Below are 72089 nucleotides of genomic sequence, written 5' to 3'. Positions count from 1 at the left end.
CACACACACACACACACACACACACACACACACACACAGAGGCATCCTTCATACACACATAGATATATAAGAAAACCTGAACTTGAAAGAACACTTAAGCAGCCAAGAGGTGGTGGTGCCGCCTTTATTCCCAGCACTTGGGAGGTAGACGCAGGCAGATTTCTGTGAGGTGGAGGCCAGCCTGGTCTACAAAGCAAGTTCCAGGATAACCAGGCCTATTACGGAGAGGAACTCTGTCTCAAAAAACGAAACAAAACCAAAACACTGAAGCAAACTGAGAAGTAAGCAAGAAGCTTTGAGAAGGGAGATATAAAATAAAGAGGGTGAGCCCCACCTACTTAAGCATGGTAAGGGGTGGGAGCCCCTGATCACCACATGGGACCACAAAGAACTGCTTTCCACAACCCATACACAACACACATAGTTCTCATATTTTCCTTAAGTAAAAATTATAAATCCTACAATGACTATGTACTTGCCATATGCTACAACATGTCATATTGAGCAAAAGACAGCAGGGGTTGAAAGATGGCTCAGTGGGTAGAGGCATTTGCCTCACGGGCCTGATGTCTTGAGCTCCATCCCTGGAGCCCATGTGAAGGTGGAAGAAGAGAAATGACTCCCCAAGATGCCCCTGACTTCCACACACATGCTGCCCATGCATTATGCATGCACACACAAATGCATATTATAAAGTTTTAAAGACTCTAGACAGAAAGGAATATTATCTACAACTGTATTTTCAGGAAAGGGGTAGGGGAAGGTGTACTGCGTGCTTTTGCGTGACAACTTGACACAAGCTAAAAAGTCATCAGAAGAAGGAACCCTGGCTCAGGAGGTGTCTTCTTGGAATCTAGCTGTAAGGCATGTGCTCATTCAGTAACCAATGGTGGAGGGCCCAGCCCATGGTAGGTGGTGCCTTCCCTGGGCTGCTGGTCCTAGATTCTATAAAAAAGTGGGCTGAGATGGCCAGAGGAAGCAAGCCAGTAAGCAGCACCCTCCATGGTCTCTGTAACAGTTCCTGCTTCCAGATCCTGCCCTGTTTGAGCTCCTGTCCTGACATCCTTCAGAGATGAGCAGCAATGCTGTTAAGCCAAATAAACCCTTTCCTCCCCAACTTGCTTTTTGGTCATGGTGTTTTGTTGCAGCAGTAGAAACCCTAACCAAGATGGGGGGGGGAATTATGAAAGGTGTCTCACACATACAAAGAGAGAGGGGGTTATATATAAATTTTCTGTATGAAGCAAACACCATTTCACTCTCTTATTCCAGGGAAGGGCTGGCCAGAGTCTAGATGACGGATTTGAAGAACTAAGCATAATTGTTTCATTTCCCCACACATCACAATCTAAAGAAACATGGAGACATTCAGAACTTAATTTTTACCCTTGAAGAATTCACATGGTGGTGAAGTGGCATCAGTTACATTTGTGACATCCATTCCAGGTTCCCTTCTCCCAGTACGGCTCTCTCAAGGACTGGGAGAAGTCCAGCTGTTGACTTCAGCGGCAGCCATAGCAGCTGGTGTTTAAGTGTGTCACCAGCATTTTCTATCAAGGCCCTCCTTACTGCGTTTTGTGGAGGGTGTCTTCTTCAGACGTAATGCCACGCAGATTTTAGATGCTAATGGGGTAGTGAAAAAAGTAAGACCATACTAGAAATTCCAACCTGGTAGAAACCGGGGCTCTGGTTTTAGCTCCAGATTATGGCCTGAGCTAGGGGAAAAGCCATTTATCCCTCATGTATGCCTTCCTGAAAACTGGCTTGTTTCTTTGCAGACTTAACTTAGGAAAGAATATGAGGCAATGTCCTTCGATGAGTGCCACCATATGGCCCCTTGGTCTTTTATGGGTTCAAGCAACTAATCCCTTGATCGTAACAATACAGAAATTGCTACTCCACTGACTCAAGACTACACCTTATTACTCAGTCCTTTCCCCAGGGTTCTGATTCACTTGGTCTGGGATGAGGCCTAGGAACTTATTTTTAACTTATATTTTGAACATATACCTTCTGGCCCGGAAAAGCCCCAGGCTAGATGATTGTTGTAAAAATTGACAAAATCTCTTTGTGCCTTCTTAACTTTCAATCCATTATATATTTGATTCTTTTGTAAAATATAGCATAATAAACTGAAGTCACTAAGAAGAGATACAGGAAAAAATACACAAGACAAAGCCTTAATTTATTGCTATTAGAGTCAAGAGACATAAGGTTGCTACCAAACTGCTATAAAAGTTTCTACACACATAGTCAATTTCTATGCTAATCTAAACATTCAGTAGTACAAAGAGTTCGTAGAATACGCTTTGAATAGCACCTACCAAACTACCAATTATAAGGTACAATAAGGACACCCCTGGGAACCCCAAGATCCCTTTAGAGGTCCATATAGTTAAATAACACTCACAACAATGCAAGCTATTACTTGCTATTTTAGCCCCCGTTTTTGAAGTATATAATGGAGATTTTCAGGGGTTACCTGCATTGCCAAAGATTGGCCTGGTTTGAATGCATGAGCAAATTAATAGAGTAGAGAGCTATCTTCTATTGAGCCAGACATGGAGATTTTCAAAAACATAAAACCTGTCACTCTTGCTGTTCCTTTCAGTGATGGAAAATATGGTTATTTTCATAAAAATGTTATGATGGTCATGAATTTATTCTGACCTTCAAATCAATATATTTAAAGCTTCTCCATTTGTATATCTATGTAGTAAGTATAGACTGTGAAACCCATATGAAAAATTCTTGGGAGCCATTCCTAGGTTCCTAGAAAGGTCCTGAAATGATCCAGTTTGCTTACTAAGCCCTGGCTTCAACCATCTTCTGTGAATGCTCCTGAGTTGGGAATGTTGAGCCTCTTGATGGGAGCTTGCAGCTGTGGGGCAATCAGAGCGAACTTAAGCCACTTTTCTGTGTTGAATACTAGGGAAAGAGGGGTTTAAAATGGTTCTGATCCTGTTCTATAATTGCCTCTATGGAGTTTCTGAAATCTACATTCTAGATCAGAATGTAGCCAAGTTCAAAGCCTTCCCATTTCATTTTCCAGGGTAATGACAGACCATAGAGATACCAATGCGCCCCCCCAGGCATCTTCTGTGGGTCCTCCTCCCTTTTCTAGATCTATTCCTTCTTCTTCCTTTTCTTTTTCTCTTCTTTTCTTCTATGCTTTTAATTAGGTATGGAAGTGAGCATATAACCAAAAAGGTGTCATGGCACCAGGTGCAGATGAAAGATGAACTCAATGAAAATGTTGAGCCTTTCAGTTGGGGCAAAGGGATGTTGGCCTCAGGATTAAATGCCGGGGTTTGGTGGGTCCTGGTTCTGGTTTGAATTTGTGTCACTAGTGTGAACGACTGTAAAAATACACCTGGTATATCCTGGGCACTCCATGCATTGAGCTCTTAGGTGCTTAACACAGATCAACAGGTTCAGCGTCTGAAATACCAACTGGAAGACAGGGGCATCAGACCCATTTAGCAGAATCAGACACTGGGACAACTAGCATCCTTGTTGGTGAGAAAAGCAAGACTTGAATCTAAAAGTCTGTCAGCTAAACACATACCCTTTACCACCATAGCCTGCAAAATGGATACACCACTAGGAATCACTTTGATTTCCTTCCTCTTGTGTGTTTTGTCTGCAAGAGATAGATGTTTGCTGACTAAGATGTGAGGATGGATGTGTAGAAGTGAGGCGAAGAAAGGTATTGAAGAAACCAAAGGCCTAAAAAAGAAATGAGTAATTAAGAGTCTGCTGGGGTGGCAGGGGACCCCTTCTGTGAAGCATTGTGTGGGGAGGGGAGGAAACCCGGAACATGTGAGGTCCTCAGTGAATGGGTGCTGCTGGCATAGGCATTGCCATGTCAAGAGAGAAATGGCAAAACCTTCCCTTCTAGTCCCTGTGGATGTTGGTAGTGTGGTGATATTTTGTTTATACATTACCAAATAAAACATGACTGAAGATCAGAGTGTGGAGCTAGCCACGCTAGTTAGCCGGAGAGGCCAGGCAGTAGTGGTGCACACCTTTAATCCCAGCACTTGGGAGACAGAGGCAGAAGATCTCTGTGAGTACAAGGCCATCCTAGGATACACGAGATTGAATCCGTGTAAAATAGAAACAGAGCCAAGGGGTGGTGACTCACACCTTTAACCCCAGAACTAGGGAGGTAGAGATGGGGCAGAGAGAGGACTATAAGGCGGGAGGAGACAGGAGCTCAGGTTTCAATCTGAGATTTCATAGAGACAGCATTCAGTCTGGGAACTTGTAAAGACAGGATACCCCATTAAGTATGAGGATTTTGGAGAGGTAAGAGCTAGTGGTTGGTTGCTCTGCTTCTCTGATCTTTCAGCTTTCACCCCCTAATATCTGACTCTGGGGTTTTATTATTAAGACCAATTAGAATTCACACAACATCGCTGTGTGCAGATAATGCCCACCATAGCTTTCTCCCCACTGATATTTACAACCTAAAAACTGTTCTCCTACAGAGCGCCTACCAAGATTAGCTACACCTGTCCCCTTAACTCAGCTGTGCCCCATAAACCCTGACTCCTTGTTTATCTGTATGCAATAACCTTGCCTCCTTGTTCATGTGTTTGCAATAACCCCCACCTCTGTTTGACTCTACATAATAAACATAGGAAATTTCCAGAGTGCTACATTTTCTCCAGCAGAGAGCCCAGACCATGGGTTCCCAGACCTTCTGTGTGTCCTTGTGTCCGTATCTTTTTTTCATTCCCTCACCACCTCAGCTAAGTCTATCCCTGGGATCCACTGTGGATGTGGTACCCTGGCTGTAATATGAGCTCCCAACCATGATGTTCTATGTAGGCATTCTGTGTATTATTTATACATGGAGAGGTTGATTCCAGGTTGGCATGACAGGGAAGAATTCTTGTGTAAGTCGGTTAAACACCTCATGCCTATCATCCCTATTGTTAGGAGGAAACATGGCAACCTAACTGTTCCCGCTCCTTCCCTTGCACACGACTCTGACATCCGCTCCTCTGTCTCACTTGCCCATTGCTGCTACCCAGTGACACCTGGTCATGCAGTCTGCGGAGCACTGCTCCTGTGAATCCATCACTACCCTGAAAAGCTGCCTTTATCTTGGGCTCCACTGAACCCACTGGCTTTGTTTGACAGGATCCATTAACTGAGCATTTCCACATGATAGCTTCTCCCTCCTGGTGGACCCTGGGTTTCAGGGCAGATATGTATGTGGTTTCCTGCTTCCTCTCATATCCTCCCACATTTCTAGAAAGTCCTTCTGGTCCTCTGAAGCATTCCTTCTTCCTCCAGGCTGCAGCATTGGGACACTTCATCCAGCCTCTTTCTGCACAGCCATTCTCCACACGGAAGCAGCAGTATGAAGATGCAAATCAGACCACTTTATTATCTGAGAGACAATCATCTCCGTACCTAGCTAGGATTTGCACCCAGGTCTCTGTTCCTGCCAGTCCTGTGCTCTTCCCATGCTGTTTCCCGTCTATGCTCTAGTTATTCTAAGACACTCTCTGAAGAACCACCCTTACTTCACCTCACTGCGCTTGTTCAGGCTCCACTTTCACGCCTCAACCTAAATATTGTCTCCTCTAGGGAATCCTCTCTGATCCTCCAAATTTTATGGGGAAGAACTGGTATTTGTACACACACACACACACACACACACACACACACACACACACACACTATTTATTTGTGTGTGTGTGTGTGTGTCACGGGAGTGCCCCTTGTACACACAGAAGACAAACACTTTCTGGAATCAGATGTCTACTCCTACTAGACATCTAGTTGGTCCCAGAGATTTAGCTCAGGTCACCAGGCTTGACAACAATTGCCTTTTTGTCTGAATCATCTCACCAACTGCCCCCATAAACTGTCACCATCAGGGTTTACAATTTCTGTCCTAGTTAAGGACAATCCCTATGATGGAACACCATGATCAAAAGCAACTTGGGGAGGACAGGGGTTGTTTGGCTTACACTTCCGCACTGACAGACATCAGAACAGGAGCTCAAGCAGGGCAGGAAACTGGAGGCAGGAGCTAATGAAGAGGCCATGGAGGAAGGCTACTTACTAGTTTTCTTTTCATGACTTGCTCAACTTGGTTTCTTACAGAACCCAGGACCACCAGGCCAGGGGTAGCAATACCCACATCAATCACTAATTAAGATCATGCCCCATGGCTGGATTTTATGAAGACATTTTCTCAATTGAGATTCCCTCCTTTTACATGATTCTAGCTGATGTCACGCTGACACAAAATAAGCCAGTATAGTTATCTTATACTAATCTGCTCCCACTCCCTACAGAAGACAGAGAGGTCATTGCTCCTCATATTCATTCCAGGGTCTTGTCCACTTTCCAGACAGGCAGAAGGTGAAGGGCAAAGGTATCTGCTAACAGAGCCGATCTCTGACAGTGAGCTTTCTGCCTGCTACACACAGCCTCTCCTGGCTGTAAGGAAAGTTTAGTCACAGGTTTATGATGAGACATAATTGCATGCTGAACAAAATGGGAATTTTCTGAATAAGAAAAGGAAGGTAATGAAGACCAGAGGATAATTATTGGTGTTTGCCATAATCTTCAGAACCTAAGAGGGCCTGATGCAAGGTTTTGCAAGCGCTGTCTTAATAAATGAGCTATAGTAGATGTACATACTCAAATTTATGAGACTATAAAAATATATTTGAACGGGATGGCAAGTAGTGAAGGAGACAGACATTAAACTGAGCAGTACATTGAAGGGAAGAGCTCTGCCTCAGTTACTCTCCTTGGTCTTCCTCAAGTCTCTGCTCCCTCCTTTCAAGTCCCCTGCTTACTGGTCCTTCATGGAAGCTTTATGAAAAGTCAGCTTTACCTTCCCAAAGTTTCTTAGGTTCTAAACTGTAGTGGAATGTTACTTTTACTGTGTGAAGATATGTTACATTTGTTTCTGCTGCATTTGTTTAACTGTGTAAAGATGTGTTGTGTTTGTTTCATCATGCCTGCCTAAGGCACCTAATCAGTCTAATAAAAAGCTAAGTGGACAATAGCTAGTCAGGGAAGGGATAAGCGGGGATGGCAAACAGAGAGAATAAGTAGAAGGAGAAGAAATCTAGAAGAGAATGAAGACAGGAGAAGGGGAGAAGGAGGAGGAAAGAGAGGGACATGTCTGGGGCCAGAAGGCAGGCAGCCATCAGCCAGCCAGACACAAGAAGAGGTGAAAGTAAGATACACAGAAGGAAAGAAAGGGAAAAAAACGTAGGTGAAGAGAAACAGGCTAAGTTTTTGGAGCTAGTGGGACAAGCATAAGATAAGGCCAAGCATTCATAACTCATAAGAAGTCTCTGTGTCATAATTTGGGAGATGGTTGGTGGCCTAAAAGAAAGCCTGGTACACTAAACTATTTCTCTTCTATGCTGAAATGTCCCTCTCTAGGTAAGTATTTAAAGTAAAGCCATTTTTATTATGGAAATATTTGAAAATGCAGAAGTGTTACACATACAAAAAAATAGGACAACTCCTGTGATACAGTACAAGTCAATCTCAGTTTTGATGGAATGTCTTCTATTTTTTTCTCTCTCTATACATATATTTTCTCTACGTGTTTAGAACACACACCACGTGATGTTTTGTAATTCCTTAATTTATCCTATCAAACCATTTTCCCACATCATTGAATGGATGTTTGCGATAATTTAAGTGCTGTCATCTGGGATTCCACCACGGTCTCCTTTGTACTTCATAGGCCCTTTCCACCACAGCTTCACAAATCAGACTTCAGGGCTCAAGTCCAATATGTCAGGCTGGGTCCTAAGAGAAGCAAGCGTCAAGACAGAAAGAGGAATAGATTTAATGGAAGAGTGCCTGTCACGGATAATGGGGAGAGAGACAGGAAGAGGCTGGGAGGATGCCTAGCCCCGGTGAAAAGAGAATGTGAGGGAGGAGAACCGAGCAGGATAAGCCTTAGATGGTAGAACTAAGGAAGTCAAAGTCAAGCCAATAGGGAGCTTTAGTGCTGAATTGCCCCTGTGTTAGACCTGGTGAGAATAGCCTTGTTTTCATTGCTTTCAAGCAGCCACCTGGATAGAGCAGAACCTCAGCTATGAACACTGCTATGGAGCTGAAGTTACCCCAGCTAGACTCTCTTGGTCAAAGAAATAGGTTTCCAAGAATCTACATAGACTTCATATGCATTCTCACAGTCTGCCAACACAATGTAATCCAATCAGCCTGGAATAATAGCTGTCTTGTATCCAGAAACTAAGTTCATCTACAGCACAAAGTTGAAGAGGTCACTCCAATCCACCGACTCTTTCAGGTACGTACCGCAGGGTCAGTTGTCATACTGTTTTTACATTGTTGGCTGTGGGAGACCAGCTTGTCATTGTTGATGACAAAGGAAGGCCATCCGAGCCAACATAAGCAACAATTAGGAGATAAGTAAGCCCACGGTGCCTGGTCCAAAGATTCATGTGTTTTCTCAGAATAATAACTCTCTTAGGCCAGTGCAGCAGTGGACTCTGGGTCTCTCATGGTACCTATCAATCTGACAGTCTGTATTGATCTTTAAAGATTGAGTGTTTGAAGCATACCTTTCCCGGCCAGGATTGCCTGATGCAGAAAGCCTATTTTAACTGTCTCAGTTCACACTGGTTCTCTGCCTAACCCAGAGACTGAAAACTCAGACTTTATAAAGGACCTGTTCCCTACTAGCTAAACATAACATGGGAAACTTGGTATATTTTATCTGTTGGACAAATACCCCCAGGATAGAGGATGAGGAACAGCAGGGAAGAAGCTAGGAGAGGACATGACCTAAACCAGTGTCACTCTTGACATGGACACCTCCGAAGCATGAATTATACCACCTTGAGGCAAGGCAGCCAGCCTTTGTATGGTGTGCTAGTCGACCAACTATGGTGTCCATCTCTTAGGAGGAAGAGCACACAATCTACCAGGGAGAAAGCTCACAATTGGCTGGGAATAGTAGTCTGTAGAAGGGAGCAGCTGGTGACGGATGCACTCACACAAAATAGAACTGAAGGTGCTAGACAAGGCCGCAGACAGCATGCTTACTTGTGACAGAATATGAGCAATGAAACTTCAGAATGTGAGAGCTGATAGGCATGTGGTGATGTGGTGTGAAGTCCTTCTGTATACACATTGCTTTTATTGGTTAATGAATAAAGCTGTTTCAGCCAGTGGCTTAGCCGAATGGAGCTAGCCAGGAAAACTAAACTGAATGCTGGGAGAAAGAGGGGAAAGACATGAGTTGTCAGCTGGAACCTTGCCGGTAGGCTGCAAGCCTTGTGGTAAAATATAAAATAATGGAAATGGGTTAATTCTAGATGCTAGAGCTAGCTAGCAATATGCTTAAGCTATTAGCTTAATATGGTTTCCCAGCACTTGGGAGGCAGAAGCAGGAAGATCTCTGAGCTTGAGGACAGCCCTGGTCTATAGAACAAGTTCCAAGCCAGCCAAGACTACACAGAGAAAGCTTGTCTCATCAAACCAAAAGAAGAAAAAAGTTAGAAAATGAGACAAGTAGGGACTTCAGGCCCTCTATCGTGGGACCACCTTGCTCTAAGGCTGGGTCAGCCTCACTAGTTTATCTGATATTCTGAGGAAAAACTGGAAAGGTAGACAATGATGCGGAATTTCTGGTTTCTACGTGTTGGCAAACATCAGAAAGACCTAACAAAAGATTCATATCAGTCGGTGGTATATCAGTTCTGTGAAATTCTTACTGCTCTGAACAGTTTTCTCTAATGTGCTTGATCCTCCATTCTGGGGCTAATGAAGGGAATGTGAGCACTCACCACAGCTGCCCACCTTACTATTCCGTGGGCTTTGCATCATAGATTTCACCAAACAAAAGGAAGATATTCAGAAAAAAACCTGCCTTTATACTGTCCTACCTATTCTTGTTCCTGTCTCCAAAACAATATAGCATAACCACTCTTTGTACAGCATATACATTATCTAGGTATTACAGGTAATCTAGGAGTGGTTTTAAAATATATTGGAGGAATAGATAGGATGTATGAAGATATTAACCACATTGCATGAGGAGCTTGCACATTGTCAAGGTTTAGTATTCACGGCCATCCTGAATCATCCTCGAAGGGTACAAAGGGACAGTTATTGAGGGAGTAAGTTAGATTTCAGTTCTGCTACAAATGGTAGAAAAGCAAATACAACAATTGTTTAAAAGAAGGTAGAAGTCTTTCTTTTTCCTTGTGTAATATAAATGGAGGCAGGAAATAAGTTACTCAGCCTTTGAGGATTTCCAAATCCTTAGGAATGTGAACTCCTTCTGCTTTGTTGTTCAGCCATGTTTGAAACACGAGGTTTTCCTGTGACCAAACATTGTGCTTTCTCTCAGGAGGCTGCAGTGCCCTGTGAAAACTTGGCTAGTCCTACCTGGGATGCGCGGTGTTAATTTAACATCAAGTCTCAAAGACTGTACAAAAAAGAGCACCAGAAGTTAAATTGCCTCTCTCTAGTTTTCTTAAGGTGGGCATTACAGAGTTCATTGGTAGCCTGGGGATATGGCTGTACCAGGTAGACTTTGATGTGTCATTCCCTTTCTGATATTCATTAATCCGACCGTCTATACTGATCTCTAAAGACTGACAATGACTACTTGAAGCATACCGCTTCGGGCAAGCACTGCCTGGTGCAAAAACTCCCATTCAGTTATTTCAGTTCACTTTGGTTCTCTGTCTAACCTGGAGATTGACAACTCGGAGTTTGATAATGAACTTGTTCCCTATTAGTTAAACCTGTTCTTACACTACTTTAAAGACTGTACTTGTCCCCTTTTCTCTTCACGCAGTCCTGAGACCCTCAAGAAGGTCCCATGCTTGTGTCTAGGACTCTCCTCCAATGCTCTGTTCATTTCCTTTGACCGAAATCTGTCCTGAGTCTTCCTCATGCTTTCTTAGAAGCCCGAGGTATTCCTCCAAAAGGCCAGTATTCCAAACAGACCTTAGTGCTTGCAACTGCGTAGCATTTTCTTAATTTAGGGGTGAAGCAAAGCCAATAAAAGGAAAACCTATACAACTATTTTATCTAGTTGGCTTTCCTTTTATAAAAATATAAAATATAATAACAGACAGTGATGTGCTTCTTCCTTTTTGGTCCTGTGTATGAATTGGCTCAAAATGCATCAGTTAGCGGCCTTTCTCTCCAGGCCGGCAGCTGGGCGCTTGAGATTCCGCTCATGAGGTAGCAGGCAGAGTGCAGTGTTTTACGACCTGCTCTGTCTGGATTTGCAGCCGCATTTTGTCCTTCAGTTTTCAGAACTATGTGGTTCAGCCTTGAGTCAGTCTCAATTCTTCTTCTCCTGACTGTAGCTGGCTTAACAGCAACATCTCTAGTTTTAGACGTGACTTAGCAGCTTGGCAGTGGGCGTTCCCTGGGTCTGTTTTCCATGGGCCTCTTCTAGTGCAGTGATATACATTTTGCCCTGGAAGAATTTATGGTGAAATAAATCGAAACTGGTGTGCTAGAATAAATATGGAGAATTTGTGGGGCATGTGAATCTTTGATACATGAATGCACTGTAAACCCGCAAAGAAATAAACAGCATTTTGTAATAATTCACACCACACATCTGTAAGAGGAGCGGTAACTCACTGAACAGAACCACTTGCCGTTGGATATTCTGTGCAGAATATTCTGTGGAGAACAAAGTTCTAAACACTAGAATATTATAGAACTGTTAAACTATACCAATTGGTTTACATGTGATTTTCTAGAAAGCTGACCATGATAGGTAGAAACAAAAACTTATCATAATATGTATAAATTGATTTATAATAGCCGAAATATAGTCAGTGTGTGAATAAAATCTGCGAAAGAGCAAACACACAGTATTTACAACAAGACTAGAGGGTGCTGGTGGGATGGCACAGTAGGTGAAGGCATGCCTGGGCAAGTCTTATGACCTGATCCCCTAATCCTACCACCTACGGAGAAAGCCAACTCCTGGGATTGTCCTTCAGCTTCCACACATGTGCTGTAAAAAGGCTAGCTATTTTTCTACTATGAGGTAAGTTTTTACCCTTAACTCCAAGAGGGAAAGTTATTAGGGAGAAGGGGTTAACTTCATCTGCTAAATTTACATATGAATGGTTTCTTTAACATTTTCTGAGTTTACTGTACTTAGAACAATAAAGCAGTCTTAATCTAGGTGTGGTGGTATGGGGCTGTAATCTAAGAATTTGGGAGACTGAGGCAGGAGGATCATGAGTTTGAGGTCATTCTCTGCGACATAGCCAGCTATAGACCTGGCCTAAGTAGTGAGACCCCAATTTAAATAAACAAGCACACAAATGTACCAAACAAAGGAAACAAACTTTGAACATTTCACAGTGAAAACACAGTTGGAAGCGCTTAGTCTCTATGCTCTTAAGCTTCTGCTAATATTAAAGACTTAAGTGAATTCAAAATAAAAAAGTAGACCTATGCCGAAGCTTTAGGCCTTATTTTTTATCATGAAGAATGTTTATCTTTCACTTAAATTTGACCAATAGTGTTGGTTTCCTGGAAGAAAAAAAATGCACCACTCTTAGCTTTCCAATTGCAGGCAACAATGTTGACTGGAGATATATACTTGTGGGAATACATGAAGAATGGGGGCTCAAGACTGACATCTAATTGCTGCAGAACTTGGAGCATAGAAAAATGAGAACGTCTACAAGGAATTTCTCTCTCCTTCTTCCACCTCCTGACTTTACATCAACTGAAATGAAACAATTTGCTCATTTTCTTTCTTAACTAGACCAGGGAGATGTTTTAATAAGTTTTGGCTGGCAAGCTCCCAGTCCCTCCAATATATTTTCCCTATCAGTCAATTTTGTCCCCTTTGTCTGTAGAACTGTTGTTCTGCCTTTTGAGAAATGGAGAAAGTTTTGTGGTTGAGCAATAAAGGGATAATCCTGGATGACAAATGCGCGTGAAAGCAGGAGTGAGGAAAATTTAACATAGTGTAGGGCTGTCAACGTGTTTCCAAACAGAGACAAGTAGAGGCGGGCGCCTCGCCACAGACCTTTGTTCCCTTCTCTTTCTACATTGTGCTTCCTGGGTCCTGACTCTTCGGACATGACAGCGAGGCACCACTTTGAGAGTTGTTGAGGGGGCCAAAGCAGTGTCATATTGGCTGACCCGGAACCCTTGGAAATGATAGATGTGTGAAGGGATCAGCGGGAGACTTAGCGAGATAGGAAAGAGGGAAGCCCTGCCCCAGGGTTGATTGAGAGTTGATATATGTAAGAGGGAAACTGAGGCATTGATCCTCTCTGCTAGTCACTTTCTCATCACTGTGGTAAAGAATCTGTGAGATCCAATTTTACACATTTCAGTTTCAGAGGTCGTGGTCCACCGCTCAGGTAATGGCGTAGTGGGGCGGAGCAGCTCAACCCGTGGTGCCTAGGCAGCAGAGAAAGGGGATTTCTGCTCAACACACTTCTTCCTTCGCCCTTTATTTCATGCCATCCCTGTACCATTGTGTGCTGCTGTCCTCATCCAGGGTAGGTCCTCTCCTCTTAGTTTACTGCCCCATGGGCACATCCAGCGGTGTGCTTTTCTGCTCTCCTAGACAATCTCCATCTCACCCAATTGATGCTCAGGATTAACCATAATTTCCTCCCATTCTCATTTCTTTTTCTGCAGAGGGCATCCTTAGCACTGTGACTAAGTCCTATGAATAGGCTGAACATGTCAGATAACTCCTAGAGGGTCCTAGGTATTAGTAATATATGCCTAGAAAAGATGTCTGCCAAGAGAATATGGATGAAATGGTTCTCACTGGATTACTTCTTTCCCCCACCAATGTTGGAATAGAGGTTAGGAAAAGGGAGTAGAGAAAAGATATGAGGAGACAGAAAAGGGATGGAAATGGGGCAAAGAAAGGCAGAAGTGTGCATACACAAACTTGTGAGTGACTCTCCTCTGCTGTGTGTATGTTTGTGTGTGCACACACCCACACCCGCACACACATGTTCCCATAATTCCCCATGGTAGATGACAATGTGCTAGTAAAATATCTTTCACCACAGACCAACGGAACTGTCAACACTTGTGCCCATTTATGTGATAATAAATACGCTGAGCTGACAAAGAAGGGGGAATGACGATGCTGTGAAAACAGCTGCTCTGTTACTAAGTCTTGGTCCTCGCATTGGTTGGTTCATGCAGAGTGTCTGCAGTTTTCAGAATACATCTGCATGGAGTTTTCCTTCTGGTTTCACGGGGCAGCATTAAGGAAGAGAGGATCAGTGGTCTGCAAGCCATCCCTTGTATCACAAGTAATTTCCAAACTCCACATGCTTTTTCAGAATATTACATAACTTAGAATCACCAACAATAATTGAAACTTTAAAAACTAAACCTGGAGCAAGCCTAGACATTGGCTGAGCCCTCTTGACTTTGGCTTTGACACAGGAATAGCACCAGGCAAATTTGGCCTGATCTGTTGGGTTGATATCAACTAATTATCCACTAATGGCCAAAAACGCTTCACATGGGATAAGAGGCCATTTAACCATTCCATGATGTCAACACAATGTGATCTGCACCCCAAGCTTCACTGTTTAGAGCACAGCTCTGTAAGGACTGGAAATTGAGCATCCCTGCTGATGCCATCCCTCGGGAGGAGGGTGATATTCTCATTAGGGAAGCCATCCTACCAGTACCAATTGGTGACTCACCAAACTGCTTTGGAGGATGCCTATGAGGATTCCCTTTGGAAATTCTTAATACTAATTGATGATTTAGGCCAGGACCTTTAGATGTAGAACCTAAAAATTATGAAAGAGCTATTAGGATCCAACTGTTGGAAAAAGAGGCAAACAAAACATGACGAGAAAAGCTGGGTGAGAAGGTGATCTCAGCTGCAGATTATCAGTTAGGTCCCACTGACGGCCCCAGAGATTAAACTGCAGGGAACTGGACGAGTTTAAGGAGCAGGATTGACCTTGTATAGCTCAAGCTAAATCAATGTCTAGTCTTCCGTAAGCTGGGAACTTCATGTATGATGGGCTCACATGTGATCAGAAGCAATTTCTTGGAGACAGAACATGACATTTGGGTTTGGGGATTGTATGTACTTATAAGGAATCACTTTCTGAACAGGGTCCAAAGAGTATCTACTTCACTTTGAAGGCAATTTATTTCCAATGGGGTTGGGAAACAATGTACTATGTGAGTATGAGAGGGATAACTAACCCTGAGGACATGTTGACTACAAATTAAAAAGTTAGCAAAAGCAAACAAACTGATGCAGAACCTAGATGAGGAAGTCAAACACATAGATGATTATTTCTGCATGAATAGATATGCAGGCAATAAGTAAAAGCTACTAAGTCTTCATCTCTGTCCTCAGTGAGAATCTGGACTTTGTAGACTCATATTTTTTTTGTAACTATAAAGATCCTGGAGTGAAACGATGATTCAAGACTCCATAAAATTTTGGCAAGGTTTGTTGGGTTGACAGCTGTATGAAAGATTCTTTCCAGACAACTCATATGGTATAACTCTGGTCATGTCAAAGTGGCCTAAGGATGTTGGAAGCTGGGAGTGCTTTTTCTCCTGGGAAGACAGTCAGGATTTCCTTGTCATACAGAGTGATGACATGCCGGTTTTATTGCTCAAAATACCTGACACAAGGAAGAGGTGACTTCCCTTAGAAATACTCATGTATTTGATTCCAGTCCCCAACCCAATGCACTCACCAAGACTCCTGCTTAATTTGCTTGTATCTACTTAGTTTCAACCAATTAAAGGGAAGAACCTCACCTCACTGAATACTCGATCATCAACAAATGGCCAAGTGTTGAGTTATTAAGTTCTCTGCTCCAAAGCTACCTGTGTGGATCTGTTTGTACCCTTAGGACAGAGTAGCTAAGACTGGATAACTTACAGAGAATAGGAATGTATTTAGCTTGTGGTTTGGAGACTGGGAACTTCAAGATCAGTGGCCTATATCAGCTGAGGGCAATCTACTGAACCATAGCAAGGTTGTAACACTGGTGGGAGAGCAAGAGACAGGAGGGACCAAAAGCATCCCTTATAAGTATCTCATTATTTTTATAAGACTGTTAGAATTGTATTAGCCTATTTGTAAAGTCATCCCTAATGACCTTCTCACCCTTTAAGGTCTTGCCTTCAACAATGTTACACTGGGGATTAAGTTTCTGACATCTTGTGAGATGTGTCATCAGGAGACCATGGCACTGTCAGTCTCTACTCTGTTCTCTAAGGTGGAAGCCTAAAAAGCCCTTGGTTGCTTTTCCAGGTAGATTCCTGCCAACAGGAAACCGCAAGGGAATTGGAGGTCTAGAAGGGGTGGGAATCAAGCAGAGACCTTATCACCCCTGTTTGCTGCCGTACTACTCTGTGTAGTCTCAGAAATAGCATTTTAAAGTGCCGCCAGCTAAAATAGGACTCTTGGCTTCCTTCTTTCTATTCTTCTTCCCCTCACTCTTCCTTTCTCATTGTCTTCTCAGAGGGACCAGCACCAGCTAGGCGATCATCTTTCTCAGAGGTCTGCATCTGAGGTCTGCTGAGCTGATCCCAGTTTCCAGGTTCTATCGAAACTCTGATTTCCTCTTATTTGTCTTCACAGCCATTAAGATGGGACCTATTTCCTGGGGTTCATACTTCGGTACTGGCTTTCCTTCAATATCTATGTAATTTTGTTCTCTTTCTTATGTGACCTTGGCTTTTCTCACTGGACACTGGTTCTGACATTACTAGAGACAATGAACGTGTTGAATAATCGCCTCACAATTATATATCTTGAATGTAGTGAAGAAAACTCATCCCTTAATATCCATGGAACTTGATACTAAGGCCCTTTATGGATGTTCAAATCTATGGATCCTGAAGTCACTTACATTACCCAGCATAGCATTTGAGTATAATCCACATTCACCCTCCCACATACTCAAAATAACTCTAATACTTAATGCAGTGAAGTACCGTATAAATAGTTCCTATGCTGTACTGTTTGGGGAAGAATGAAAAACATTCTTTCCGTGTTCAGATGCATGTTTTTCTTGAAGCTGGTTGAAGCTACAGATGTGAAGGACAGACCGTAGATGCTGTCAGTCAGCTTGCCTTAGAAGTCTAACTTATTGTTTATGCTGGTTAGAAAATTCTAATTTGTACATAATAAAATTCATTCTTTTGTGCCTGAGTCTGTGAGTTTAGATGAACATAACCGTGTGACCCCTATCATTGAGGTTTGGAATAACGTTATTACTGCCCCCAAGCTCCCCCAAACCCCTCTCTAGTCGCTTCTTCCTCCCCTACATCTTGACAACCCCTTATCAATTCTCTGTTCTTATAAGTAGCATTATGAATCTACCATCTTTTTCCTTTGGTATATTTCAGGTGCAATTCATCTCTGCTTTTATCTGGGAAATCTATTCACTTTCTGTTCTTAGGCAATATTGCATGAATGGACAGTAGCTTTTCTGTTCACCAAATGAGAAACATCCGAGTTATTTCTTATTTTAGGCGCCTACAAATGAAGCAAGTACAAACATTCACATAATGTTTTTATGTGGTCATATATTTTTGTTTTTCTTAGATAACTGCCTAGAGGTGGGAAGTCTGTCTTGGGTGGTAAGTGTGTTTTTAACCTTATAAGAAATGGTGTAAAACTGTTCCTAAGGGCTGCATCTCTGTGCATCCATCCCTCCCAGCAGTGGGTGAGAACTTCAGTTGCTCCTCATCCATCTCTGCATTGGACTTCCTTGTTAGTTTCTTTGTGTAGTCATTTCAAAAGGCATATAATGATGAGAGACCTCTTTGTGATCCTGGGCTTTAGTTTATCTGTAGAGACACTGACAGGATACCCACATTAGAAGGATTGTTGTACAAACTGAACGAACTAATATATATCAAGTATCTATGTGTTAATGACCGTTGCCATTATTTTTTTGAGAGTCAAGTCAAATGAACTAATATATGTCAAGTAACTCTGTGTTAGTGACCATTGCTATTGTCGTCTTGAGAGTTAAGTCACCTTTCTTAGCTACTTGATGCTCACGTCTACCCGAAAACAAAGCCGAGAGGGCAGCCCACAGGCCACAGGAACTTTCTACTTTACATCTTCGATCTCCCCAAACCATTGCAGCACCGTTAATCTTAGCAAGCCATTCCAGATATAATGCAGTGCCCGCCCTGACTGTGCCGAAGTCCAATTTTAGAGGCAACATTTGAACTTCAGTGATTAAAGAAAGCTTTGAATTGTTATAGACTAGAGTCTCATCTCCATCAAACAATATGCTTTTAATAGGAACGCAGCTTGTAATTTATGCTCTCTGACTTTGATCTGCAGTGCGAGCTGCATCATCAACATTAAGATGAAATTACCCTGCAATCACAAACATGCAGCTCAATGTTGGAGTTAACCGCTCAAGCAAACCTCCTCTATGCCCTTATGCACTGTGAACCTCAAATATGCAGCCTGTGCTCCCTCTAGTGGTACATTCAGAAAGCTGCCTCGAGAAACACAGAGGCCTACTTGCCTACTGAAATCTGGGGAAAAGTTTACAGGGGAGTTGGGAGAGTCATAATATTTGTTTAATTATTGACTGAATAAAAAAGAGTTTGCATTTCACTTACACAAAGTGATACTGTTTCCAAAGTGACGGGCTGGACCTCAATTGTAGGACTTCTGTGAATTGTCCTTACTTGGCACTTCATTTTTTTTTTTTAAATTAAAAAACAATTTGCAAAAGTCTACAAACCCTGGCAGTGATGGATTTTGATTCCAGATGGTCTCTTGGGGGCATAAAACTCCTCTCCTCTCTGCCCTTACTCTTTACCTGTTTGGAAGCTTGGGGGATAGATAATGATGCTCATGGCAACAGGTGAAGAGTCCTCCTGAATTCATATGCACCTGCTCCTCACATGTGACCTCACATGGATATATCATCTTTGCAGGCGGAATTATTGAGGCCATATTGGACTAGGCGGACCATTGGTCCCACAGTGGTGATGCTCTTAAAAGATGAGTTGTGAGCACACAAGTAGAATATAGGGAAACAGTGTCAACAGAGGCAGACTGGAGTGACACCTCTACAAACCAATAAATGTCGCACAGAGGGCTGCTGGGCAGCACCAGGCCCTGGAGAAATGTCTGGAATACACTCTCACTCTCCAGAATAAACCAGCTCAGGCAATGCCCTGGATTTCAGACTTCTGGTAAAAAATAATGTTCTGCTGTTAATAAATTTTCCTTGGTGGTTATTTGTTCCAGGAACCCAGGAGTATGCATACTTATTCCAGTGCGTAATAACAATGGTTCTTCACAATTGCAATTGCTCCACATAAACTCTTTCATCTAATTGCCTCCACAGCATTGAGGTAGGTACTATTATCACAGTCATTCTACAGACGAGCAAAACTGTCGCCAAGAAGTGAAGTCGCTTACCTAAGGGAGTGACTGATGCCTGTTTTTTAGGTGTGATTAGCATGTCTTCTAAGATCTATTCAAGGCTCTTCTATCTTTTCTCCATTTCACCTAAAGTTTCAATTTCATATCATTGACAAATGTCACATGCTGTAGACTGCATAACCCATAAGTAAACAATGTCACAATTTTTTTTCATGTGACAGCCCTTAGAGTACTTGACACATTCCTTCCCAGATGGCATGCTTTGAAGACATTTAAAATTAAAATGCTATAAAGAGCAATATAGGCTCTTTATAAAGCATTCAGAAAGTACACATCAATATCAGTTGAAAATCTCTCACACGCTCCTTTATCCTACCCAAAGAGGTAGTCTTTGCTAATGGATGGACGATCATTTGAACTACTTTCTATGTGATATTTGTATTTATGTGTGTGCATAAATGGCTAAGAGCACACATGAACAAACTCAGGCAAACACTTTTTCTAGGGTGCCATAATTTAATAAATGTCTTACTGGAGCTTGCTATTTTTTAACCTAATAAAAAGTCCTGCCACCTTTTATTTGCTGTTCATATAGATATACTTGGCAGGAGTAGCACTTTGACTGCTATCAATAATTTCTACTTTAGTGTGAAATACACTTCCAAATGAAGACAACTTTGGGTGTGAAGAGAAGGTGAAACCTGGCGCTGTAGATCAGTGTTAGAGCACCTGCCTCCGACGTACAAGGACTTGCGTTTGATTCCAAATAGCTGGAAGCTGGAGCCCATGGTCCCAAAGACTTTCTCCACCCCATTCCTCTTCTTTATAGTATCATTGCTAGTGGTACCAAAGGGAAGGGCTATATTTACCAGGGTCCATTGCACCTTGGAGTAGGGGTGAGGTGCACTGTGTTTGGAAGACAGCAAGAGACAGAGATTCATATTTTGACCCATAAGCTCCTTGCACTGTGGCAGGGTAGGGTGTTTGCGGCATGCTGTGACTTGCATGCATTTATGGTTGCAGAGGTCCCAGGTTCTTGAGAAGTGGAGTATGAGAAATTCATTTACCAGGAAGTACTAAGGCTAGCGTGATGAGTCTCCAGAGCTAATGTGACAGTGACTTGCTGACCTCAGTTCACTACAGAACTTTTGTGGCGTGACAGCCCACAGAAGGGTCAGCGACTTCCTTTCTGGTGTTAGCATTATGCTGGCCTGTCACCTGGAAGGATGCACTCAGTCAGTACTCTGGGCAGGCCGTGGTTCTATAGCTGCTGTATCACTACTTAGTCTATATCAGCTGCAAAGGTCCCTTTAAGAGACAAGTTCTGCCCATTCCTGCTCTCTCCTTCTTGCTATTTTTATGAAGAGGCAAGCAGGTCATTGCCCCCTTCTCTCTTTCTCTCTCTCTTCCCTTCCACCCACTGCCTTCTTCTCAATGAAACTCCCCCATGTAAGCTCTGTCTGCTTGGCGTGTCTGTCTCTCACCCACCATGGGCTCTGACCACACTGTGTGGCTGCTTGACCTGCCAAGGTCCCTCTCCCTCCCAATCACATCATCTGGGACTGAGAAAGTGGTTGTTTTGGGAGACTTATTCTATTCTGGATTTTGTTTGGGAGCATGGTTATTTTCCTTCCAGGGAGTTTGCAAGCATCTATGCCCCTGTGGTAAATTTCTTTCTATCTGAAACAAGTGACTTCTCACATCTGCAGTGGCACCACTGTTGAATAAAGGGGCTGGGAGAAGGACAGGGAAGGGCAAACACTAGAACGTTCTACCCTGGAACAGCACTTCTGAATTATTCACGTACATTAATGGAAATGAATCATTTCAATTCATTAATCGATAATGAAATGAATAATAAGCAACAGAGGGTGACCTAAAACATTTCTATTTGGATTTTAATATTGCATACGAACTTCTAATTTAATGTGACGGTTAATGCCCCAGGAGTTCATGATACTGTTGAGGAATCATGGAGCTGCACTGAGAATGGGTGACATCCTTGCTTTCAGCCCTGCTCACTGAACTTCTTTCTGATTAAGGGTGAGTAAACCCATGCCCAGCTCTAAGCTCTATGGGGCTATAAAAACATTTTCTGCAAACATGGGATGAGGTCAATGATTAGTTAGTGTGATGGCTAAATGTAACTGCCAACTTGACTTGAGAAATGCCTAGCAGATAAGTGACCCACACCTCTGAGTGGGTCTGTGATGGCATTTGCAGAAATGACCAGGCAAATGAAGGGTCTTATCTACAGATGAACTAGCCACTGATGAATTCACAATATTATGGCATTACTGAAAGGTGGTGAAAGGCAGGAAGTGGAACCTAGTTAAAAGGAAGTGACCCCTGGGAGCATGTCATTGGGACCTACACCTGCCCCGGTTTGTCCCTGTATCCCTTTGCTCTTCTTCTTAGCTGCCGTGATATGAGCCCTCTTGGTCTGATATATCCTTCCTGTCAAGATAGACTGCCTGACACCTTTAAAACTATGAGCCAATGCCAACAATTGGTTTTCTATTGTTGAAAGAACAGGAGTTATTATTATTGGTCTTGTGCAGTGTGTGTGTGTTTTCATGTGCATGCAAACACATGTAAAGGCTGGTGTTGTTCCTTAAGTAGTATCTACCTGGTTCTTTGTTTGTTTGTTTTGAGACAGGAACACTCTTATTACCTGTTATTTGCCCATTAGGCTAGACTTGCTGTCCAGTAAGCCCCAGGTATACATCTGTCTCTGCCTTCCCAGGACTGAGATTACAAGTGAGCTCCGCCATACCCACTTTTTCTTTTAAATGTGGGTTCTGGGGATTGAACTCAAGTACTCATACTTATAGAGCAGGAACTTTGTGCTTGAGCCATCCACCCAATTCCTCTGATCTTTCTCATTCGACACAACACTGAAAAACAGCCTATATAATGGGATAGGGGTATTCCCTGGCATGGTTTTTTGTTAACATCATACAACCTAGATCTATCTAGGAAGAGGGACTCTTCATTGAGAAAATGTCTCTGTAAGATTGGCTTGTAGTCAAGTCTGTGGTATATTGCTTTGATTAATGATTGATGTGGGAGGGCCCCGATCCCTGTGGTGTTACCACCACTAGTCAGGTGGTCTTTTATGGTATAAGAAAGCAGGGTGAGCAGGCAATGAGAGCAGGTCAGGGGACAGCACTCCTCCATGGTCTCTGCATCAGCTCCTGCCTCCAGCTTTCTGCTTTGTTTGAGCTCTTGCCCTGACTTTTGCGAGCTTCAATGGAATGTGCCCTGAGAGTTGCGAGCTGCAATGGAGTGTTCCCTGAGTGTTGCGAGCTTCAATGGAGTGAGCCCTGAGAGTTGTGAGCTGCAATGGAGTGTGCCCTGAGAGTCGTGAGCTGCAATGGAGTGTGCCCTGAGAGTTGCGAGCTGCAATGGAGTGTGCCCTGAGAGTTGCGAGCTGCAATGGAGTGTGCCCTGAGAGTTGCGAGCTGCAATGGAGTGTGCCCTGAGAGTTGCGAGCTGCAATAGAGTGTGCCCTGAGAGTTGCGAGCTGCAATGGAGCCTGTTTGTTCTCACGTTGGTCAGCCATGGCATTCTATTCCAGCAATAGAAACCTGAACTAAGGCAGGGTGGGCTTTCATAGGAGCCACGTCAGGACAAAGGGCTGCTCCCTTACCACAGCTGGGACCCAGAGAAAGGTCTACTTCCTGAAATAGAATGATCCCCTGACTGTTGATTTTGGCTCTAAAACTCCCCCCATTGACTTCAGCAAAAATTTTCTTCGCTATGTCCTGTAATCCAAAACTCTCCTTGTCCCATCTACATTCCTTTTTTCTCCACATGACTGAGACCTGAGAGTCCTTCTAAACAGCTCTATTTCTAATTTTACATATTTCTCTTTAAATGTCTTCCATGTCATACTCTGTTTTCCTTGGTTGGCCTTCCACAGCTCGCCTGGTTTCCTTGTCTTCCTGTCTCCCTCATCACACCTTTAAGTTTCCTGTGATTGCCTTCCAAATACCCACTTACACAACTGTGTCCTGGGGTGTTTCCTTCTTGTTGGATTTAAAAATCAAGTCCTGAATGACCAGTAGTAGACTCTCTTATACTTTCATTAACATAATTTTTATATTTCTAGTTTATAAAAAGCAAAACTGATAGCATCTCAGGTTATAGTTTTAAGGCATTTCCCATAGTCTGTTGTTGCAGGGACTTGTACAAATGTATAACACATGCCCACTGTCATCTTCTTACATGAATGAAGTATCAAAAATTATTGTAGCGGGCTTGCAAATTGGTCTCTACATTATTTGAAATAGATGGAAGAATGACAACTCTTTGTCAACATTTTCCTTACACGGAAATCTCCTTATAGAACAGAGATGGTAAAAATATTCTGCCTACACAGACTCTTGGTAAACAATTTTCTCAGAAAACTCTCCATTTTTTCCCTCATTGAACATTCACAGAACCCTGACCTAAGTACAGACATCTCATCAAACTGGCCCAAGTAGTTCATTAGCTCAACCCCAGTATGTCATTTTCTAGTGATATGTTTTTGAGCTTTAGTATTATCCTGTGTTATGTCAAGCACTCAAATCAGCTAAAATATAGTTGTCCAGGAAATACATTTTGATGGCACTTACAATTTCCAAATAAGAAAGAATTTGTAAAGCAAGGCCTGGTATCTATAACACCAGCTATTTGGGAAACTGAGGCAAGAGGACTACAAATTCATGCCAACAAGAGTTACAGCAGAAGTTCAAGGCCAGTCTGAACAACTTAGTGAAAATTAATCTCAAAATGAAAAAAATAATAAAAACAAAACAAGAAGTGGTTAGGGGCATTAGTAAGTCAGTGATAGAGTTCAATCTCCAGCAGTACCTCCCCGCAAATAGAAACTGAAATTTATAAAAATATAAATATCAGTGTATTAGCTAATATTAAACTGCTAGATTTTGGAACTATTAATGATTTTTCAAGCATTTATCATTCTACTTTAGATCTGTAAATAGAACTTTTTTTCTCCTTAGGTGAGAACTAAATGTTCACCTGTATGGTTGTGAGAGAAATATAAGTTTAAAAACAACTAGATTTTCATGCCACTGGCTTCTTCTTGGGGAAGTGGTTACAGCCTTAAGAACCACAAATAGTTGTTGTTGTTGGGTCCTGCCTTAAATACCAGCACTTGGGAGGCAGAAGCAGGTGGATTTCAATGAGTTGGAGGTCAGCCTGGTCTACAAAGTGAGTTCCAGGACAGCCAGAACTGTTACACAGAGGAAACTTGTCTCAAAAAAAAAAAGGAAACAAAAACAAACAAACAAAAAACCCAAAGCAACAACAATAACAGAAAAAAATTTTAAAAAACTCATAAATCTTCACTCCTCTGATAGGAGTGATGGGGGAGTGTGTGTGCACATGTGTGTTCATATGCGTATATGTGCTGGTGTGTGCTTTCTCTGTTTGTGAAGAGGAATGTGGGCTAGAGAGTTATAATTTCATCTCTTGTGCTTGGATATATTCATCACCTTTTAATAGCGATTCTTCTGGTACCAAATTTTCAATTGGGACCTAGTTGGATATTCTGGGCTGGTTTTTACTTCCTTAAAGGAAGCACATTATTCTGACAGGAATGGACTGAGTTAGGAACGAAAAGCTGAGTGGCTGACATTGTGTCCTGCGATGCCCAGAGCTGGAAGAGGTCATGGAGTGTAAGCTACTCTATCCTCTGTTTGAAGGTTTGCAAATACAAGTATGTTGTTTTATGACCACATCGAATTGACATTGTTATAGAACATTAACCCCAACATGATTTTCAAAATGCTTGGGATGGGTAAAGAGAAACGTGCGTAGAATCAGTAATCCTTGAATTTACTAACATGGGAACTGGTGTAGGAGGTCCTTCTGTTTGTGTGTTGCTTTCATTTGTTAACCAATAAAGAAACTGCTTTGCCTGATAGGGCAGAACTTAGGGAGGCAGAGAAGACAGAAATGAATTCTGGGAGGAAGAAAGCAGCGTGAGAGAGCCACCATGGAGACGCCAGGTCAGACATGCTAAATCTTTCCCGGTAAGCCTCATGGTGAACGCAGATTTAGTAGAAATGGATTAAATCAAGATGTGAGAGTTAGCCAATAGGAAGCTAGAGATAATGGGCCAAGCAGTAATTTAATTAATACAATTTTTGTGTTATTGTTTCGGGTGTAAACTAACCAGGCAGAACAGAACAAAGGGACCCTCTCCTGTAACAGGGAACTGAGGACCTGTGCGGGTTTGTTGTGCAGGCAAAGGATTTTGCCCTCTACTTTGTGGTTCAGTACCTGAAGCTGTGAGCCAAACAGAGACGATTATACGAGAAGCTGATATAGTACTAAGTGAAACTCTTATTGATGTTTTCACAAGTACCAGAGTCTCACTGGAAAGAAGTGAAACCCCAAAGAAGCCATTCCACCTGGAAATTCACCATTTCAACAAAGGAAAACAAACCATGGAGAGAAAACTTAACAAAGAAAAGGGCTGTAGGATTCTGGGATGAGAAATAGTGGGAAGGCAAGTAGGGATCTCTGATGAAGATTCGCAGGAAACAAGTGTTTCAGGAAGCTCTGTGTATATCCAGGTGGGAACACTCATCTCGGATGGAAAAGGCGAGGCTCCGTGGTATGAGGAGCACTCAAAAAGAAGCATGTGCCTCGTGTATAGGTGGATGAGGGGAAGACAAGGCACTTCCCTGTGACTGTTGTTTCTCAATTGCCATTCACTCAAAATAACCCTTATGCCAATGTGATGTAATTGGAATTAATACATTCTTGATCTTCAATTTCAAGGACCTTGTGGGATTCGAAATGAACGAATTATTCAATAGGCTGACACACAGAAAATCTGATTCAGACCTCATAATTAAGGAGAAAAGGGAAAGACCTCACCCACCTTGATCTGAGAGCATAAGAAACAAAGTGCGAGATAGATGTATTCGGAAAATATTTTATTGTATAAACTATGGTAAATAACGGTTGAGAGGAGCTAAGGGATTTGTAATCTATAAGTACAGAGTAACTGACTTCAGGGGTAGACACATTCATTATTCATACATATCCATTGAGAAGGGCTCCAACCTCAAGGTTCAGAAACCTCAGCTCAAAAGGACTGGATGGTGAAAGAGTGATCTCTTTCAAGGAATATTTCTGAGGTACGGCACCAGTTCATTCAGTGGCTTCATTAAATAGGAGCACAGCTCATTCTCTTGCAGCTTCCCGAAGCTGAATCTTCAAATCTCCAGGTTAATCACACTGTGTTGCTCAAATCATCCCTCAGTTGCATGCCTTATTTGCAAATCAGTAAGTGTTCATTGGAAAGAACCCACGGGGTATCTCCTTCGTAAGAAGTCTGCACAAAAGATTCCTCCCAGGCTCCTCATGCAGTATCAGGGAGGATGTCAACTTCCAATCCTCAATGCTCTTTTGGTCTTGAAAAGAGGAGTCATCTGCCCTGCATACATAATCTTACAACTGGTAAATGCTGAAAAGAACCAAAACGATGGATCTAAAAATCCAGTACCTAGAGACATGTGGGATCCAATGTAAGGTTATCCACAAAATCTGGTGACACATTCAGCAAAAGCAGCAGGAAATAAAATTGATATTTCAAATGTGGAGTCTGTGCTGCTTCTTACATGAAGGACTGAAGACCGTGCTAGATTGTCATCAAGAAAACATTGACATAATAGTATTTGAGAGAAATTGTGTTCTCAGAGACCATGAGTAGGAAATACTTGTGGGTGATAACAGAAATTATGAATGAGAGAGTAGATATCCTTGTCAGGCCTCCTTCTGTGAAGGAGACCTTCTGTGGCTGAGTCTATCTGCCATAGACAGGGCAGATGATCATATAAGACCATCCATCTTACTTACTGTGTCTTTCTAAAACACCTAAGAGTGGTCCTTTAATGATTATTTTGGTCTTTCCAACTATATTTATCCTGAATAAGACCTGCCATGGGTGGGGAACCCTAGAACTTTAAACCCTAAAAAGATACTTCTCTATATCAGATTTATGAGCTAGCCTTTTTCTCATATATAGAGTAGTCTTGATGGGTTGTTTGTTACTGTCTCACCTGTGATTAGGACTGGAAAACGAACTGGTATCATCTCCTATGTTCTCAGATGAGGACTGGACCATAAACTCCTATTTTTAACACCAAGGTTGGCAGTCTGGTGAACTTACCTCCCTGCCCTCCCTGTCCTTCCTCTGTTGTTTGATCCTCGCTGACTCTGGGGCAGGATGTTGTAAGTCGATACATGTCAAACAGAAGCTATTCAGGGAATAGCTCAAACTTTTCTCCTTCTGTATCCTCCCTGTAACCCCACTGCCCCAGCTGCAGACTAGCCATTCCCCAGCTTTCCTTCCCCCTGGGCTCTGGAGACACAAAGATTGATGAATGCAACGAGGATGCAGGGAGATCCATAGAGCTCTGGCTTCCTGGAAGACATCAGTTTGGTTCCCCTTTCCCCTTTGGTGGTAATTGAATGTCAGGATAACAGATGGCGGATGGGGAGAAGGAATCATAGCCTCACTTGCTGCAAGTTGGGGGAAGAATGTATAGAAGAAAGAAGGGTTAAATGTCACGATTTCAATACTTAAACTCCAAAACACTTGAGTATTTGTGTTTCTAAACATTCCAGGGCTGGTGATGAAAGTGCGTCTTAATTTCTCAACTCTGACTACACAAGTCTCTCTTTATAGAACTTGCCATAGAGTCATCCAAGGAAAGACTGACAAAACTAGTAGTGGGGAACCAGAAAGAATAAGGAGGCAATGATTAGAATAACCACTTTGTCATTCATTCACAATTATAAATGTAAGAAAGTCAACCGAATTGTTCCATAAACACTAAAATATTTGTCCTGCCTACATTACCATATGGGCTTTGATTAATTTTATCTGAATATATCTCTCTGCCCAGAAAAGACCCTTTCTTTTAGGAAAAATACCTCTGGCCATATTTTTGGGGGGTTCCAGAAGAATTTGGTCTGATCCATCTTGCCTTTAGTTATAGGAATTCATAAGTTGCTATGAATCTCCAAAAGAGTTGTGAACACGGCACCTGCGACAAGCTTAAACATTTTATTCTGCTATCTGTTTTAGACCATTTGGAAAAAGAAACCTTTTTCCATTGTTATATATAAAAAGTCTGTAAGCCTAAAAAGACAGTGGCCAGTCTGAGAATTAAGTCATTGTAAAGGAAAGAGAAATTTGTCACAAGGAAAGAGGAAGAGGAGTCATGGTGTTATTTGAGCCATGAATTTAGTCACTGAGACGTCTGACTTTTCTGCTATTTGAGATAATAGATTGCCTTTTAAAAGTTCATTTGAGCTGGAGAACTCTCAGCTAGTAGAGAAATATAATGCAGTAAGCAACTTATATAAACTCCAATGTCATACTTAATCCCAACAAATCTATGATTCACTCTCTATATTATTTCTACTCAAATCCAAGACAGTAAAATGTTGTCAGTTTAGAATGAGGTGTCCAAAGAGTAGCTTGTGGTTTTTATTTTTGGGTATTTAGTTACCTTTGAACTTCTCATAGAAAACATGGCAAAATCAGTGCCACAAATTCCTATGCATCCCTTCTGCATCTTCTCCAAATATCAATATCTTACCATATCACCAGTGAAGAACTAGTGTAAACAAATCACTGTTGGCATGATATTGCAAAATAGCCTCAAATCATATACCAATATCCTCACCTGTTCCACTAATGTTCTCTTCCTGGTCCAGGTTACAATTCAGGGTCACATGTTTCATTTTAGATCTATCTTAAACCACAATCATGAACCAATCTTTGATATTTTTTTGGGCCTTGACACTGTTATTGAAGACTGACTAGTATGCTTCATAATTGCCCTCATTTTGAAATGCTCTCTTTGAATAAGTTCAGGTTGTACATTGTTCAGAAGACTAGCACACAGGTGATGCTGTGTCAGCAAATGCGTTTATCAGCAGATATTTCTGTGATTCAGACATCACACGTGGTCTCTGCTATTCTTTGCATTTGTGGGTACATTTACCTGTTTAAAAAAAGTCAAAAGCTAGTTGTAGCCCTTGAGCTGAAGGTTGCATTTGCTCTATGGGCCAACGGACCTCAGGTGTGGAAGGAACCTAGGAAAGCATGGCAGTTCACGGTGTGCCTCTGTTTCAACCTTCTCCACACAGTTCTTCCTTCTCTGCTCAGCAAAGTCTTCCATCACAGCCTAGCACAAGGATAGAACCAATGGGCTGCGTGTGTTTGTGAATGTGTGTGAGTGGAATACACACACATAAGAAGCTATGTTGAGGTTTTGGCTCACATGATTAAAGAGGCTGATGCGTTTAAAACCTGCGGGGCCAAGCTGTCAGCTTGGAGTCCCAGGGAAAAGCTGACACAGTAACTGAACTTGAAGTCTGTCTGCTGGCTGAATTTCTTCTTTTCAACATCAGATCAAGCTTTCAGCTGATCTCAACTAATTAGATGAGGTCCATTCATGGTGTGAGGACAGTCTGCTTTCCTCAAATTCCCCTTATCTAAAGATTTATCTCATCCACCTTCACAGAAACATGCTAGACTGAGGACCAGAGCTTAGCCAAGTTAACACACATAAGTAACCTTCATAAATCCTCATTGAAGCCTACAGGGCCCTTCCTGGTCAGCTAGTTGCTTTTCCAACTTTCTTCCTGCCACTACCTGGTGGTTGTGCTTTGTCCACACCAGTAAGTCTCCATCAGCACCAGCCAGAGGGCTTTATAGACGTAGGGGCAAGGCCAAGAACTTGGTTCTCCAACAATTTTCTATGTGCGCGGATACTACTGATCTGGGGTTTACACTTTTAAAAAACACTAGAGTGTGAATGCTGACCATTCTCAACAGACGCAACATTCTTATAACACACAACCTTGATATGGATATTCTTTTTCCAAGAAGAATCCTTTTCTTGGTATCTGCACAAACTTGAGTGTTGGAAAATGTTTAATAACACTGACTCTCCGGAGATAAAGTCCCTATTCACATATTTGCTAGTTTCCAGAATGCAGCTCTCTCTGATTTCCAGCCACCAGGCGCACATATCAGCTGATGTCCCTGAAAATGAGCTTTAGAGGAGGTGCCCCCATTATTTCTTGGGAGCAATGTGACTGAGCTCTATGTGCGACTGCCAGACTGACATCTTTATGTCTGTCCTCTATATGATCTCCTTTGGGGATGGGAGTGGGAGCTTCTGACCTTTCCATAAATCCATTCAACTGATCCTCAACCATTGTCTCTTATTTCCAGCAATGCTTTATTTCCATTTTTAAGATCTCATTGTCTCTTACAAAGTAGTAATCTCTAGGAAGGCAAGGCTCGTTTGGTCTCAGTCCATGTTGCATCTTTGATTCTTATAGGAGTACTTGAATCAGAATAGGTCATCAATAAACTGTTTGTCAAATGTCGGAATAAATGTCATGAGTTTATGTATTTGTTTATTGGCTCGGTATACCCAGCTGTTGCTTCCATGAGGGCAACAACTTCATATAGTTTTGTATTGTCATCATACTAATATGAAAAAAGTAATTTGTAAAGATTTAGCACACCAAGTTGTGACCCTAGCCTTAAAATATGTTTAGAACAATTCCTAAGAATGAAGGGAAATTGTGATAGGACTGTAAAGGGAGCTATGTGCCTCCATGTAAATGAAGAGATAATTCTTGTCTCATCAGTGAAGACATCTTTCCTAGTTAAAGAATACCATCAGCCAATGGGAAACAATAGCTCAGGTTGAATCTCCTGGTCTGGGAGATTTTTTTCAGAGAGAACCCAAATTAATTTGCATAAAGGGCATGACTGCTGTTATAAGCTGCTTCACACCCAGTGCTTATGGCAGAAAAACTTAAAAGATTCACACAAGTTATGAGTTAATGGGGTTGTTAGGACTAAAGAAGCACACCTATCAGACTTACACGTAGATGTCATCCAAGAAGCCCAAAGATGACTGGGAGTCCCAAGCATCAAGAGCCTGTACTTCTACCTCTTTACAATCTGCTTTGTCAGTTGGTGTCCCAAGAAATACAAAGCTGCTCAGGGAGCCTGGAGGGTGTCAGCTCAAGAAATATGAGCAACTCATCTGCATATCTTTTAGTGACCTTCCGAAATGACAGCCAAGCCACCAACGCTATTCTGTTTGCAAATGATAGAGATCTTATTCCTGGGGACGGCAGGATTGATGTGGCAGCCGCAGTGCCATTAGACCTGGAAGATGCTCCATTCTCATTACTGTCTCCTGGCAACGCAGCACCAGATGCTGCTGTGAATATTAACAATCCTCATTCGTGTAACCTTTATTTCCTCCCTCTACTGTGCGAAGGCAGCAGCCAGGGACTGCTGCTATCTGCTTCTACCGTCTCCAACTCAACAAATCTTTTCTTTGCCTCTCTGCTTGCAAAGAGAAATATTAATGAGATTTTTATCTAAGCAGACAGTTTCTAGCTTCTCTATGGAGATGCTCACTTTCCAAGCCATGTCCCATTTTCAGAGAAAGATAACAGCTCTCCATTCTGCTGGGGCACATCTGCAATGCTTTCATTGACTTTATCTGCTGTTTGGAATATGTGATTTGTCTAATATCTTTGCTGCTTCTTGTGTGGGGTTTAGAAATAAACATGAAATTGGGCAAAGGGGAAAGCCGAATATTACGAAAAGCTCAGTGGGATTCATATTCCTTATCAGCTCCCAACAACCTTAGACATAGAGTAATGCATTTGGAAATGTGTTGCTCCAGACTGCCTGGCATCTAGCTTATTGGTCTCTCATGCTAACACAGAGGCCAGGAAAAGCAAAGCCTGTGCAATTGCTTCAAGCTGTGGTAACTGTTTCCTTTAGTTGTTGTTGTTGTTGTTGTTGTTGTTGTTGTTGTTGTTGTTCTTCTTCTTCTTCTTCTTCTTCTTCTTCTTCTTCTTCTTCTTCTTCTTCTTCTGGTTGCTGGCTGTAAGTTGTTTGTGAGGGTAACTCAGAATGCAATAAATAGTGGAATAGTCCCTACTTTCCCTCCCCTTCTTGATTCTTCAATATTTAGTGAGGCTCCTGGAGCCCCAGTGTTTCTCAGCTTTGCTGTTTACGTGTAGTGAGAGCTTGGACAAGATGCTCAACCCCTGGGCCTCAGGTTTTATCTGTAAAGTGGAGATAAAGAAACCTATTGCATTCTACTTGTCAGAAAACTATATGGCCTAGTAGATAATGGTCCTTATTCCAGCATCTGTACATAGCGATGGCTGAATAAATGATAGCCCGTGTGATAGATTACTGTGATCTTAATATCCTCAATATCCTCAATGGAATATGCCGTTGGGTGTGGGCTTGGCTCATGTTGGTTCTAGACTTGGTCACTTAGTTTGTTTTTACTAATGGGGTATCAATAAATGTGACTGGCCGAGGCTTGATAGCTGCTTCAGGCCCTTCTCCCTGGAGATATTGCAATATCATATGAGAAAGCCCAAGTGATCTATTGTGATAGTGAAAGACTTCATGGAGAGGGCTACAGTCAACACTGAAGCTTATTGCATTTGCCCAAGCAAACCCATGAGAGATGAGAAGAACCACAAAGTCACCGACAGACTCTTAGGAAAAAGTAATTTTTTAAGCTACTCAAATTTGGAGTCACTTGTTAGGCAACTAATGGTAGCATGTGAGCACAGACACACACAGACACACACACACTCACATACACTCACACACATTTGATAACAGTTTCTTCACAATGTCTTAATTAAACCACATAGTAATTTTGTGGGGAGAATAGCACTATCTTCTTGGTGTCAGTAGATATTTCTTTAACTGTTCAAATTCTTAAAATAGTAGCTGAGGGCCAGGCAGTAGTGGTGCATGCCTTTAATCCCAGCACTCAGGAGGCAGAGGCAGAGGCAGGTGGATCTCTGTGAGTTTGAGGCCAGCCTGGTCTACAAGAGCTAGTTCCAGGACAGGCGCCAAAGCTACAGAGAAACCTTGTCTCAAAAAACCGAGAAAAAAGAAAAAAATAGAAAAGAAAGAAAAATATCTTTTCATTCAAATAGAATCAATATTAAACCTCTTGAATTTTTCAATGTACAGTCAGAAAGCACCTCTAAGCTAAGGAAATAAATTTGCATTGAACTCTTCTCCTGATGGTGACAGTTTGTAGACTGATGTCACTGGCCCCTATTGGTGATCTTGCATGTATATTAGGGCCAGTTCCCAGATCAATAGGGGGATAGAAACTTCTGCAAGATCCTGTTTCTGAATGATCTGTATTCTGTCAATTATATTTTAAATAAACACTGATTGGCCAGTAACCAGGCAGGGAATAGAGGCGGGTCAATGAGAACAGGAGAATTCTGAGAAGAAGGAAGTTCTAGTCTGAAGTCGTGACCCAGCCACAGAAGAAGCAAGATGTGATTGCCTCGCCGTATAAGGTACCGAGCCATGTGGCTAACATAGACAAGAATAATGGGCTAATATAAGTTATAAGACTTAATAAGAAGCCTGAGCTAATGGGCCAATCGATTTATAACTAATGTAAAAAGAAAGATCCTGTTTCTGATAGCTCACAACATTCTTTTTCGTTTATTTTGAGCCTTTGAAGTTGATTTTATTCCTCAGTGAAGCAAGTTACTTCATAATCTTAATTAGTCCCAAATTCCAATTGGTAGAGAAATATTTCTTTAATATAAGTTTTGTATACTCTAAAGGTCTAGATAATTCACATAACCTTATTTAAAAGAACAGTTTATCAATCGTTCTAATTCTAACTCTGATTATGAAATAATACCTAATGCCTAATATAGAGATTTATATTGGGATTGGCCAGCAGTGATTGCTTTTGTTTGTTTGTTTGTTTGTTTGAGACAGTATTTCTCTGGGTAGCTTTGGAGCCTGTCCCGGAACTCATTCTGTAAACCAGGCTGACCTTGAACTCACTGAGATCCACCTGCCTCTGCCCCCCTCCAAGTGTTGGGAATAAAGGTGTACACCACCACTGCCTGACTATTGATTGCTTTAAGAAAGGATTTTTCAACAGAAAACATGTCAGTCATAGAAATAGTTTTAAAATTTGTTGTAGATGCATTTAAATGTATTAAAAAGCCAAAAGGAGTTAATTTTTAAAAATTAGCCTACTAGTCTTATGGTAGCTTGTTATGATATTTGGTGAATGTCTCTGGGAGGCATGCTCTTTCCTGAGGGTAGGCAGATGGGTGGGGTGAATCTGGGGACAGGAGAAGTGGGAGGCAGGGTCTGAGAGGAGGGGAGGAAAGGGAAACAGCAATGTGTGAGGGAAGAGTAAAAACATCAAAAGTAATTAGCCTCTTCTAAACTCGTTCAATTTTAATGCAAGAAAACTTAAAAATAATATTTAGCTACTTTATATTTGTTTTATTTTTGGCACCAAATCTTCAAAGCTATTTAAATGTCCCAGTTCTGATTCTGGATTTGTTCTTTTCAGTGTCCACACAGATCTGATGGCCACCATCCTAATTTGCACAGACCTATAGACACAGATTGCTGGACTGAAGAGTAGAGACACTGATATTCTAGTCCAGAGTCTATTCAGTGAGATTGTGGGGCCATACCCAAGCTCATGCCTGTATGGTTAGCACTTGGGAGACTGAGACAGGAAGAGTATGCCTGTACAGGATTCAGCTAACCTATATAGGAAGTTTCAGGCTACCCGGGGCTACAGAATGAGACCCTATATTTAAGAAACAAAATTCAAACTACAAAACAAAAAAGAAAACACGGAAATGAGATCATGAGTGAGTTTCGTGTCATCATGTGAGACCATTCAGAAATCCAAGAATCTTTATGAAGTTTTATATTTTAGTATATTAGATTATTTATACATATGTGTGTATGTATATGTGAGTATATACTACAGATTCATAAAACTTAACATTTGAAAGCCTAAAGTTTTAAATTTGCTTTACAGTTATATATTTTAATGAAATAAAAGTATTAATTGAGATAGTGTAAACGAAGACTGTTTGTTTGTTCCTGACCACCCAGACTCAAATAATCTCACAGAAACTATGTTAATTATAATACTATTTGGTCAATAACTTAATCATATTCCTTGCTAGCTCATACATCTTGAATTTACCTATTTCTATTAATCTGTGTATTGCCATGAGGTTGTGGCCTAAAAGTAAGGTTCCATCCGGCATCTGTCCCCTTGGGCAGCTACATGGCATCTCTCTGACTTTACCTACTCTCTCTCTTTCCTTCTCTCTCTATCCCTGTTCTGATTTGCCACCTAGTTTTACTCTGCTAAGCCATTGGCCCAAACAGCTTTATTCATCAACCAGTAAAAGCAACACATCTACAGAAGGACATTCCATTTCAAAATAGGACCTCATGTAGCCCAAACTAACCTCAAATTTACTATGTAGCTAAGGCTCACCTTGACTTCTAAGCCTCCTGCTTCCACCTAAATTCGGGGATTACAAAAATGTGCTAGTCTACTCATTTTCTTTTTTAAAAAAAAATCTTAATTAATTAATTAATTGATTGATTTATTTTGTAATGCTGGAGATTGGACTGTTTGCTTCTATCATGCAAGGCAAGTGTTCCACCACTGAGATACTATTTCAGCCATGACTCAATTATGTTTTCAAATGCATAGCTCAGTCATACCAGCTCAGAGAGCAGGTCAGGGCATCTATAGTGATGAGCAGGTCGCCCATGACCTCAAAAATTTCTCACCAAAAGAACAAAGACCTTATCTCTATTCTTACCTACTTACCTCAACTGTGAGCAGAAAACCTGTATGCTATACAAAAATTGCCGTGTTTTAGTGGAACATTGTGTAAGCATTAGAAATAGTGAAAAGCTTACCAGAGTTGTCTAAATGACTTGTTTTCTAAAGCCAGAAAACACCAAAACATTTGAAGGCTATTGCTAAGGTTACTTTCATGTACCAGCTAACTTTGTATTTATTTCAAAGTGATGCTTCATCTTCTCAGAGCAAAATAGCCCTCGTTCAGAGCACAATGTTTGGTAAATAGAGCATGGCTATGTTTCAGCCCCAACAAACTTCATTGGGTTTCATTGAGAGAATGTGTACATGGCCACCAAGGCTATTTTCACAAGTGGCACAATTTGTTTGGTTTTTTTTTGTATCCGTTCTGTTAGCCTGTGTCATTTTTTTTAAGTTTATTAAAATATGAAAGTTTCCATTTTTGCTCCTCCTCCCAACACCCTCCCACTCCCCCCACTCCCTCTCCTCTTCCCTCTCCATCCCTAAGAGCAGTCAGGGTTTCCTGCCCTGTGGGTAGTTCAAGTTCCTCCTCGCTCCCTCCAGGACCAGGAAGGTGAGTATCCAATCAGACTGGATCCCCAAAAATCCAGAATATGCAGAGGAAACAAGTCCCAGAGTCATTGTCAATGGCTTTTTAGAAAGACTTCGGGCCAGCCACATTCAGAGAATCCAGTCTCCTCCAGAGAATCTGGTTGGATCAAGTGCTCCTTCAGTCCCAGTCAACTGGCCTTGGTGAACTCTCATTATATCAGTCGCCTTGTATCAGTGGGTGATCGCTCCCCTTGCGGTTCTGATTTCCTTTTTCATGTTCTTCCTCCTTCTGCTCCTCCTTTGGACCTTGGGGGCCTCAGTCCGGTGCTCCAATGTGGGTCTCCGTCTGCATCGCCATTCATCGTCGGATGAAGGTTCCCTCTGATCTTGCCCTCCCTGCTCACGTTCTTCTTCCTTCTGCTTCTCGGTTGGACCTAGGGAGTTAAGTCCAGTGTTCCAACGTGGGTCCCCGTCTCTATCTCCATCTATTGCCAGATGAAGGATCTATGGTGATAAGCAAAATATTCATCAGTATGGTTATGGGCCAAGGCCAGTTCAGGCACCCTCTCCTCTGTCCAGAGAACAATCTGGGGATCTCTCCTTGGACCTGGGATCCCATTTACAGTCAAGTCTCTAGTAAACCCTAAACTGACTTCCATAGTTGAGATATATTCTTCCCTGAACCCATATCTATCCTTCCTCCCTCCCCCCCCCCAGTCCCCCGAGCATTTCCCTTTCCTCCCCTGCTCCCTTCTCTCTAACCTCCTCCCCTTCCAACTACCCTCCCAACCCCCCATGCACCCTTGGTTACCTGGAACTCTTTCCAGGAGGAAAACTACCTGAATTTTCTTCAGGTTCACCTTCTTATTTAGCTTCTCTAGGATCACGAATAATAGGCTCAAAGACCTTTAATTATGGCTAGAATCCACTTATGAGTGAATACATACCTTATTCCTCTTTTTGGGTCTGGCTTACCTGACTCAGTAAAGCGTTTTCTTTTTCTTTTTATTAATTTATTTATTTTTTATTTAATTTTTACTGGGAACCCCTCAAGAATCAAGTCTCTTGCAAACCCTAGAATGGCTCTCTTAGTTGCGATATAAACTTCCCTGCTCCCATAACCATCCTTCCTCCCTCCCCCCCCATTCCCCCAAGCCATCCCCAATTCTCGCCCTCTCCCCTCTCCCTAACCATCTTCCCTTACTTCCACCCCCCACCCCCCATGCACCCGACTTTGCTTGGCAATCTTGCCTAGTTCTATTATCCAGGAGGATAACTATATAAATTTTCTTCAGGTTCACCTTCTTATCTAGCTTCTCTAGGATCACAAATTATAGACCCAAAGACCTTTAACTATGGCTAGAATCCACTTATGAGTGAGTACATACCATATTCCTCTTTTTGGGTCTGGGTTACTTCACTCAGTAAAGCGTTTTCTATTTCCATCCATTTGCATGCAAAATTCAAGATGTCATTGTTCTTTACCGCTGAGTAAAACTCTAATGTATATATGTTCCACACCTTCTTTAACCATTCTTCTATTGAGGGGCACCTAGGTTGTTTCCAGGTTCTGGCTATTACAAATAGTGCAGCTATGAACATAGTTGAACAAATACTTTTGTAGTATGATAGGGCATCTCTTGGGTATATTCCCAAGAGTGGAATTGCTGGGTCCTGAGGGAGGTTGACTCCCAGTTTCCTGAGAAACCGCCACACTGATTTCCACAGTGGCTGCACAAAAGTGGCACAATTTGAATGAGACTAGTTTGGGCAGGCTGTGGTCTATTGACTGGATATGGCCCCATAAGTTGCCTTTAAAAATAATTAAATTGAGCAACTACCTTTTAAGGAAGAGGAAAAAGGCAAGAGAAGAATCTTTGGAACACAACTCCTGACCTGTATATTTTTGCAAAGAGACATTGTATTTTATCAATATCTTTTGCCCTTTTCTCAGAACAATTGAATAGATCACAAGACCTTATCCACCACAATTTCAAACTGGAATTTCAGCCAAGAGAAGTCAGAAAGGAAGAAATGATTTCTCTCCAGTGTCTAAATGAGTTGCACAATTCCCAAGTGGGGCCTACAGACCAGGAAAGTATAAACATCTGTGAAGCAAGTGATGGAGTAGCTCTGAAATCATGTGTGTATTTCTACCATCTTTGATTATTAACCAATATTCCCAAGAGTGAGCAAAACAGATGAAATATGCATCCTCACATACCTGAGCAGGTGGCACATAGAAACTCAGTGAACAAATGATAAATATATATATCCATAGCATTAACACTTATTGATATAAAGAGAGTTCTGAAAATCTAATTGGACTTGATGATGAAGAGACAATTATTGGGCTTCACTATTCTAATTTAAACACAAGGGAAACTTGTTCCTTGGTTTCAGAAAGAATTTTAGAACTATCCAGACACTTCCTGCAATTGGGTGACTATTTCTAGCAAAAGTGACAGGTCAGGAAATTATTGTTTTCTTATGTCATTTCTGGAATAGTAAAAAAAAATAGTAAATACTTTTCAGTCCACCATAATTTAATAGAAAGGTCAGCTCCTTTCAGTCCAGCTCTCCTTGTCATAACTTGTGGTAATAATCTGGCCTCATCCCGAGAAATCAGTAGAAACAAGCTGCTTTTTCATCTCATCCTGCTCTCAAGAATTCAGACAAGCTCTGGTTTTAGCTTTGGTGTGTGGCTGACTCTCTCAGGGGCCTACTGCACTTGCCTATCCTCTCCCACTGTAAGAGTCCTTCGAGGGTCACTCTGTTGTCTCCTGACCTCCTACTGTTGGACTGAGATAGGAACTTCCAACTTCACACCACTGAGAGTCAGCGGATGATGAATGAGAGGGAACCATTAAGTGCCATAAGTTCATTTCCTCTAGGGAGGACATCTAGGAAGCACTCTCTAGAGTACCTGTTCTCCTAAAGGTCTGCAGAGATGGGCTCCTAGATAAACAAAGCCCAGGTTTTTATATTTTATCTTCAGATAAACAGCAGGTGATCTTTATACGCATACTCTAAAGATTGCCTGGAACACTCTCACACAAAAACATTTCAGGTTTTTCATCAGTAATTAAAATTTAACAAGACATCTTACAATTTTGGTTGTAAAATTTGGTAGCGCCACCCTAGAGTGCTTGCTTGTACCCAGTGTCTCATGTGCGCTACTAATACTGTGGCCTATTTGGACATGCTTTCTGCAGCACTCTTCAGTCCCCGTTCTTGTTCCTACTCAGGTCGGGTGCCCAAGGGGAGTTTTGTACAGTGACCTGTGGAGGAGTGTGAAAGAGGAACTGAGATCATGCAAGAGAGGCAGGAGGTAAGGGCAGAAACATTCTTCATCTCCTTGCTGTCATCTACCCAGATGGATATGAGGCAGAGGAGATGTGGAAGCCCCGGCCTCAATTGACACCCTAAACAATGTGTTTTCGAACCCTTTTCATGAGTTCTGTTTCTAAGAATGCTGGCATAAAATATGGAAATATCGGTAAAATCCTTGACTTGATGATTTCCAATTCCTCTGAGGTAATCACTCCCTTAAAGATTAAATTCTGTGATTTCTGTCATATCTAGAGTCCTAACTTACTTGCAACATTTCTCACATAAAGAACAAAGGCCAATAAGAAGCTGGAGAGATGGTTCAGTCTTTGGCAAAGTATCCATTGCCCATCCATGAGTCAACATCCAGCTGTAATCACAGCTCTGGGGAGATCTCTGGAGCCCACTGACCCGCCAGTCTAACCAAATCAAAGAGCCCCAGTCCACTGAAAGGCCTTGTTAATAAAAAAAAAAAGGAAACTACATTCATGCACGTATGTGTATGCACCAATACCATATACACATAACACATCCAACTCATAAAAATGACCAATAGTGCTAAATTGAATTACACATAGAAACAAAACTGATATACTGATTATTTTAACAGTAAAAGTCACATGGTTGCCCAATTTATACTAAACTGTAATAAACTAGGCACTTTATTAGCTCATTCATTTTTAAAATTCAATGAACAAAGCTCATTGTAATCATATTTCAAGAATATCTTGGAGCAAGTGCCAACATCATAAACCCTCAATACACAGGAAAGTATAAGAACTTGGAGAATCTTGCTGAGTGTCCCTGAAGCACAGACAGTAGGAGCTAGAAAATATGGAAGTGAGGGATGGTGAGAACTCTGCTTTCTCCGAACACTTCCCCTGGTGGGTGTAAGCAGATTACTATGACATAGGACTATGCCCAGGAAATATATAGTACTGTTGGAATGTTGGTGAGAGCCAGAAGGCTTCCTTGTCAAACTTGTCAAAGATGCTGCTATTTAGATCTCAAGAATCTTGCCCACCTGAGGAAGCTACCTAAGCTAACGGATACAGCCTTGTGGTGTACAAATCTTTAGGGTCTGGGTACCGGGTGAAGATAGACAAATGATGGGGCCATAGTAACACCAGGTGCCTGGAGAGGTCAGTTCAAGCAGAGACAGTGCAACCCAGGTTTGGAGAAAGAGGCAAAGATTGGGGAAGACGGAATAAACTAGACTCAACAGAGCTCAGTGGACCCTGGGTCTGGTCAGACAGAGGGATCAAAGAGCCAGTCATGGGGACACCATAAATAGCTAACTCTGATTGGCCCTAGAAATAGGACAAAATTCCTAGAAAGACTTTTATTATAGAATATTTGGAATATTGAATGCTTTCAAGTTCAATGTGTGTATGCACATTCAACCAAATGTAAGCAGACAGATGATAAGCAAACTTCTAGTTCAGTCACATGGTGGTGTAGGTGGGAGCAGAAGAGACAAAACACGGGAGCTGACGCAGGAGTAAAGAATCATTTAAGCAAAACCTAATGCCCAATTACTTTGGAAATCTCTTGAAAGCATTCACAATAACTAAACATTTGCCTACTCTGTTCTTAAAGTTTAGTTTATCTGTTTTTATAGGGAGGGTCTCACTACATGGCCCAGGTTGGCTGTGAACCCCTAAGTGCTGTGATTACAGACAGGTACTACCACACCAGCTCCCATACTCACCATTTTGCATACTTGTTTTCACTAATGGCCAGCAGCAATGTGTATGTGTGCTCTGCGAGTTATGTATGGGCCGAGCATAGCAGCACTATCAGTGATAGCCTCAAACTGATATGACCTGCATATTCATCAGCCTTGGCATGGACAGCAGTGTGGTGCTCATATTGCAGAGTACCATGCTAGCCAATGGTAGACGTGCCTAAATGCAGTCACAACATGAGTGAAATACAAGCGAAGCAACCGAGAAAAGACTCCAGACTCCACGAAGTTTGTGCGTGTGTTAGACAGTGTTCTGTTACTGTAACACATACTGGAGACAAAGAAACCCATTTAGTAAACCATTAAATGTCTTCAGGAAAAATTCCACTATGAATAGAGTGTGGAGGCCCAAAAATGTAAGCCTATTCCACCTTGTTTGGAGGTCAGAGGGTTTGAGGTTACTCAAAGTTGTTAACAACAAGTGTGGGTACACACCCTGATCTAGGGTGTGGTTACTTGGTGTTTTGGGCGTTAAGATGGTCCATACAGCTTGATCTCTCCATGCTGACCAAAGGTCAGAGAATTCATGCATACTTCTGGTCCTCCTTTTGATTTAGGAGGTTTGACCTAGGGAGTGACTGCCTTCAGGATACTTACTTGGTCTAGGGTGAGAAAAACAGAATGCTTTTCTCAAGAAATAATGGCTTAATGTCTCAAGGTATGAGGCAAGTAACTGCTCTAGTTTCCTTTATATCATGTTAAAGCAGTTTTTGCCTTCCTCCTCACTTTTAGGATTGCGGTATATATGAAAAAATAAGCATCGGAAAACTCAGAGTCAGAAGAATTCAGCATTCAGAATCTGCTGAGTTGCCCTCCCAATACTATCCTGTGTCTCTGTGAATCTTGATTATCTCTGTTTCTCATACCTAACATTTCTTTTCCTTTTTTTTGTTTTTTTTTTATTGATTTATTCAGCTATACATTTTTCTCTGCAATCACTCTGGATGAACTGAAGATTTTTTTACTGGTTGAGTTCTTAGTTTTACCTCTTTTCTGATCTGAGCATCATCAATGGCCAAAATTTTCATTCTAGACTGTGATGGGATGAGCTGTAAAATATTAAAATAGACTTAATCTTCACTTGGGACACACATTTCCACCTCCTTTTTCGCACAATCACTTATCAAATCTGTGTAACAAATTTGATAGTAGCAACAAAGGCTGGTTTGTAGTTTAGCTCCTTCAATTTCCTCTGCTTCCCACCGTCTGACAGCAATGCCAGCAAGCAGCAAAATGGCCAAATAACAGTCGACAGGCCGGGTGGAGTGGAGGAAGAAGCCAGGGAGCTGAATAATGAACCTTTGAACAGCAAGACAGGACTGAAGCAGAAGCTTCCTGCTCAGTCTGGATGGAGAAGAAGGCTCCACTGGATGATGGCTCCAATGCTGATCCTCGTGGAGACACCACAGGATTCATTGGCCTTGGCAGGGTTATAAAGGCTCCAGCCTTACTTGAATAAACTTCTCCTGAACACCGTCTCCAGTGTATTTCCTCCCATCTGTTTTCTCGGTGTTCTAAATTCATTCCTTTTTGGTTTTCCTGCAGCTCAAAGTAAGAAAGAAGCCAAGGGGTCATGCTTCTCGTTGTAAAATAAACACAGTTCCCTTTGGAACAGCTGAGGCCGAAGGAAAATGAGTCCAAGGAACGAGAACAACACAAAACTAAAGCAAATGAAGCTGCAGTGCGTCCCTTCCACTCTGCCCTGCTAAGGCTGAGCTGAAAGGCTGTATTCTACCTACTGTCCCCAGCTGCCAGAGACTCTGCATACATAGCCTTCCTTCCATGCATTTTAGTATAACTTTGTTTCAAAGGTCTCTTTGTTCAAAATAATTGTCCCTCGTTTTCATTTAGCTCTATTCCTATCATTGAGATTCGATGGGATGTGGAGAAGATGGAGAGTCTGACACATGACTCTATTAATTTCAGTGTTTCTTTAATAAACATCTACAGGAGACCTGCCAGTGAGAGATGATGTAAAAGGCAACAGCTTTAAGGTCACTTCCAGCATAGCAGAACTTGTTAATTAATACTAATCGTGGACCTCAACTCCTCAATCTAACTTGAGATTACTCTAATGGCTCAGATGCTGCAGACAGAATCTGTTACAGCTGCACCCCAGCTATTGGAAATATTTGATGACACTATGTAAAGACATGTCACTGTGATTGGTTTAATAAAAAGATAAATGGCTACTAGCTAGGACGGAGTTATAGTTGGGACTACCAGATAGGAAGAGCTCTGGGAAGAAGAAATGAGTCACCAGTCAATTACAAAGGAAGAAGGACATGTGGGAGGAGAGGTAAAAGCTATGAACCATGTGGCAACACATAGATTAATATAAATGGGTTAATTTAAATTATAAGAGCTGGTTAAAAACAAGCCTAAGTGATGGCTGAGTTTTCATAATTAATATGAAGTCTCCATGTAGTTATTTGGGAGCTGACTGGTGTGAGAGAGAAAGACTCACTATATATGGTGCCTAAACATGAGATTTGAAAATAACATAGGGCCTGAGAGAGCAGTCTCTCAGGTAGGTTCAGTGTACAGTGGCATGAATCTTTTAAGAGGCCCTGCTACTGAGCACTTGAATTGGTTTAAGAGCAGTGGGATGTGTGGTAGCAGGAGGCTGGGTTTACAAGTGCCAACCAGAACTGGGGCAGATAGACCATCTACATGACTGTGACCCACAGGCATGAGGCTCTGTTCTCACCAACCTAAAGGAGGTGGAACCAGCTGCTAGAGAGGCAGGGCAGAGAGCTTAACAGATTAATGCTTGACTCAAGCAGAAAAACACTGCAGATGCACAAAAAGTCAGGCCCAGACTGAGAAAACATCTAAACAATAAAGTATGCTTTAAAATGTGCTTAGATGCTAAAGAAAAAAAGGACAGATCATTAAAGGAAAAATTAATTTAAGAATAATGAAGTCTTTAAAGAGAGTAAAGTAATATAAAATATAAGCCACACAAAGATGGAAAATATTATAACACAAAGTGTTTGAACATTTTATGGTGTTTTGTTAATTTAAAAAATTTAAAATGTCAATGAACAGAAAACAATAACTGCTGAGAGATGTTGGATTTGGAAGTGCCTGCTGAATTAAATCAACCTATATACTTTAGGGATATCTTGGCTTCAGAATGGAAGTCAGACAATGTGTTTCATTGTGGGAGAGGCTGTGGTTTTGTTTCCATGGGAAATGAAAAGCTATGGATTCCTCCAAAGTTAATAGACATCAAATTTTTACCAGGTGAGACCTCTTGAGGATCTTGGCTGCAGATGTGAGGAAAAAGTCAGGAAAGAGAGTAGGGCATGTGATGTGTATGCTGATACTTCTGCGTGGGAACAACTTTGAGACTTGATGAGACATGATAAATCTTGTTGGCTACAGAGTCCTCATGACTTATTATTATATGCCATCCCTTCATAAGGCATAGATAGAGACTTATATTACAATTTGGCTATACAGTCCAAACAGGCTTATAAAATTGACAGATGCCTTTTACCAGTTCAAACAAAAAACAAAAAAATCTTTAGCTTACTTGTGCACACTTCACATTCCATATATATATGTGTGTGTGTGTATATATGTATGTGTGTGAGTGTGTGGATTTATATTTGTATGTGTTACCTTTAAAAGTTTAAGTGTTTTCAGAAAAAGATGGACAAGATACCAATAAAGACAAGTAGCCCATGTGATTCAGCCTCTCAGAATGCCTCTGTTGCAGTTCCTTCTCAAAATTCTACATCCAGAACATCTTCAATTGCTAGCCAAGATGGTCCAGTCTCACAGACTGCTTTCGTCATGAATTCACATAAACTTGCATTTTCCTATTACACAGAGACTGGATGCCAAATGATACATCTAGATCTCACAGGACTTGACCATTATCTCAATTTTCTCAGAGTTCCCTAAAATTGTCATTGCTCTTAGACAACAGGAAGCAATTTAGAGAACACAACACCCACATGCCCAAGAGGTGGGGTGGGTGATTTTAGTCATTCAGTGGGTTATGGATGTTTGTTACATTTAGTGGTTGGTTACAAGTTGTTATTGATAATAGTTAGGGAAAAAAGCTGAACAAAGAAAATTAGATTCAGGGATCTCTTTCATAAGTGGTGCGGGAGAATTGTCTGCATTCTGTCAATCATGTTTTAAATAAAAGCTGATTGACCAGGCAGGAGGTGTAGGTGGGAAAACCAGACAGGAAGTGGAAATGATGCAAAGAGAGCAGGAGAATTCTGGGGAGGAGGAAGTTGATTCCTCCCACTCCTGCCCAGATCACTGAAACAGCAAGATGTGAGCTGCCCTGCTGAAAAAGGTACTGAGCCACATGGCTAAAAGAGGTCAGAAAAATGGGTTAATCAAGATGTAAGAGTTAGCTAATAAGTAGCCTGACCTAATGGGCCAATCAGCATTATAACTTACAGAGATCTGTGTGTGATTTTTCTCTGGGACTAAACAGCTGGGGGGGTGGGCAGGACAGAAACCCCCAACAAATAAACAGCCCCTCGTGTTACACATAAGAAAAAGATGGATATAATATAGAAATGGTGACATAAAAGGGTGGATTGTTTAGTCTACTTTTGAACAATTGCTAGTCTCAAACATTTTACATTGATATGCATTTTTATAAATTTAAGGTTAATCTGTTATATTGCACATGTTTCTACTCTTGTTTAAGGTATTGTGCCTATGCAGTTCATTTAAAAATGTAGTATAAAGTTTCAGTCCTTAAAAATTATTATTACAAACTATTTAGGATAATTAAGAAATACAGGTTAGTAGTTAGTCATTTAACAGTGAAATTTGTGACCCTGTTAGGTATGTTTTCAAGGTCATACAAAGATATATTTTAGATAGATAGATGAATTTCAAGCCCTTCAAACACCTACAGAATATGACATTTAAAGTATTTTATCATCATAAGGTTTTTCATGATGGTGAGACATGTTTACTACTGGCAGCACCAATCTGTCTCAAGAAAGAATGGTGGGCATCAAAAAACCTCCACATAGAGCTTGCTTTTATTGTGACAAAGTTAGTCACTGGGCAAAGAAACTTTGCTTGCTCAGCTACTGACAGTATGTTGTCCAAATTGGAGAAGCAGAACACAAAAGAAAGTGACTACCAAACTTTGCCAAAACAAGGTAGGATAGCCCTTCAAAATTCCTGCTTTACAGGAAAGTCTGTCAGATATTATAGGCCTGTAGGTCAAAGATGGATGCCCAATGTTGCAGCAGAACCTTGGGTGACTGAACAGGCAGCCAGATGTTTCTGTCATTTTTATAGTTTTGAAGGTTGTTTGTTCTACAGTTATTTATTACTTATCAGTGGAGAAGCACTGATCTATGGAGTTTGGAATGGCTTCCCCACTGACTAATCCCAGCCCCATAAGAAGCAGCTGCAGCCACACTGCAGGACAACAACTCTCCTGAAAGCATAAGAGGCCTTTCCTAAATTAGTAACAGAACCATGGATGTCAGCGCAGAAGGGAACTGGGAGAGAATCTACAATGCCACAAACATTTCCTGCGATGAGAGACAGAGGCACAGACAGTACAATCTCAATGCCCAATGGCGTGATGCCGTAAACCTCACATGCCAGCCGGTCGCAGCTGGCTGACTGAGCATGGGAGGCAATGGCCCCTGCTCAGTCCCTGTGAAAATGCTGAAGAAGTGGTCTTGAGGCCAGACCACAAGACTGGCAATGGGCGGTGGGTGCATTCATCTTTCTCTTGTGGACATTTCTCCTCCCAGTGTCTCTTCTTTTGCAGATGATGGGAAGCTGGGACTGTGAGCCATTTGTTTTTGGGGAGCCTGGGGATCTGGAAAGGGACCCTTATCACAGCAGCCAAAGCAGAAAGAGGTACCTCTCTCACCATCAGCAGGCTGCCCTTCCCTTAGGTCAACAGCCTAATGTTTATCAGTTGAGAAGTGAGAAATAATAATTAATAATAAGTAATAAATAGTAATTAATAATAAGCAATAAATATTTCCTGTTTGCTCAGGAAACATTGTATCATTCTTGGGTCTCTGATGGAGTTGAAGACAAGATAGTTAAAGTTACATTTTTACTTGTTAAAAATTCAGAAAAAAGTCACAAAAGAGGTATAAGTATATAAGGTTGATTGACATAAAGCTTAAATTGTTCAAGAAAACATCTTGGGGTCTAAAAAGATGGTTTCAGATTGGTAATATAAGTTGTGATAAACAATGGTTTAGACATGAAGCTTATAATTCATCAAGATAAAATAGATAATGATTTATTCCAATTTGCCAAATACAAATGGACTGAATATTGTAAATGTAATTATTACTTGATAATTATTCTTATTGTATATAATTTTACTATGTGAGAGTTAAAACCCTTTCCTTTTTATTTAAACAAAATGGGGAAATGTTGGAGATATTAGATCACACTGTATAAAGATATGTCACTGTGACTGACTTATTAAAGCTAATGGCCAAAACCTAAGCAAGAGGCATAGGCAGGACTTCCAGACAGAAAGAGCTCTGCGAAGGAAAAAAAAAAGGGGAGGAATTGCCAGATGGACACAGAGGAAGCAGGACATGTAGGAGGAAAGGTAAAAGCTACAAGATACATGGCAACACATAGATTAATAGACATGGGTTAATAAGTTATAAGAGCTAGTTAAAAACAAGCCTAAGATAAGGCTGAGTTTTCATAATTAATAAAAAGTCTCCATGTAGCTATTTGGGAGCTGGTGGGTGAGACAGAGAAAGACTCACTACAACCAGCAACAACAGAGATTCAGACCTCAGCCCAGCTCTGAGCACACGACTCTCTTGGGTCAACAAATCTTTATAACAGATTCCTAAGGACTAAGTTCACCTTCCTCTTGCCTGTCTCGTGGGTCATTTGAATTTTCTTTGGTTACAACACACCCAGATCCTGAGCTAGTTGTGAGCAAGGATAGATTGGCTAGTTGTTATTGATCTTTTTTCATTGTAGGAGAGGAAAAACTTCCCTTGCTTGCCTGGGTTCTAGTACTGGGTCTGAGAATTAACATGACATAAGACAAATGAAAAAGAGTGGAGCCCAAATGATTGCACATGTACCTGGGGAGAGAACAATAAACACCCATGGAGACAGTCAGGACTGAAAGCTCTAAATGGATACATGTGCAGAGAAATAACAAGGTCAAGTGGGATAGTAATTAGAAAATATTTGGGAGAACATGTCATGGTGGTATATGCCTGTAAATCCAGCTCTTGAGACATAGATGAACAAAGAGAGGAAACCCAAGGTCATTCTTGGCTATGTAGCAAATATGAGGCCACTTGGGCTACACAAGACCTTATCTCAAAAAGCCAAGAATGAGTTAACAGTGATGTGAAACTGAACTTAAGGGCTTTCTAATCTGAGGGGTTGCAGAATAAATTTATACACGTGTTGTTTGAGTCATATTCTTTATTCTTCTGTCTACTTTTCTGTCCTTTAATTTTTTCTAAGTTCTCTTTCTCTAGTTCTCCTTTGCTTCAATTCTCCATTCCAGTTCTCTCTTGATTCTCTATTAACCTAGCTTAAATGCATTTTTTTTACAGAAAACTTGAGGCAAAAAGAAAAAAAAAGTTACAAGAGTTACATCTTACACCATGGTCATAGCATATTCCCTGAGTAAACAATAAGGAGCTGAGCCATTAACCATGGCAACACACAGTTTCAAGGTTCCAGGTGTAAGACAGACTGTGACCAGAGATGGGGGCAGAGTGTCCAATGAGACAAGTTGCAGAGAGATTTGTACAGAGAGTCAGGTCTTATCAGCCAGACTTGTCAAGCAAAGAATTGGCCTGTTTTTTTAGGTTGCTTTATGTTAATAACCTTAATAGACATCTGCAACTCTGATCTTGTGCATATATATATATATATATATATATATATATATATATATATATATATATATAGTTTGTAACTTTTATGATTTATATACAGAAACATTGATTCTAGTTTGATCTTGTTCTGGAGTGAAAATGAGCTAATTGTGAGTAGCTTGTCTTAGACTGGGGAGAAATTGTTTTCTTGTGTTAGTCTGAGTAAAAGAAACAAAGCAGGCTTTTAAGGGTCTCACAAGTCCTCATGGGACACTTGATTTAGTTATGAAGCATTCTACTATATTTTCTATATCTCAAAATTATAACACTTTAATGAAAAGTCATCTTCTTGACCACCCATAGTTATATGTGCCCATCAGATTGAGATGCAACCATGAGATTATGCATACACATCACATGAGATTACATACTACACTGCAAATATTAGGGAGACACCATAGAAGCTCTTGCCTATGTGACATTACATATAGGAGCAACAGTTTCCTGAGTCAGCAGTCCCAAAGGCCTTGCCTGAATGGGATTCTCCTCCATTAAAGAATCTTTCCTCTGATGGGTTGACATCTGACCACTAGGTACCTGATGCAACTGCCACAGCCTCTGACAATGAATTTTGTATATTTGTTTGTACAGATCTATTTCAGTGTCAACTACAGTCTCTGGTGATGGGAATGATCTGCCTTTTCTGCTGCAGTGGAAGGTGGTGTTCATATGGGCAGGATGGAAGGAATTCTGCCCTTCTCTTAGATGCTGTTCCTCGAGTTACCTCAGATCAAAATGTGTGATTCTGGCATATTTAAGAAGTTGTTCCGGATTGGCTTTTTTTATCTTGGTCTATCTGACTATTTTGATTTCTTTCCACACTGGTGTGTTTGCACTTAGTCTTTTTTTCCCCTGTTGTTCATGTTTGCTTGTTTGTTTTTTTGTAGAACTGAAGATTAAACCCAGGGCTACTGAGACACTGCCAAGTCTGAAGTATTTTACCCACACTTAGATTTTTATTGTCTGTGAACTATGATCTATGAAAGATTTGCTTTTATGAACAAGATTGAAGTTTTAGTTATTTTTGGTTTCATTTCGACTCTAAAACCTTGAAGTGTGCTATCGAATGTATTCTTAAAAGAAAACCGTATTTTTAGAAAACATTTTAAAGTGTATTATTAAAGGATACTAGGCAAAGAGAAGAGTATGGAGGCTGCTGTAAATAAAAAAAATAAGTCACAGAAAAGAATCACATTTTCTATTTAGTGTCTCTAGCTGCAACTTGCTGCTAGTGGCGAGTTGTTAGAACTGCAAGCAAAGTGCGATGCATTCAGTTTTGATAGAAGTGCCAAGCATGGATACAAAGACATATTTAAGAAGAATTTTATATGGCACAAAGATATTGTGTATTTTCATTTCCTTCTTCAAATTAAATGCCACCCATTTCCCCAGAATCCTTGAGAATGGAAAACAGGGAAAGTCAAAATGATGTAATCAGAGACTGGAGAGGAACACTCACCTCAGAAAACTTCATGTGTGTTAAATGAAAAACGATTATTGAGTCAAAGCTACTTTAATTCATAACATCATATGATGTCTGCTTCCTTTAATTCATAACATCATATATATTTGGTTTCTTTATGAATTAATTCATAACAAACAAACCGTTCAGACAACATGAAATCAGAATTTCTGGGATGAAAGCTACTTCTCTTGGGACTTGGTAGATCACAAAGTAGGTCCCAGGTAACTCGTCAGTCTATATCTCACGTCACTGCCCGGTCTTCTCTTGTAAGAAGTCTTTATGTGACTATAAGAAAATAGGGAAATTTGACTGAAAGCATGATTGCTTTGTAGAATTTTATTTCTATAAGACCAAGTTAAGTTATTTCAGAATTTACATTTTAGTAAATGTCCTAAAATTACATTGAATTTCTCAAGTATATGGAAGATTCTGACTTTATCAGTATTCCTGTTTCACCATGCTCTAACAGATCTATCCACGTTTAATTACTGTAGTTTTCACTAAGGTAATGATTAGTTCAGAGGATAGAAATCCACTCTGAGTTCCTTTCATTGTGTTATTGGTAAATTTGTTAAATGCTAATTTGAAATGGAGCTAAAAATAAGTAAAGTGCTTTATTGTTTAAGTTAAGCCATATTCCAGGTGTACAAATATTCCAAGTGTCTAGAGTCACCAAATCAAATATCACTTAAAGCATCAGAAGTGGAGGAAACACACTTGTGAACAATTACAGTGCGAGATGGGGTTATTGACTGCGCCTGCTCCAGGTGATAAAGATGCAACAGAGGCAGGTGGCATATCTCTAACTAGTAATTAAGGGAGACTAAGACACCCAAGGTCAATCTGCAGCTTTCAATCATACTTAAAGCTGTATATCAAGAACCAGATAGACGTTGGAATCTATATGAGCAGAGGGACAAGATGTGAAGGTGTTACTTGAGAAGGTGAGTTCATTTCACTGAAAGCTACAGAGAGTCTTTGGACTCTTAACTTTATCTTTCCTCGTTATTGTAGGAATCTCAGTAGAAAGACAATGAAAGACAATTTTCTCTTTTTATTCTCTTCCCAAACAACTACAAGCAACACTCGTTTATTAAAACAATGTTCGTCACGCCCCTTGTTAACAGCACTGCAGATGAGCCTCTAAAACTTCAAGATAAGTATATCTTTATAATTCTGAAATATATCTAGTGCTTGTTTATGTTTTATTGATTTTGCAAATGTAATAGGAGTAGATTTTTCTCTTTGCAAATTGTGTCTTCTTAATTGACCAAAACAGCAATATTTAAAAGCTATAAATTGATATTTTTGTATCAAATATACAAGGCCAAACAAAACAACAGAGACTGTATTTTTTTAAAATACATTTCCTGATGAGTTTCTGAGTCAGCCATGCAAAGGAATCTGTTGACAATACAGCTAACATCCACCTCTTAGGTATAAAGGGCATTTAGCAACATTTTTCTTCTTTATCTTTCAACAACACCTTGCAGAAAAGGAATTTACTGTTTTCTCCTATCCCTAGCCTAGAGGGAATGCTACTGAGAAGACTCTCTGAGAACTCGAAATCTGCCGTGTGACATTTGAGGGTTATAAGCATTTGAACTACGAATTTAAGCCCTGCTTATGGCACATCTCTCTGACAGCATATCAGAGTAGCCTATTCCCCGCATACTATTATCACCCACCTTGAGGGTATCCTAGTTTATAAATCCACAAAATTTACAGGTAGTTTAGAAATGTGAGTGTCAGAGTCGATATATATAGCAATCCTAGCTAGAGTCAGCGTACGTTATGGTAGGCTAATTTGGATAATCAATCACAGAAATGGTGTCAGACACAAAACAGTTGGAAGAATCAATTGCCAAGAAATTCTCAGCACAGAGAGTCAGCTCCTTGAGTCTTCATAGTTCCATGACACTTGTATTCACCACAGGGCTGTGTGCGCTAGCACCCCACTTCTTAATGCTAGGCACTGTGTTGCTGGAGAGAAGCTGTGGATCTCGTCAGGGCCAACTTTCCTGTGTGCTTGTCACACTTTGGAGCATTACAGGAGCCCCTTCTCTCAAGTGTTTCTGGAGGCAGAGCCTTTGCCGCAAGCTGAGTGGAGGGTTGTAGACAGTAGGGACTTACCTGTGGAGGCTTGCAGGCTACCCGAGGTAAGAGTGTCAGAGCCCCTACAGTGGATTTGTGGGTAGTTGTGAACAGAACTGTGCAAGAGCATCAAGTAAGTGCTCTTTACTGCTAAGACATCTTTCCATCCATCCTCTTATATTTAGAATGAACAAACAATAGGCATTGCACACCTAAATTAAAAGAGCAAGAGGAAACTGAAAAGATGCTGTGTGCCTGATTTGTACAAGAGTTCCTTTACAAATCTCATCCACCATGATGGCCTTGGAGGCACCAAGAAGGCAACAAGCAATATACTTACAAAGTCACTGATGGTGATCCACAGGTCCCTGAAGCAAGAAGGCAGTGTGGTCTCAACAAATATGCATGTGTATGGACTAAAAGGGAAGCCTAAATCTAGAAAGACAAAAACTAATTCTTCAATATGCTGAAAATGCTGTGATAGATGTCACTACTCCTGACCAGTTTCCACACACTGTGTCAAAGCCGATAGGAGAGAGTGACAACTTAGTAGTTCACTGTAGAACACAGCAGCTTTGACAGAGAAGCCATGTGTCCTTCCATGAGACTATGAAGGCACAAGTTGTAGCTTTCTGCTTGGTTATAAATGACCCCAGTGGCTATTTCAGGAAAGCAGCAAGCAGAAGGGAGCAGAGCGGAAAAAGAAATGATTGTCCTGGATGGTGACTGCCATGGGATCAAAAGTCTTCCATAAAATACAGCAGCTTCAGGTAGATGTAGTTTAAGATGTGTCTTGGGATGTAGAAACTGAGAAAGGACTTCCTGGGAGGCCAGTTGGTAGGAGGCTTGCCCTCATACAGATAGGAAGCCTCTTACAAACAATGGAAGCTCCCTCCAGAGTTTGAGGAGGAGGTGGTTAAGGAACCTAACCAAGCCTGACAGTAAGGATTCTCGAAGTAAGACCCTTCCTTCTTAGCCTTGCTTTCCTGAGCCCACTTCTCAGTGGTGGGAGTTGAGGTCGGAAGCAAAAGGTCAAGCATGGGTGGAGAATGGAGGATGAGGAAGAGGATGAAAATAGATAGTGGACCAAGAAAGAAAGGTTGACTCCTTTCTGCTCCCCCACCTCAAGGATAATTTTAAACACGATTTTTACAGAATTAAAGTTCTTACTGTACCAGGGTAAAATCTTTTGAGACAGTTTCTAGGTGGGCCCCCTCCTTTTCTTTATAGCCTTAGAATTCCAGAAACATGACAGGTCGTTTGTTCAGATGAATCATTGTAGGCAGAATCTCAGTGTGGGAAATCCATGGGGGATTAATCTCCTCAGCACATGTAGGATAATTTGTAAATCATAACTATTTTCATCTTTCATTTCTACTACATTGTTACTTTTTGAATATTGCATATGATATTGACTATGAGGGGAAAATACTTGCTTTTCTCTGACCCGATGAATCTCTAAGACACCCTGATTGACGTGAAAACATCAATCATGAATGTTAATTACATCAGAAGCATGTTGAGAAGCTATAATTAGTTTTGAAGGGCCTAATACCCACAAAGGGGAATGTGCTGGCCTGATAACATGTCATAATACGTGGAAGGATTTGTACATGTTTATGCATACACAAGTGTACATACACTCCAGCACACTATAGGCAAGGATCTCATATGTTGTGTGTGATTCCTCCTCTCCCACCGCAATAAATAAATAAAGACTGGTCCCTGCCAACAACTCAATTAGTGGCTGAAGAGATGTGATACAAAGCAAGCTTTCTTTCAGAACAGAAAGAACACGGCAGAAACGGGAATCGCAAGGAGAAAAAAAGACTCAGAGGCCAGCTGTGAGGCCTAAGTGAGACAAATAGGCATTCCAGATGGACGAAGGTGGGACAGTTGGAAGGAAGTTAATCACATGCATTGCTGGAAACTTGGCTTGTTTCACAAGAGACCTGGTGTATTGATAAAAGCATTCACAGAAATCCCAAAATGGCTAATGAACAACCACACACCCATTAGCCCATCCTGATAAAAGGATGGATTAAGGGTAGACAGTCAAATGCTCTTTTCTAAGCAGATGGGAAAGATATTATTAGCATCAAACTGTGTCACGGTTTCACTCACAGGCCAAGCCTGTATTGCTTCTGATCCCTATGCTTTCTAGATCTGAAAGAGGACCTGGCTTCTTTTGTGTCTGGCTTCATGTTTCATGGTAGATTGTTGATGATGAGGCTCTTTACACTCCTCATTGAGGGGAGAATATATTCTCCTTTGCCTTGACTCTAGGCTGACACCTGCTTACTTAGTAAGTGTGACAGAGGAATCTTGTGTGGATTCTGGGACTGGATATTTCTGTGTCCTGTGTTCATCTGCCTGTGGGACATTCATTCTCAGAACTTGATGGCCATGCTGGATTGGGGTGATCCCAAGTCACACTCCAGGTTGTAAGTTTTCCTGTTGACAGACCTACTTAGTGTAGTGGTCAGAATCAGACACCTCTTAGTGGATTAGAAGGGGAAAATTCTAAAGCATCTCGATTTAATAACCCATAAAATGTCATTACCTTAGACAAATTTAGTGGTCTCTCTTAAACAAAAGTATCTTATAAGTTCTATAGGAAGAGAGTCTCTTCCTTTCCCATTTTATTCTTTATAAGGGGTTGCATATAAACCTTGTACCTCTGGAGGTCTTGTAACAGCATTTAATACTTTGAATTGTCAGAGATGAAACCATCTGTCCAGAGAATATATAATGTAGAGGGGCAGGCAGCCGGTAGGTGTTCCTGCTACCAAAGAGGATGGAGATTGCTGACCTGCCCTTGTAAGAAACAGCAGAAGATGAAGGCTGCTTAGGAGTTGTTAACATACAGAATCCAAAATAAAACAACCTAAGGACAAACAATAACAACAACAAAACGCACCCTACAAGGGCATTTGCCCTACTGGATTCTTGAATTTATTGTCTTTCATTTCTTGTATTCTGATACCCACCTTGCAAGAAATTGCAAGGAAGGCATCTCCCAGAGTCAACCACACCCTAAAACTAATGAGTGACTCCCTCTTCGCCCAGTAGTCAACTACAATCCAAACATTCCAGAGCCCCCTTTAAGTCTCTTCCTCCCACTGGCTTTTATGCCCCAGGTCACTGTCTACCTGCCCTAATCTGACCAGGGTCAAGTAGTGCACGATCAAGGGCAGCTTTTGGGACTGCAGAACCCTTTGAAATTACGCAAAATGGGCAATTCTAGGCTGGTTTACCCTGACTCAGCTAGAGTTTCCTACAATACTTGAAACAAACTCTTGTTCAGTTTCCTTCACTCCCTCTTTGCCTCTATCCAAACTTGCTGTTTGAGTGTAGCCCTTGTGGCATGCTGTGTCCCTTCCTCTTGGGAACTGTGAGTAACTGCCTTTCCAATTGTCTGCCGATCCATTGGCTTCAAAGGTTCTAGTCCTCAAATTGATATCAATACTGTGTATTTTAGAGCGAGCATTTGGATGTTGGAGCCAGATTTCTCTTCCCTCTGTTGTTTTGGCTCCTTGAGATAGGATCTCACTGTGAAGCTCAGGCTGCTGTTGAACCCACAATCCTACCGCCCACCAAGTTGGTGGGATTACAGGCACCAACCACCCACACCTGGCTGCATTTCCTTTGAGAGACTGAAAAGACCACATTTTATAGGTCATGCTTATAGGCCAATTCCATCACTGACCATCCTATCGTCCACCAGCATGCTCTAGGTGACCCTAAGGCATATCACATTTTCCAAAGATGGCCCAAACACCACCTTCTGCAAAAGCTATGGCTTTTACATAGCTATTATTTTACTTTCTCTCCCCTTCATGGTTCCTGCCATTGACTCTTGCGATTATGATTATGGTGAATGTGACCCATGTGTCCCCAATCCAGTTAGATTCTTCTGCCTGTCTACTCAGCATTTCCGGGATTCAAGCTGTCTTCTGGAGTGAATGCTATGACTCTCCACGTGAGTCCTCAAAAGTTTTCACAGAGAAGCAGAAGAAGGGAGAGGCATGTCTGATCTTTAACCACCTGGGCCAGGTTAACATCATTCCCTGAGAAATATTTCACATTGACTAAATCTCATCACATGTTATTATATAGAAGAAGCCGGGCGTGAAATAGTACATTTGATGTGCTTTTATTTATGTGAAGCTTAAAAATAGAGAAACTAGTGCGTTCTGCAAGGGATTCACTGTCAGCTGAAGACAGTGACTGGAAGACTGGGCCACTGATGTCACCCTGGAGCTGCTTTCTGGGGACAGAGTGTGTTCGTTTGTGAAAAGTGGCTGGACTATAAACCAAGAAGAAAAGGAACATGAGAAACGAAAGAATGAGACCAGTGCAGGCGCTAATTCAGTGCTCCAAGTCTGCTGATTTGACTTCTTAAAAAAAAAAAATTGATGCTCAGATTCCTCGACCCACTGGGTGTCCTGGATAAGTGTTAAACAAATTGTAAGGCTTGTAAGGGTCTCTAGAAAGAGAGGTGGGATTTACTGTGAAAAACTTGACTGGAGTTCTTAAGCTATAGGAACTCAGTGGAGCAGAATAAGATGGAGAAGAAGAAAAAAAGTCAGGATTTTGTTCTGGTTACAGGCTGTCTTCAGTACAAGGGACTCTAGGACATGGATGGAACAACAGAATTGGTCAAACCTTGTGTCAGGAAGTCTGGGCAGCCTACTGAACCTGGAGTCAGCCATGGAGAACATGGACAACCTGTTGAACTTGGAGTTAGCTGTGGACAACATGAACACCGTGGGCAGTACGGACAGCCATGGACGGCATGGATGACTGTGTCCTTTCCCCCATGTTGGCTGAAATCCTGACTCACGCTACCTCAGAATGAGACCACATTTAGAGAGGGTCTTCAAAGACTTCAGAATGCTTATGAGATTAACACCATCCATAAATTTATATCCTTAAGGAGGAAAGTAAAAGCATTGCCTTCTTCAAACCTTTCAATAATGCCAACTCTGAAACTGCAATGGTCTACTACAATGACTCTTCCTTTTGAGAATACGATCCAGAGGACAGGGATCAGTTAGCTGAGCTGAGTGGTTGTTGAGAAAGTTGTTTTGCCCATGTACATGATGCTTTCCGTTTCTTAAAGGAAGAGGACACCATTAGGTGAGTCATTTGCAAAGTTTCTATGTTCATATTCTCAACCCTAGTTCTTCGGCATGTGATAGGATCTTTGAAGAGTTAGCCAAGGCAAAAACAAAGTTCTTAAGCTGAGCCCTAATCTAATATGATGACATACTAATAAAAAGGATTTTGAACAGAACCACACAAGGAGGGAAAACTTTATGGGATCATGGGAAGAGATTGCCATGCACAAACTAAGGAGAAATACGCAGAATGAAATCATCCTCACCAACTGTATTGTTTTAGACTTTGGCTTTCAGGCCTGTGAGGAATAAATTTCTGTTGGTTAAGTCCCACAGTCAGTGGTACCCTGTGGCAAGTTAGCATGGAAGAAAGTCAAGTGAGCACCATGAATAGGGTTGTGTGTTCCTGTATGTCAATAAAACAAGGTCAGTTCTGTAGTGACATGTGTGCCCTGTTGTTTTAAATACTTTAAATAATAACACTCATTCTTTACTTCTCTCCAAGAGTTAACTTTTTTTTGTTAGGCATTTTGGGTTTTAAAGCAGGGTCTCCTATAGATTAGGTGATCAAGAACATACTCTGGAGTCAAGAGAGGCCTTCAACTCCTGACCCTCTGCCTCCACGTATTAAGTTACTTTTCTTTTGCTGTGATAAAAAGTAACTTATAGAAGGGAGGATTTATTTGGGACTTAAAGTTCCAGAAGATTAGGGTCCTTAGTGATGTGGACAGTATGGCATCAGGGAGCCGACATGACGGTGGGAGCCCTCGGTTCTGATTCAGCTATGCACCATCATCTCCAGCAGACTTACTTTCTTACGGATGTGATTTCTCTATCTAAAATAAGAAGGGAACTGGCTAGTGCTACTTAAACTTGGATCAAAAGAGTCAAAGGACTATGGACACCTTCTCTTCTCCCACTTCCTAGACTTCTCTGTGGTGGAAATGGAACAGGAGCCGCCAGTGAGCGTAGATAGGCTCACATAAATCAGCTACAATTCTATCTGTTTCACTACTACATTGAATAAGGGCTTAAAAAGAAACTTGGGGGAAAAAAAATCAATGAAATAAAAAGCCCATTTCTACGGAAACATTTCATGGTTGTGTGATCATTCAAAGTAGCTTAAGCATCTGAAAACTCAGATAAACATTGAAATGATCTGAACACAATATAGGATATGGAAAAAATATTTTCCCGTGGAATTTTAATGGCCTTTTTCTATGACGCACAATAAATTCAAGCAGAAAATTATCTCATCAAAGCTAAATATGGAAACAGTACTCTTTGTCTTAATTCTCCCATTCTTGTCACAAATCTCTTATCTTTATTGAGAACAGCTTTGTCCATGGATCCACCTGTAATGACATCTGATGGACGATGGTCATATGGGTTTGTTATCTGGAGTGGTAAGTCTGTGCCTTGCATCAGACAAACTTGCATGGCACAAATGAAATGATTCTTCCACGGGTCCTGATACACCTCGCCAGTCTCCAACAATGGTCTTGTACCCTGTAAAGATTTGTCACTTGTATTGGCTTAATAAAACACCGATTGGCCAGTAGCCAGGCAGGAAATATAGGCAGGGTGACCAGAATAGGAGAATTCTGGGAAGCAGAAAGACTCAGTCTGCAGTCATCACTCAGACTTCACTGATAAAAGGTACCAAGTCACGTGGCTAACACAGGCGAGAATTATGGGTTAATTTAAGATGTAAGAGTTAGTTAATAAGAAGCCTGAACCAATAGGCCAACCAGTTTATAATTAATGTAGGCCTCTTTGTGTTTTCTTGGGACTGAATGGCTGTGGGACCAGGCGGGACAGAAACCTCTGTCAACACATCAGGGTGGGTAAAATGACACAAGTAGATTTAGTTAACTTTCTTGAACATGTTTTAGGATGCTCTGATATTATAGTTTTGTTGTTCTTTGGAGGATGAGCTCCATGCTGCCTACTGTCTACAGTGGTGCTGTGCCTAGGGCTGCAGGAAGGTCTCCATGGGAGGCTGAACACCATGTGTTGGCTTTCTTTCTGAAGAGAAAACTTATGTTTGGGGAGTATGATCCTCTTTCAGTGTCAGCTATCTTAAAGACCCCAGATAGGAACAATTTCCCTTGAATGAATAATTAGCTGAAAAGAGATAGATATTTGCATAGAAACAGACATCTTCTGGTCCAACAGGATATACTTTCCCAGTAGCATTTGCTTAGGTTATCCTGGACAGTGACACAGTGCACCATGCCTCAGGATCGTCTTCCCTTTGTGGAATTAGAACAAGAAACACATGAGAACTCTCAATTTAAGATCCACCTTCTTCTCTTTGCCCTCTTGACTCCATCCTACACAGCACTTCCGCAATGAGATTTCATTGTACCTATGTTCTTCTTCCCCCTCACTCATTTTACCAACACAGCAAAATCCCTACCCTTTTCCAGGTATAAATAACTTGTACAAGTGGTGGTTAGTGTTAACTTGACGGAAGTACCCACATACTTGACTAAACATTTTTCTAGGTGTTTCTGAAAGGATGTTTCTAGATGAGACTGTTTGAATCTGCAGTTTGAATGAAGCAACTTGCCTTCTGCAGTATGGGAGGGCTTCATCCAGTATTACTGACGTAAATAATAAATAATAAAGGAGGAGTTATGAGAGCTCACTCTCTGACTGCTCTTTCTTTATTACTAATACATATAATTGCACAAATAGATATATATGTCATCTTCACTCCTATTGTAGCTCCTTGCTTTCTTCCCCCTCTCCTGATTCCTAAAGATCAGGACTATCAGGACTGCAGTACTGGATTTCCCCTGCCCTCAAACTGAGTCCTACACTGTCTGCCCTCCTTATCCCCAGGCCTTCAGATTTTAACTGGGGCTTCTGTACACTATACATTATTTTTTCTGCTCCTCAGGGACTTAAGACTCAAATTAGGATGATGCCACTAGCTTTCCTGGGTCTCTAGCTTGCAGATGGCAGATTGCTGGGCTTGTTTGCCTTCATAATTTTATGAGTCAACTCCTATAGTCTGTGTATAAACCTATCTGTTTTTCCATGAATCTGTCATCTGTCTATCTATCTATCTATCTATCTATCTATCTATCTATCTATCTATCTACCTATCTATGTTTCTATCATCTATGTATCATATATATACCATAAGTACATATATCTATTGGTTGTATTTCCTGAAGAAATTTAATACAACATGGGTATATCATAATTAAAAAAAAATCATTTCTATGATAATGGTAAGTGGCTTTGTATCAAGTTTTTAGTCATGAATAATCTTGCTATATAAATATCTTTATACATCATGGTCTTATTTATTCAGGATGTATTTTGGAGAGTGGAGTTGCTATATGTAGAATATATAATTAGCTGCAGACACAGGTCACCAAGTAAAGGTGTTTTCTGGCAAGTTTAATGACCTGAGTTCAATTTCTGGGAACCACAAGATGGAAACAAAGAAATGATCGTCATAAACTGTTCCCTGACTCCTACTCACTTGCTATGGGATGTGAGCATACATGCATGTACACACAGTAAATTAATGCAATAAAAAGATGTTTTAGAATATATAGTTTAGAGCTTGGCATGGTGACACATACCTGTAATTCTAACACTCAAGAGGCTGTGACAGATAAATCATAAGTTCAAGACTAACCTGGATTCATTTCATAGCAAGATCCTATTCTCTCTCTCTCTCTCTCTCTCTCTCTCTCTCTCTCTCACACACACACACACACACACACACACACACACCCCTTATATTTTAATAATGAGTGTTGTCAAAGGGTTAACAGACATATGAAAAATACTTGCCATTTGGGAAATGTGAATTAACCTAACAATAAGGCACTGTATCCATCAGATTAGAAAACAGAAAAGAAGAGCTATACCAACAAGATAAATCTCATGAAAAGCAAAATCTCATGAATCCCTGATAGAAATATGACATGAGCCAGCTTAAAGCTATGTATGGGATCACAAAAATAAAATCCACTGTTCCTCATGCTTTCATATTTGTTTTCTCTCTGTCAAGTGAAAACATGACAGCTCTGTGGAATCATGTCCTCTTAGACCATCTCTCTCCTCTCTGGGAATGGATCAAGGAGGTCAAAGAAGGATGAATTTGTGTAGCTTCCATACTGGCCATCTTCAATCCCTTACACCAGTGGTTCTCAACCTGTGGGTCATGACCTCTTTGGGTGATTGAATGACCCTTTTACAGGGGCCACCTAAGACCACGAGAAAACACAGATATTTACATTATGATTTCTAACAGTAGCAAAATTATAGTTTTGATGTAGCAACGAAAGTAATTTTATGGCTGGGGGTCACTGCAACATGAGGAACTGTATTAAAGAGTTGCGACATGAGGAAGACTGAGAACCACTGCCTTAGGACCTTGCTCCCGGGCTGCCATGAAGCACACATGAGGCGATGTTGAAGAGTGGCTGGAGACTCACAGAGAAGCACTAGGAGAGCCCCTTTCCTTCACTGAGAGGGTTTTCTCTTTGGAGGCCCCTAGGTCAGAATATCTCCACAGTCTCTGACAATATACTGGCCTGGGATGTGTTTTCTCATAAAAGTAATCCAGAAGACTGAGAAATTTCTATTCATAACTTAATGACATCTTGTGATTTCTTCTGAGTCAAGCATGCTGCTGGGAGCCTTGGCTGCCTTGCTCTTTGAGAGTCTATTGATTTTCAACATGGTTGATATAACAGAGGCGAAAAGCCCAGGTTCTCTTTCTATGATAGATATGACCAATTAGCTATAAATGTCAAGTATCCACAAGTTAATTAATTCCAGCTCATTTAACTACTGTAATTAGATTTTTTTTTCTCCCAAACAAATCTGTAGTTTGCTTTCGAAGGTCACAGACTAATACCACAGTGACCAAGGCTGAAAAACCAGAACGTTTCATGAAAAATACCTGATGGCAGATGCCTGTGGGGAAAACAGATCACATAAAATGAAAAATAATTGGCAAGCTGATTAATAGAGTTTGTTTGAAATGTATACATAATATGTCTTTGATTAATAGCCCTGACGAACTCTTGAAATTAAGTCTGAAAAATTTGTAAAGGGTTTTCATTATTATGAGGAGATTAAAAATATCTGATTAGAGTTTGGGTCAGATAAGTCAACATGAAACTAGAATTCCAATTAGTGAAAGATGTCTCTTTTGTTTAAGAAAGACAACTTAAAGGGGCATACTCCATTATATAAATTAGTTCTTCTAGGTAGATCTGTTGTATGTACTGATGTATTGATTTGGTTTGAGAGAGGCTCAAGCATTTGTTTGTTATAAAAAATAAGCTTTAGAAAGCTTGAGGGGACTGGTAAAGTTTATGAAAGAGTTTTGAAAGACAGTAAAAGAAGGGGGAAAGGATGTTACTGGACATCTTTCTCCTGTCTGCCAGGTCCCAAATAACTACTCAGAGGCTTAATATTACTTACAAATGCTTTGCCAGTAGCTCAGGCTTATTACTAGCTAGCTCTTACATTTAAATCAACCTCTTTCTATTAATCTGTGTATTACCACGTGGCCCGTGGCTTACCAGTGTTGCTCTGGCCTGTTGCTTCTTGGGCAGCTGCTGGCATCTCCCAGACTTTATCCTTCTTCACCTGTATCTCTCTGCTTGGATTTCCTGACTGGCTCTATCCTTCATTGCCATAGGCCAAAGCAGCTTTATTTATCAATCAATGAGAGCAACACATATTCGCAGCACACAAAAAGACATCCCATAGCATTTCCCTTTTTCCTGTCTAATCAAAAAGGAAGGTTTTAACTTTAACATAGTAAAATTACATGAAGCAAAACAGTTATAAAGTAAGAATTACAGATCTCTGGGCAAGCTTTATTTGTCAAAACACAAGCAAAATATCACAACAACAGGTTGTATGGATGGTGGCAGAGAGACCACAGAAATGCTGTTTTATCTCAAGAAAAGTAGGTCAGGGTCAAAAAACTTTAAAAATAAAAAGTTATTATTAAATTTGAAGTTATTTTCTGTATGTATTTATGCCACCAATTCTTCCCATCCTGGCCAAGAGTTAAGTCAAACTCTTTCAAACACAACCAGCTTGTGAATTTGATATTTAGAGGAAGAAAGAAGAAATGGGTTGCTTCGAACATGAACTGAAGTGATAAGGAAGGGAAAGGCACTGTGGGAATTAGGAGGAGCAAAGCTGGGGAAGGAGAAGCAGATGGACCTAATTGGAACAAACACCTCTTACCACTGCTCAGGTGTTATTGCTCAGGGTATGGGTCACTGGTAACTCAGAGAATGGGGCACAGGATTTTTTATACCTGTTTTATTGACTTATTACATTTATTGAGCAGTTTTCAAGATGATGGGTTTACCTACTCATGTCATTCAGTGGGTTCCAACAATCACTATGAATTTATCTATTATTTAACTCTTTTCAAAATTATTATGAGTGCATGTATTTAACATAATTAGTGTATTTCCATTCCTTGTGATTGTTTTCTTTGTTGACAGTGGACCAAGGGAAAGTCTTCAAACTGCACAGCCTATTGGATAATAGAAAGAAAGGGTAACTCCAGAAAGATAGGAGCCAGAACAGGTTAAGCAGTCACTTGGGGTTCCTCATTTTGGGGTGCTAACATAAATGTTTCTACCCATCTCTTCTTTTTTTACTATCTCTTATTTTAAAACTATGTTACCTAGCCTTAATTCAATCATTTTATTTTCTTAAATCCATGACTCAGTTTTCCGTACCTTTGTTTATGAGCTTCCTACCCACTGCCCCAGGCTATGCTCACCTCTCCAGACTAGATTGCTCGCTTCCATTCTCTGATGTAGTATAGTGTTAGCAAAGGCATTCTCAACCTGGTGCGGACCGTAGCATTCAAATCAAGGCGGTAGGCCAGCTTAAACCAGACAATGTATCAACAGCAAAAGCTACAGTGAGGGACATGTCAGTCTTCCACAGTTTGGGTGAAGCTTTTACCAAAGCAGCTTGATGTAACTAATACATAGGGAACTTTGAAATGCTAGGAGTTCCCATGCACAGTAATCGGGACGTGATCAGAGTGGGCAAACGGAGATGCGACAGCTCATGGCCTTGCTGATAACGGAATCATCATGACTACAGCGAAAACAGCCGAGCAGATTCTCATCCCCAGAACTGCAGGCTATTTGTAAATATGGCTTCTCAGGCTGCATTCTGAGATGTCACGATGCCTCATGTTTTAGTTTATGGAAACTTTCCTGCCAAGCACTTCTTGGGTTTCTTAGAAAGGGATCTGTCCGTTATGGCGCTCGCCGTCTCAGATGATAGAGCAGTCATCCTGAAGAAGAGTTCTGAGGTGGATGCCGCCAGGGCACTGGAGAGCCGCAGTGAGCTATGAACGCAGTACTTCCATGCTTTAATCTTCTCATCTCCGGGGTGCTGACAAGGGGCAAGAGACATCTGGAAACTGATACAGAAATCAGAGTCAGACAAATCTGAGTACCATAGCCGCTCTTTATCTGCAGGGGTTACATTCCCTGTTGTCCCTGGATGCCTACAACCTCAGGCTGTACTCAGCCCCATGCATGGTATATTATGCTTTTTTTATGCACATACTTGTCTGCGCTTGATCGATAAGTCAGGTCAGTGCATTAGCTGCTTTTCTCATCACTGCGGCCAAATATCTGACAAGAAGCAACTTAAGGGAGAAATATTTTATTTTAGTTTGTGGTTGGAAGGGATGAAGGCCACGATGGTGTGCAAGACATGGCAGAGTTCACAGCAATGGGAGCCTGGGCTTGTAACTCCTCAAATTTGACCCAGGAAGCAGCAGACTGATCTGATGAAAACTCAACGAGCTTCATTTTCTAAACTCTGTTTTTTTTTTTTCGGCCCTCAACCCTGGGTTAGGGCTGCCCACCTATGGGGCAGGCTTTTCCCCTTCTAGAAACACGCTTGCAGATGCACTCCACACTGCTTCAGTAATGTCCTAAGCCATCTTAGCTAACCAAGATGGCAATCAAATTTAACAACCACTTACAGGATGTGCTGGATAACAATCACTAGTAATAAATATAAGAGTTATATAAATATAGTGTAATGAGATTTTTGTGGCTGGGGCTTCTCCCTTGAAGGAGTCAAGACAACTTGATGTTTTTAAACTGTCGTTATCCTCCACATGTAACCAAAACACTGGAAACTAACACCACAGATATGGTGACCTACAGTATTGGCTTAGGATTAGTTAATTGTGTTACAGTATGAACTTAATAACATTGTTTTGTGCCAAGCTCTTTCTGGAAGTAAGACCGATAATTTTTCAGAGCAGTTTGAGGAGAAGCAATTCTAGAAAGCCTTGTCTTGGGAGTCTGAAGTGAGACAGGGGAGAAGTCTAGCCAAGGTGGAGAGGCAGCAGGCGCTGGCTGGAAAGAAGCCATAACTCTGCAGAGAATGGGGGCCCATCAATGGTGAGTCGGTCACAAACAGGTCAGATGATGGCTCCAAGCTTGGGTTTCCTTCACACGAAAAGAAGACACAGCACAGACTGTTTGTCAGGGCGCTGAAGAAGGTGCAAGGGCTGATGTGAAAGGAAGATGCCTGACCTACAGCATCCCAATTGGGCACTTGATATCTCTGTCTGTCTGTCTGTCTGTCTGTCTGTCTCGCTCTCTCTCTCTCTTTCTCTCTCTCTCTCTGCCTCTCTCTTTGTGTATCTGCCTCTGTCTCTGTCTGTCTCCTCCACCGTGTGCGTGCATGTGTGTGTGTGTGTGTGTGTGTGTGTGTGTGTGTGTGATAAGTTTCTATCCATATAGACATGCTATGGCTATCACAGCAGACACCCATCAGACAAGCTCTCTGTTTAGAGGACCAGGTGGTGAGAATGGCTGGGTGTGAGTTAGTGGCAGACTTGGTAGACTTGGACCAACAATGTTGATTAACAGTGATGAAAGCCTCAGCTACAGTACTGTTTACATATTTTCTGAGATATATTCACATATAAAAGTAAGACTCATAACCCCCATCCCCTAAAAAACCAGATTACTGTGTTTCAGAAGCAACATTGTTACTGGTGTTTTAAAATAGAATCCTGGTTTTTGGAATACACTGCAGAATACAGACAATTTGCTTCCTCCTATTTCCTTGCATTCTTCAAAAACTAAATATGCATAGTCATTAGCTCAATATAGTCCAGATTTTATTCATGGATGATTTGGCTTTTCTCCATGTTTCTCCCACATTATAGTTGGAAGCACATTCAATTAAACATTGTCTGAATCCCTTCTGGTCAAATCCTGGTTCCAGTTTCACCAACTCTGGTCCTCTTGAGGCCTTAGTAGTCAGGCCCTCATAAAAGAAAGCATTGTACTTTGTTTCCAAACTGGGTTCTGTTAAATGAGTTACACATGGCTTTGATTCCTCTCTTGTTGGGGAAATAGAACATCTTGAATGAATTTGTGGGTAGTGAGGAGTTTTAGTTTATTTTATGTTTCAGTACCTGGATGACAGACACTGGACAATTTTCAGAAGAATAAAGATTAGCTGGAAGTTGGGAAATCAAGGTTGAGTGTCTTCATCTTCTGAAACCTTTCTTTCTTGCAGATGCTTTCTTCAGAGTTCTGAGGTGTCTCAGGACATCACATGAGGAAACAGAGTAAGCTGAATAGAGAGATTTCATTTCTATGACCAAGCAACCTGCTAATAAATTAGCCAATGGACCAATTCAGTCGTTAGAACAGATTCCTTGTGATCCAGTCACCTCCAACTTCTAACAAACACCATGGCCATATGTTCGTGAATCAATTTTCCAACACATGAAATTTGGGGAACACATTCCGTGCCTAGGGTGATCTACAGTATCTTTTCTGCTCTCTCCTGGTAGAGCATGCGCATGTGGGGCTTCACAGATGTGTGTCTTTGGAGAATGGACAGAGAAGGAGAAGAACTAGGATTACTCACTTGCCTGGTCTCTCTTTTTTTGGCTTTTACTTCAAGGTTAATAATCTACCCTACTCTGCCAAACACAAACAAACACAAACAAGCAAACAACCCAAATAGCCCTAAATTTTTATTGTCTATGACAGGAAAGGCCGATTCCTTGCTTCTTCCTTACGTGCATCAGTGTCAGCTGGGAACCAAAATGTGTAGATCTCCCCGCGGGACCTCAGCTTATCAATGGCCATTACCTTGTATATTTCCATTAACAATAGAAAAATGAAGAGAGTCCTGGATGGCTTCCCATCAATGATGAGGTGTTCAGCCTTGTCCTCATAGCTCACGGACCAATATTGGTCCTCTGTTCTCCACTAACCAGAAAAAGGCAAGGGAATGCAGTGTTAGCCCATGCCCAGAAGAAAAAGAACCAGAATATAAAATGAGTCACAGTAATTAGCTACTACAGCCTGGATTAAGGTTGTACACCTTTAGTGTCTTTGTTATGCACCTTATTTTCTATAGAAATGACCTTACATTAAAGACAGTTTGCCATAATGTTCAAAAACAATCTCACTCACCAATATATAAACTATCACTGTACAAGAAAGCACTGTGTATTAATAGGGATGTTCTCTGTGGTATCCACTGTGGTAGCCACTGGCTAGTCTCTACCACTGGAGTCACTGAGTGCTTGAAATATGGCTAGGAGAACCAAAGAACTTTAAAGAAAATGTAATTTAACTTAATTCATTCAAATGTAAATAGTAACCAGTGACTAACAAATTAGCCAACAGTTTGACTGCAGACGTTACATTGGATTTATCTTTGTCCAACAACATTAGTGATGTCGTATATCACATTACATTTGTGATGTATTCAATAGTTTCCAAAATGGTTTTATCTATACTACCAGTCTCATATGTTTATCCCAATAACCTATGAAGTAGACAAGAAGTTAATGCTAATAATGTAATATATGTGTGTGTGTATTAGAGATATGAAATGCAATTATTGCGCATTAAGTGATTAGAGATATAGGAAACAGAAATCAAGTTCCAGACTGGGCGGTGGTGGCACACACCTTTAATCCCAGCACTTAGGAGGCAAAGAGGTAGGCCAGTCTCTGTGAGTTCAAGGTCAGCCTGGTCTATGGAGCAAGTTCCAGGACAGGCTCCAAAGCTACACAGAAAAACCCTGTCTTGAAAAACAAACAAACAAACAAACAAATAAATAAATAAATAGCAGTCAAATTCCAGGCAAATGTGTGACATTGCACACCCTGCTCAGCACTATGCTTAGCACTCAATAAAATTTGAAGCAATGCTTGAAAATCCCACAAACTTCAAAGTAAACCTTTATCTCCTTCCTTAGAAACACTTTAAAAAAAGACCTCTATAGACCTTTGTGTGTGTGTGTGTGTGTGTGTGTGTGTGTGTGTTAACAGCTAGACACACAGTAAGTTTGTGTTGTTAATTAGAGTCTTTGATGACTCTGCCAGTTTAATGCATAGATTTCTTTTTTTTATCCAATTAAATCATGAGCTTAAATTATGAAAATTTCTTTCCTGGGTGATTTCTTCAGTGCCCAGTAGAAAGAAAGGTTTCTTTAAATGAGGACGTCTAGTACCCTAATCAGGACAGTCCCAAACTGCCATAATTGGCTACCTGAGTGCCCAGCACATATCTACTTTCACGGGTTGGACTGAATTGGAATACTTCATTCACAGCCTCTACCACAGGAACTCGAGAATAGCAGGAACTCGAAAAATGACTCAATTTTCTGCTAAAAATAAAGAGCAATAAATATATGCATGTTTTCTAATGCCCAAATAAAGTGAGTGGATTTTTAAGAAACTGCTTGATGACAGCATATCTTTTTTATGTTCTCATATCCAGTTTAAATGCTATTTCAAAATCAAAAGTCAGTAAAAAGTATATGTAGCTGATTTGCGCTATAGCAGGCACTGTTAATATGACATGCACATATACACAGAGATGCCCCTGGCCCCTCCCCACAGAACTAAATGATGTGCCATTCTAAAAAGCACCCATGGACTTTAGACATCTATTCTAAACTCCAAGTGTTTATTTTCAAACTTTCTGATGGGCTCCCTCATTCCCTGAAATAATCAGGGCATCTATTCTTTCTGGGGAATGCAGCTAAGCTCTCAATGTATTTTCTAGTTTCTACTCTTACAAGCAGGGTTGGAGCTTTCGATTTTGATCTGTGGATTTGAGCAGGGGAGGGAGGCTCATTCTTTATTGTGTCTTGAGCCTTTGAATGCTTCAGTCACTATGGCATATTGATTTTCTCAACTTCTTCAAATGAGAAAGTGCTCTTTGAATAGTAATAGGGGAGCCCTCTACACACCTCTGGAATAACAATCTGCCTGCATCTGTATATGGAATAGCAATGTCTTGAGCGTTTCTCATACAGCTGGCAGCTTCCTGGTATTTCACATCATCATCACCTGGTGAACTTCGTGATGCCCTCAAGTTGACAACATGTTAGCTAGTGGCTGCTTTTTTTGAAAAGCTGGGGGTTAGCCCAACTTGTGCAAATCAAATGGCAGAAATCTATAAGGATGATGTGGAAGAAAGTCATGCTAGGTAGAGAAAGATAATCCACAAGACTCCCATTGTTCATTATCTTGTAATCTGGGAGTCTGGGTCTCAGCTTTGTATATTTACTAATGAATAACTTTAGATATTTTTCATTTTGATTCCAGAATAACATTCAATTAGCAAAATCTCCTAAAGCTTGAGCCCTAGGGTGGAGCGATCCCTGCAGCCACGCTTTGAAAAGGACCACAATTGCTATGCTTCACTCAATGCATAAAGAGAAATCGCTGGACCAAAGAGAAAAACAGCTTGTCTGTATTGCCCACCATGAATCGAGTAGGGGCAAAATTTGATTTCTGGGTTTTCTTAACCAACCCCCGGTGTCTCTGAACATAAATATGAAGATGAGAAAGATGAGGAGGAGATGATTGGGGCATCATTGGCCCAGGCCACAACCAAAGTAAAATTTTCATACAAAATGCATGCAAGAAATGCAGAGTTGAACTGAACAATGAAACACCCACTGAATGAATGGCCTCAGTTTTACACTTAAGCATTTGAAATCATGGCATGAGCTGTTCTTTGAGGCCAGTTGGTTCCCAAGTCACACATCACAACCACGGGGGCGAGGAGGGCCCAGACCCCAGCAAGTTTTAATTCATGAGGTGCTTCCAAATGCACAGGTGAGTCTGAGAACCAATCTTCAGCAGAGACTTCTTTGTGAGCTCCTTGGAAAAGTCAGACTCTGCAGCATGGAGGGGACAAGGCCAGAGGGATGGAGAAGTAGCAGCTACCAAGTATGGAATTTGCCTCCAGGCAAAATGTACTTTATTGCTAATCTTCACTACAATAGCATGGAATCGATAATTATATTTTGTCTAATTGGCGGACCTTTCTAAGTGAGCTGTGTTTCAGACACCTCTCCACAGAGATTTCTGCCCTCGTTGTTGTTGGCATACCTTCTTGCAGTTCCACAAATATGTTCTTAACGAACTTCTTAATGTTGTCTCAACCAAGGAATGTGAAGATGGCATATTTCAGACTGAGGACCTGAGACACAACACCTCATTCACACATGGAACCTGGCCTGCTTGTTGCTCTATCACACCCTCTGTGAGCAAACACGTGACCATGGTTGCTTATGGTCATCCCAGTAACCACCTCCCTCCTTGTATTTCTTGTTTCAGTCCATTCATTGCTGCTAGGTAATCTGTAAAGAAAAGAAAATAGTTCTTATAATATTGAAGGCTGAAA

This window comes from Myodes glareolus, chromosome 10, assembly GCF_982192425.1.
Source record: "Myodes glareolus chromosome 10, mMyoGla1.1, whole genome shotgun sequence".
In the NCBI taxonomy this organism is placed as follows: domain Eukaryota; kingdom Metazoa; phylum Chordata; class Mammalia; order Rodentia; family Cricetidae; genus Myodes; species Myodes glareolus.
This window is presented reverse-complemented; position numbering follows the sequence as displayed.